Below are 57379 nucleotides of genomic sequence, written 5' to 3'. Positions count from 1 at the left end.
TGGTAAAGCGGTTTGGAATTCATCATGCCAGTGGTAAAACCATCATTAATAAGTTTGGAGAACACTATTCGTTGGATGAGCTACCAGAAAGAGGCAGAAAACCCGGTTTTTCCAACCCGACTTATGTAAAGGAGGACTCAAAAATCCTTTCAATTCCACAATGCTTAACTGTCGTTGTTGGGGAGGATGTGAGCGATGCGGACAGGTGGATTCAAGTAGAGAAACTCGGTCGAAAGATACTGGTATGGCAAGCGATATGTTCCTGTGGTTTGAAGTCAACCATTTTTTACACTACTGGAACTATAAATGCAGAAATCTATCGATCTGAGTGTCTCCAGGAGACATTGCTGCCTTTATATAAGAAGCATAGTACACTTCCACTGTTTTGGCAGGATTTAGCGTCGGCGCACTATGTCAAAACCACTATCAATTGGCTTGCGGAAAAGGGTATAAATTTCGTTGAAAAAAATATCAATCCACCAAATTGCCCTCAGCTTCGACACATCGAACGTTACTGGGCAATCGTGCAGAGGGTTTTCTAGAAGACTGGTAAGGCAGCTGAGAACATGCAGGAGCACAAAAAAATTTGGTCTCAAGCGTCAAAAAAATGCGATGCAACACTTGTCCGGAACTTGATGAAGAGCGTTCGATCAAAAGTTAGAAAATTCTTGAAGGAATAACTTAAATTTCATTCGGTTTTCATTATAGTCAAGTTGACCCTGTACATTAACGGATCAATTTCAAGTTTGAATAAAATATCGTTTTTTATCATAATTTGAAAGAAAAATTTGTGGATAGCTTATTTTCGATACACTACTTAGACATGTATACAGAAATAACAAGACAGTGAACATTAAGAAATGTAATACAACAACAGTTCCAGTAGAAAAGTTTAAAGTGTCGGTTAAAAACACCGGTGTGCCTTACACTGAGAATTAGGAACATCAGCAATCTTCAGTAACATTATTTTTTTATCTTTGGGCCCCTCCCGAAACGAAATCCTGGGTACGGGCCTGGGAATTCATTATATGCAATACTACGATCAGTTCTTACTCAAATTGAATTTACCGAGAAAGTAGTGAAAAGTTTACATTTACTTTGCATCATTCAATGGTTTAGTCAGACTGAATCAGTCGAATTATATTGAAATATGTCTTCTGACTTTTATACTACCACATTCATAAAGAGAGTATAAATTCAATAACATTTATATTGTCACGGTCAATCGGGTTGATCGAACACACAAAAAATGAGGAGTGGAGCATGAATCCATTACTCAATTCGTCAGGAAGATAATGTGATAATCGAAATTCCGATCAATTTCGAGCTTGGTTCCTAGTTTGATCGAAATAGATTGTTTGGAGAAACTAGCCTGGCTACAGGTTTTTGCAGGGCCCAAATACACTCTTAGCAAATTGTCCACATTTTGTGTAATTTTTATTTTGACAGTTGTCACTGAAAATACCGTCTACAGGACGATGTTAATTGGTAAATATCACTCCACCTATAGATGGAAAAGCACGGTTCAATCAACATTCAATAAGATTATTTGTAAACCGAATACCTCGAAATGGTGCAGAATTTTAGACTGGGATTATGGTTCGAAACTGAATTCAAAATTTTATTTACAGAAGTCCGGTCCAGAATTCAGTTTTCAAATTCTGATCCAGAATCCAGCTTCGAAATTGAGTTCTATAATCCAGATGCGGAGTTTAGTTCAAAAATATTCAGAATCTATAGAATCTCTGAATTCAGCTACACTTCTAGAATTGTGAAAATGAATTTTGGACCCTAAATCTTGACCAGCGTTCTGCCGCTGAATTCTGGTTTCTAGAATGCACTTTAGAATGAAATTCTGAAAATACAACTGAGGTCTGAATTCTGATCCGGGATTTCGATCTGCAGTTCTAGAACTTCAGGTTCAGACGTCAGTTTCCGAATTCTGAACCTTAATTGTGAAATCTGGACAGGAACTTTGGAATTAAATTCTGGTCTGAATCTCAATTTCTGCTCCAGAATTCAGTATCAAAATTCAAATCTAAGTCCAGAATTTATATCCGAAATTAAGTTCCAAAGTCCAGGTCTAGAATTAAGATCCTGATCTCAGTTCCAGATTTCGATTCGAAAATTTTGGCTTAGAATTAGGTTTTCAAATTCGGGTTAAGTTTCAGAAACCTGGAACCGGATTCTGAACGAGATATTGAATAGATCCGGATTCTGAACGAGATATTTTAGATACGTATTCTGTTAAGGGCAAAAAATGGATCTTGGATTTTGAAACCGAATTCCATAATCGAGCTCTAAACCTGGATTCTGGTCTGAACTGAAAGAGGCAATCTAGAATGAATGAAGCATCAAATTATTACATATCCACATATAAAATATTTTAGAAAGCTCGAACTATTTGCAGTTATCTCATACTACTGAAAATTCTGTCACTAATTGGTGATCATATTTTCGATCAACAACTTATCATTCGACCAGAGGATAAATTTTGGAAAGTCGCGCGTATTTACGTCAAAATATACAGAATTTTATAAAGTTCGAGTAAAATCGTTCCACTTTAGGTGAAGAAAATTTATCTGTATGTTTACTTTTCACCCGAGTGTACGATACAGATCTGCGAGAATATTAAGTGGGACACAATTGATTTAACAGAAAAATAACAAACATTTAGAAAAAAAATAGTATCGATAATTTGAACAGTCAGGTGCGAGAATCGGTCCGTTGTGTCATGCCATGACTGGGTGAGAAAATTATTAAATATCCCTATCGAAATTCGCACTTTAGCACTCACGGTCCGGTGAGCCTTGACCAAAAACTGAGGTTGATTTTGAGGTTTCTTACAAAGCGTGTTGCTAAATAGTAGATTCAACTCTCGTATTCAGATTACCGTGAAAGATTCGTGATACGCACGAATGGAGCGGCTGATCACCAGGAAAGGTGGACCAATCAGATCGCGCAATGTTTTGGCGCAGCTCCAGGCGGAAACCGGCATAGCGAATCAAATTTCACGCGGCAAAAGAAACAAAAGAGAACCAATCAGAGCAGCGCAACCATCAGGAAGTGGTGTTAATTTTTGCGCCTCGGAAATAATTTCACACCTATATTAGCGTACCTCTCCGGGTGGTGTGGTCACGGGTCTGAACGGCGACATTTCCTAGAGCCGCGTAGTCAATCGATATGGACCCGAAAACAAGCATCATCCAAACCCAACAAGCTATCGGGAACGGTAAGCCTTGGTTTTCGCTGGCCAACTCAACTTTAGACTGTCAAATGGGTAAAATTAAATTGTCATCCAGGAAACCAGGAGGAATTCGCAATTTTTCTCCAGAGCAACCGCACTGCGGCGGTCTAGCCTTCAGTTGAAGCGTTACCGTACGTTGTTCGGTTCGTTACCCACAGTGCGCATAACCTCACAACGCGTGCATCAACGTTCTGCGTTATTTTGTTGTTTTGGACCGTGCGCGCGATTGAGCGCGCGTTCCGCTCATCTAAGTAAGCCAAGCCACGTAGACGCGCAGAACTAAGGTAGCTAATGGCAACGCTAGCAAATGGTGAAACGTGATGACAGTTGATGCTTCTGTCAACTTGTTGCAAAAGATAAATATAATCCGGTCCATTAGGAGCACATTTCGACCGCCTCTTTGATTAGTGGTTGCTGCAGGAACGGTAGGAACGTATCATCGGCCCTGTACAGGCAGCTCACGGTGGGTCCGCACTTGGCCAACCATGCGAAAAATGTCGTAATGGAATGGCGGCTGCTGCTGCTGATGCTGATGCTGCTGTTCACCATTCGAAGGCGAGCTGTGTGCACCAACACACTCACGTACACACACGCACGCACGTACTCGTTGAGGGAGGTTTCGCGAGCTGTGTCTGATCCAACTTTAGATTGCGGTCTTGAGTCGGGAATCCGGGGACCGTGCTTGGGCCAAACCAAGCCAGCTACTATAGTAATAGTATCTAGCACTAATAATTGAGATTTCTGCTGCTAGATTGAGCTGAATAATTAATTTAAGTGCATCACGGTACATGATAATGCTAGTAGAAAACGTGCAGGCGATTTTCCTTCATCCCATCATCGATGTGTCCCCCGCTCGAGCACCGTTGTTCGAGGAAAGTTTGACCGACCAGAATAAACGATGTCATTATTAGTTAAATTATCTATTCATCCTCTGGTCGTGTCATCGGGTTCTGCATCAACCTGCGCCCTCGCCTAGCCCTGTGTGAATGTGCCTTCCTTCAACGCCTGGGACCCGACCAGAGACACAGAATTGATGGTATTTTTGAAAAATTTCACGCTTCCCTACATAATTTAGCATAAAATGCTGCTTTTTATCCTTCACATTATGCGCATTGAGTGCGATGACGGAAAGGGACCGAGATCGAAAGGACGGTGGATGGTCCGTTCGGTTCGTGAAGGCTAAAATAGGATCGTAGTCCCGTAGTCCTCTGCCGGCTGGAAGAGGGTGGTAGGTTTCGCAGCAAACGGTTGGATCCAGAATAACCAGCGCAAGGACCAGGCAAACACGTGTCAATGTCAACCGAAATGTACGCACCAGCGCACCGAATAACCGTTTTTTTCTTCCACATTCTGTATCTACAACTTTACAACGAGGACATCAATTGAAAAGTGAGTAGGAAACAAGCGACAAACACAGCTGAAAGGAGATTAAAGCCTGATTTTCTCGCTTTGAAGCGTATGTTTCGACTCCCGGCGAACAAAAAAAAAAGGTGCAGTAGGCGTTTGGACAGGGTTTGACGCATCAGATTCAGGGTTCCCATATTGGAAAGTGGAGCTAGTTTCTAGATAAAAATTACATTCTTTGTTGAAATTTTCATTTCAATTATTACTGCAAAATCCTATTTTTTCCATAATTTCTTCAATGCAAATCTCAACATGACGGTATAAGTTTTAAACAGACTTCACCGAAAGTCGCACCCGAACAAAAGTTAACAGCAGTCTACGAGACCATAAACCTTTGATTTGAGTCTAAATTTGTGAAAATCTACTCAGCCGTTTCTGAGAAAATGAAGAGAGCTCTGTTTTTTTTTGTATTTTTGACCACCATTTTCAACCACTTACACTTCCAGATCCGGGATTCCAGCAACTGACACAACCATCAAATTGAAACTATTTGGTATCAAATGTGGAAGAATTTTTCCTTTTTGTTCCATTATCGCTCTAAATAACGAGTTGCAATTTCCTACACAACTTACCCCGTAATTCCAGAACCGGAAGCTAGATCAGGACGAAACTCTACACTTATTTATGGAAAATTGTGAAAATCGGTCCAACCGTTTCCAAGAGATTGGAGTGCTTTCCCGTTCGGAGTTCACGATCACTTCTTTCGGTACTTTCGGAACCAGGAACGAAGATCCAATATACCCAAAATCAATGTATTTGGTCTCTCAACTAACGGAAACTGTTCAAATGAAGAATTATACCTAGCTAGTTGATAGTTTTTTGTTCGATTTGTCAGAGTCATATGTAGAATTTTGTAATTCCGGAACCGGAAGTCATATCCAGATGAAATGCGATACGGTTTTAGGGAATTATTAGACTTTTCATTTGAAACTAAGCTTGTGAAAATTGGTTCATCGGTCTCTGAGAAAATCGAGTGTACGTTTTTCCTTTTTTTGTACATTTTATCCTGTTGCTCCAAAACAGGAAGTTCAATGCTGATAAAATACAGTAGCAATAGTCGAATGGTATATAAAAACAAGGCCCTCCGAGCCTCGGTTTCCACAGTGGTTACCATAAGAAAGGCAAAAATGTAAAAAAAATTAAAATTTTGATTTCACACGATATATTTTGTTGAAATAGTGACAGCAATCTGATCTGATATTGTGAATATTTTTGCTTAAAACTTCGAAACTAGATATTTGTTCTTTCTTAGTGGATTTGTTTGAGTCAATAAATATTTTCATAACAATAACAAATATATTGATTGTGCGTTCCTGTCAAATTCTTGACAAACAATTGCTTGTTGACGTATCCATTCAACTAGAAATGAATTTCGTCGCTGAACACAATGTTTCGATATAAAAGTGGATCTTACTCCAACTTTGCCAGCGCACATTTATGATTAAATTATAGACCAAACGACAATTCATAACTAAATTACAGACTAAACTGAACTAGTTTGGCAATCAAACAATACATGATTCAGGTGTGATCTGTAAAAAATCACGTCACATTTTTTCACATTTTGCAGCAGACGACAACTTCCATATTTGCATAGCAAAAAGATCATACGAAAATAGAGTGTCACTTTCGCCTAAGAAGTCTTGAATATCTATAAAAGAAGAAGAGCGTTAAGTTAGAAGAGACACTTTTTAAAGCGTTAGTTTTACGGGTATTATTTTGGCAACACTATTTTTGACAGTTTGACAGTTCAGTTTGGTCTATAGATTAATCTTGAATCGTCGTTTGGTCTATAATTTAATCATGAATGGGCACTGCAAAGTTGAAGGAAGATCCACATTTCTGGTGGAATGGATTCGTCAACAAGCAAAATTTGCTGCATCTAACGGGTGGCAACTAAAATTTTGGAATTTTTTCGAGGCCTGTATGCTCCACAACAAACGAGCTTAGAAAGAACTAAGAGTGTGTATGTGTTAGCTCTCTTTCTCCTCTTTCTTCTAGTATTTTCTGTTTTGTTCATGCTTGCTCAGTTTTGCTCAAAATGCCGTCGAAACAAGAAGTATTTCACGAGCGCTTTGTACAGCTCTACGAACTGCACAGAAATCTCGACAAATAGTATACGGTACAACATTTGACCAGCAAAAATGTTGCGGCTTCGACAGTTCACAATATCCCTAGATGCCCAACAACTGCTCGCAAGGAAGGTAGTGAAGACCAGCCCAAATTATGGACGCAAAAGGACTTCGTTCTCTTTCTGGTGCCTTCAACAACAAGGATTCACTGAGTCAAAGGGATGCCGCAAAAAAGTTCAACTGTTCTCACCAGTACATCTGCAAAACATTGAAAAGACTCGGAATAAAGTACCGAAAGAAGACACGAGCCCCGGGATATACTGACGCACAGATTTCAACGCGAAATTCCCAATGCCGCTGGTTGACTAAAAATTTTTCCGGAAAAAGTTTTGTTTTGGACGACGAAAGTTACTTCCCTCTTTCGAAGACGCAGATTCCCGCAAACGATCGATACTATTCAACGGATAGTTTTACTATACATCCGAACATAAAATATTTGTTCAAACATGCGAAAGTGATGCTGTACATTGTCATTTTCGAGAAAGGCATTTCTAAGCCATGGCCGTACAACGCTCCTGTTCCGACATCCAACGGAAGCTTCGCCGAACATCCGATTACGGACCGTTTTCAAATGTTCACTAATTTTTTTTTCAACAATGAACAATGTATCTTCAATTTCAATGAATCAGATCTTCTCCAAGTATGTTTGTCTTTTTTTGACAGCTTGAGGAAGAAATTCCAAAATTTTAGTTGCCACCCGTTAGAGTAAAGATCAGTAAAAAGCATTGCAAAAGCTACCAATGCATCCCAAAACAGTCACTGTTTGGTGTGGATTATGGGTCGGTGGCATTATTCGAGAAATAGCGGCCGATATGTTGGATCTAAAGCTGATCCGTGGTCAACATGTCCAGCGGTTCTAGTTGAGGGATGGATTCCGGTTTGATCGGCGTTCCGACGGTTCCAACAAGTGCTATGTCACGATCTACTCGTATAGACCCCGATGGAGGATCATGACTACACCAACGAAGAGTTCCCCGAGTAAAAAAAGTTCTGTCGAAACCGATATAATGACATGTAAAAGTTTACAAACCATGTCAGTAAAATGAAAGCAAACATTCTGTAATGATTTTCGTGATTCACCGAGATCATGTTGTTATCTGACAGATAACAGCAGATTGCATAAACTTGATAAATTGCAGAACACCAAAAAACGAATTTTGTGTATAGTTACCATAACTTCATAGTTATGGCTTGTTATGAAGAACTTCAATAAAAATTCAGCTACTTTTAAGAAAAGTAAGGAGTGTGTATTACCCCAAAGTTGCCTTTTCCCAAAGACACCATATTAACAAGATATCCAGCTCTCACATTTCCCGAGCAAATCATTGGCTACATCCTTTTTTGCGAGCATGTCGCCCTCAGGTGAGTCCGCATCGAATCTCATAGTAGGGGAGAGAAATGTCAAATTCGTGCGCGCCAAAATAGCAGGGCTGCGCACCCATACAATTGACATGATATGTTGAATGTGATGCCGTGCGATGGCGTTGCTGAACTGAAGATTGATTTCGCCATCTCACCTTACTTCCCCATCTCACCTTACTTTATCGCTCGATATAGTCCCACACTGAAAATAATTTCCATGCTAGCATCATGTGCAAAGCATTTGAACTATCACTACTTGTAGAATACATGAAATTCATGTAAACATACACTCAATTATAAAATGAGTGTGAAAACTGTTGATATTTAGTGGAAACCATGCTACATTTATCTGAAAAGCACATCAAAACGATAAGATATATCGTTACTTCTAGATTCTATATGAATTTCATACGAATGTCACATTGTTTTCCACATAGATTTCAATTAAAACACAGTTGACCGAATCAAGTGTTTTGCATATACATTTGTGCTGTACTCATTTCCACTAGAAAATGAAGTGTTCATCACATGTAGTTCGATTCAATAGCAAAGCACATCACATCCAAAGGAAAAACACGTCAAAGCTAAGTGAAAAATAATCTAATAAAAAATATGAATCGATCGTACAAATTTTTATCAGTGCATATTCTCGTGCAGAGTAAATAATGAATACACATGAAATTCTATAAACACGAGCAGATAGTGAAAGAAGATATCACGCATTTTTTTTAGAACGGCCAATAAGCCACCTGCGACCCTGTCAGCTTGGAGCGAAGTCAATCTTCAGTTCAGCAACGCCATCGCACGGCATCACATTCAACATACCTTGTCAATTGTATGGGTGCGCAACACTGCTATTTTGGCGCGCACGAATTTGACATTTTTCCCCCCTACTTCTATGTACAAGATTCGATGCGGGCTCGCCTGAGGGCGACATGCTCGCAAAAAAAGGATGTTGCCAATGATTTGTTCGGGAAATGTGAGAGCTGGATATCTTGTTAATATGATATCTTTGCCACCTGTCAACTTCCACTTCCGAAAGAAATTGCAAGCGAGCTATGAAAGATAGAGTATTAAATTTAACACCAGACGAAAGAGAAAACTTTTCTCTGCCGTTTACTATTATGACTTACTCTCAGCGAGTGCCGAATCATTCGAAATTACTCTTCAAAGTGAATGTTGATGGATGGCTTATTGAACAATCCAATCAGCGTGGTCACCATGAGATAGCGTTATGGTGATTGTTTTGACATATCCCATGTATTTAGAAAAAATTTTGACGAATTTTTCAATTTACTTGAGTTTGAAAAAATGCAGATGGCAAAATCTTACAAATATGGGTAAGAAAAACGATTATCCACGTGTTGTCATCAAACATATGATTTCAAATTGTCCTATACTCTTGACTTGACAATGACTTTTGATCATAATTTATCAATTAATCTCAAAATCCAACCCAAAAAACAAAGAATATCCCAGATATGAAAACAGTACCCAACCTCGCTTCTTCGAATTTGATATTTCATCTTACGATTTCTCCATAAATATCAATCAAACATACCACGGAAAGTTACTGAATCATTAATGATCGATTTTTTTACCAAATTTTCACACGTTTTTGTATGTTAGTATTCGATTCATAAGAAAAAAAAAATAAAAACCCTGCATTTTGTTCGAATCTTCAAGTAAAATCTGAAAATTATCACCATCGCTTAGTTCAAAGCTCGCCATTCGGGCAGCGCACCGATCACAAAAGAGTTGGTTGGATTCTTCAATTGGCCGTTCTCAAAAAATACGGCGTGATATTTTCTAATTTGGTTGATAACCCTACTCCCAAAAACTCTTTCCATTCAAGCAAGCTAATATATATTTTCCTAGAATAGAAAAAAACTTTCCACCGATGTGAGATATATTCCCATTGTGTTATACCCAATCGACGGCACCACGCAATTTTCCACCAGATTTTCGAATCATTGCAGCAAAAAAGCGAAAGAGGTAAAATGATTTAAGGAATCGCATCGGTCGTTATTCATCCTGCTGCCAAAGGGCACATTGTAGAGAGTGGATGCCGCACTGTCATTAATGTACATTTGCGCATACATGAAAGCACATATTTACTTTCCATTTCGTATTATTTCGTATCCGTCAAGCGGAAATAAACGGCTGCCGTTAAACCGGCCGTCGTCTCGCCGCCTGCTAACAAAATAAGGAATCGCGACGCGGTGAAAGGGTAGTTTCGAGGAAATTCGCGACACACGCTGACACAATCCTTCCGGTCCGCGTGTGCGTGTGTTCCGGATGTTTAGGAAATGATTGACATTTGGAAGAGAACATCACACACCGATTGATGATTTTCGGCTGCTGCTGTTGCTGTCACTTGGATTATTTTTTTTTTGTAGTTAATTTCAGAGGAAAATTTTAGTTTTGAAGCGGTGAAGCTTACCAGATAAATTGGAACACACTGGTTGTTTTTAATTAAATATCAGTTCATGCGATTAAAGTGAAAGATTTCTATAAACACGTTTATTTCATAGGCAATATACATAAGTTTTTTTTTGCCGTGGTATCCACAATACATAGTACTTTAAACCTAATTAATTCCGAATATTAGTATGTAGTATGTTGGTATTCCTTAGTTAATCTTTACACTGTTTTATCAAGCGAGTTGCTATAATAAATTACATTAAATAAAATACATTTATTTTGTACATGATCTTATAACTGTTTCAGGTTTGTTTGTATCAGTTCATCACTTTTATTCAATAGCATATAGTTGGCTATTGGTTGAACTCACGGAAGAGAAAACAGTCCAACATAAAATAAAATTTAAATTGGAACTCTAATGGACTTAATGAAATGATAAAGAAGTTTCATGTAAGACAAGCAAGAATGTCGCGAACTGGGACATTGGATAGTCTACCTTGGGTACGCAAGGAATTTATTAGTTGAGATCTGACATCACGATACTCCACGCATATCCAAACGACATGATCAATATCGCAATAACCTTCGCCACAAGCACAATGATTAGTCTCGGAAAATCCAATTCGAAAGAGATGTGCGTCTAGCGAAAGAGATGGACATGAGTATGGAAATCACACGAATGAAATTCCTACTCACTCAAATATTTTAGGAATAATTGAGTGCATCCACCGACCCAGATACGATACGCGGTATAGAATTCGTTGAAAGCAATCGGTCTCTCATAAATTTTACCCTCAATAGCACCACGTTTGGCTAAACTATCGGTTCTTTCATTGCCTGGAATGGAGCAATGAGCAGGGACCCAAACTATTGTGATTTGATAATTATTATTCAATATGTCGTTCAGACACTGTTTTATTTTGCCCAAGAAAAACGGTCCATTTTTGCCAGCAGCGTTTGAGCGAATGGCTTCAATTTGGATGGTTTGGAGATAATGTGACGATTACACTCAAACTATAATGAGCTGCTGCTAACTCTGCTATATAAACAGATGCAGGTTCTTGAAGCCTAAATGAAGCCGAAACATTATTGCTGAATATACCTAACCCAGTAGCCTCTTCAATTCGTGATCCGTCCGTGTAAAATATTTTCTCAAAGTAAATATGCCTGAACTTGTAAATATTTTTGGGATTTCTATCGAGCCTAGGTGTTCCGGGATTCCACACACATTCAAAAATAGAAGGAAAATTGCTGACTTTTACTAGAAACCACTATTTTTCAATTGAATGTCACTCGTTTTTCGAAACTATTGCACTTATCAACATAAACCTAACCGAAATTTACTCTTTAGACATCTTGGGCCGTACTACAACCAAAAATATTGTTTGAAAATACAAAAAGATCGCCATTTGTTTTTTTTTTATACAGAATAGGAAACTGTCAGTGTCGGAAAAAATTTAAATATCGAAAATCGGTACTGAAATTTTTCACTAGTAATTTTCAGACAAAAAAAATCATTGATCAGAAAATTTATTGCAGAAAAGTTCATTTTTTATGTTGATTATTTACAAACGCGATTCTCACTGAAACTGATCTCACAGGATGAAAAATCAGTTGTGGAAAGTTCAAACATTCTTCTCGATGATATTTAAGAAACAAGTTCGCACATTGAATATATCTGATATGTTTCTCGAACGGAAGATTTTTAGTTATCAAATGTTCATAGCTGTTATATCTCAACCCTTTGCAGAATACGTGATGAATAAATTTGCCGATAAACAAAAAATTAACCTTTCTGAAAACGTGTAGGGTGGTTGATAAGTGGTGATGCATTCGAAATTTATTTAGCAATACCGTGGTGGTGGAGTAATATCATCAACAACAGTAGCAAGTGCTGTGATTTATAACAGTTAACAGTTCGGCTGAAAAGTTCGTATCGTTTAATAGAAACACACATTTTTTTGCCAAAATTCGTTTTTATTATTCAACATAATTGCCATCAGAGGCGATACAGCGATTATAGCGATCTTCCAACTTTTCGACACCATTTTTGTAGTACGATTTGTCCTTTGCCTCAAAATAGGCCTCAGTTTCAGCGATTACCTCTTCATTGCTTCTAAATTTTTTACCAGCGAGCATTCTCTTGAGGTCTGAGAACAGTAAAAAGTCACTGGGGGCCAAATCTGGAGAATACGATGGATGAGGGAGCAATTCGAAGCCCAATTCGTTCAATTTCAGCATGGTTTTCATCGACTTGTGACACGGTGCATTGTCTTGATGAAACAAAACTTTTTTCTTCTTCAAATGAGGCCATTTTTTTAAAAATTTCGTCCCTCAAACGATCTAAAAACGCTATATAATAGTCACTGTTGATGGTTTTTCCCTTTTCAAGGTAGTAGATGAAAATTATACCATGCGAATCCCAAAATACAGACGCCATAACCTTACCGGCCGATTGTTGAGTCTTTCCACGCTTTGGGTTCGGTTCATCACGTGCAGTCCACTCAGCTGACTGTCGATTGGACTCCGGAGTGAAGTGATGGAGCCATGATTCGTCCATTGTTATATATCGACGAAAAAAATCGGTTTTATTTCGATATAACAGCTCCAAACACTGCTCAGAATCATCAATTCGTTGTTGTTTTTGATCGATTGTGAGCTCACGCGGCACCCATTTTGCACAAAGCTTTCTCATATCCAAATATTCGTGAATAATATGTCCAACACGTTCCTTTGATATCTTTAGGGTGTCAGCTATCTCGATCAACTTCACTTTACGGTCATTGAAAATCATTTTGTGGATTTTTTTCACGTTTTCATCGGTAACAGCCTCTTTTGGACGTCCACTGCGTTCATCGTCTTCGGTGCTCATATGACCAGTACGAAATTTTGCAAACCACTTACGAATTGTTGCTTCGCCCGGTGCAGAGTCTGGATAACACTCATCAAGCCATTTTTTGGTATCGGCGGCACTTTTTTTCATCAAAAAGTAGTGTTTCATCAACACACGAAATTTATTTTTTTCCATTTTTTTCGCAATAACAAAAGTAGCTTCACTCAAAATGCAATATCTCACAAACTAATAATCAGACAGCTGTCAAATTTATACACGTATCTTTTGAAGGTTGGTACCAACTGAAAATGGTATGGATTTAATTCTAGTGGCGCCCTCTCAGAGAAACGATACGAGCTTTTCAGCCGATCTGTTATAATGATAAAAAAGATCAATAAAACAATCACAAACCATGTTATGCAGCGGATTAAAAATATTACCCAACTTGAATTACTTGAATATCATACGGAAAAGTGACTGGAGCGCAGTTTATCGCTACGCTATCTCAAACGCGCCGTTCAAACGCTGCGTCTGATGTGTGTTCGAGACTTGAAAAACACTGCGCTCCTTTTACTTCAATAATTAGAATTCATGCTAAAAGAAGTTTGATTTTGGTTTAATTTAATTAGTGCAGTGTAACCAACCATCTGGAATTCATACAGTTTTTCGTCGCTATAATTACTTGGAATGTGCCAAAAATATTGTTGTTCATATTGACCACTCTACGTGCGTCGAAAAAATCGTAGTCATTTTTTCTTTATTCAGTAGAGATATTTTTATTGATGAAAATATAATAATTAAATCGTGCACGAAGCACTAAACCGCAGTGGAATTTCAGCATCGAACTATCATCGTAGAATTTTTTCCTTTTCGATTATTTCTTAAGCGATATTTCTGTGGGTGAAAATTCGTCATCAAGTTTAGCTGACACAAAACGTCACACATGAATGTGAATTTTGTGAATGCTAGTTTCATGAATTAAAAACTCGGAAGTGATTTTTTCTGTCACTGAGTTTTTTTTTAGAAAATCTCTTGAGCTGTTTTTTTCCACGAGTGATAATAAAATGAACTGGAATGAAACGAACACTGGAAACTGAATTGCTTTTTAAGGCTGTGAACCATTTCGCGGTTATTTGTAACTTTTGGTTGCAATCTGACACGCGAGCAATTATTTTGGTGCTGTCAAAAATAACCCTGCTACTAAGTACTTTTATCGTTAAAAAGTTTTGAAAATCCTGAAATATTTTCAAAACAATAAGTGAAATAAAAAAACATGACTGTCTAGCGGTTTATATTGAGCCGTCAAGTCGCGCTGGTAGTTCAACATAAACTGCTACGCACTGATGAGTTAAAGACGAAACGTAAAATCAAACTCATCAAACATTTTTTTCGAGCAGTTTTTTAAAATTTATTTCGAGCAGTTTTTAGAACAGTTTTTCGGAGCAGTAGTTTTTTCGAACTGCTTTTCAAGTAGTACATTTCGAGTAATGTTTTCAAGTAGTTTTTCAAACAATGTTTTTCGAACAGTTCGTCAGCAGTTTATCGAATTTTTTCTAGTATTTTTCTCGAGCAGTTTTTCAAACACTGTTTTCGACTAGTTTTCGAACTTTTTACAAGCAGTTTTTTTAAAAAGATTTTCAAGCAGTTTTTTCAATTTTTTTTTTGAAAATTGCTTTCAACTAGTTTTTTCGAACTGTTTGTTTCGAGGCTTTTCTCGAGTAGATTTTTAAGGCAGTATTTTAACCAATGTGTTTCGAGCCGTTTTTTCTCACAGTTTTTTTTCAAAATGCTTCTCATACGGGTTTTTCAAAGCAGTTGTCGCCAAACTGTTTTCTTGAAAAAAAAATTCCCAAGTAGTTTTTTCGAGCATTTTTAAGCAGTTTTCCAATGAAAAAATTTCAACTTTTCCCCTATCAGACCCTGTCAGCTTGGAGTAAAATCAATCTCCAGTGCAGAAACGCCATTGCACGGCATCGCATTCAACATATCACGCCTTTTTTTAGAACGGCCAATAAGCCAATAGGCCATCAACATTCATTTTGAAGAGTAATTTCGAATCACTCGGCACTCGCTGAGAGTAAGTCATAATAGTAAACGGCAGAGAAAAGTTTTCTCTTTCGTCTGGTATTAAATTTAATACTCTATCTTTCATAGCTCGCTTGCAATTTCTTTCGAAAGTGGAAGTTGACAGGTGGCTTATTGGCCGTTCTAAAAAAAAACGCGTGATATCATGTCAATTGAATGGGTGCGCTGGGCTACTATTTTGGTGCGCACGAATTTGACATTTCTCTTTCCTACTTCTATGTACGAGATTCGATGCGGACTCGCCTGAGGGCACCATGTTCGCAAAAAAGGATGTTGCCAATGATTTGTTCGGGAAATGTGAATGCCGGATATCTTGTTATTATGATCACAGAGAACAGACATCCAAGCTAGTATAAACTTTTTCAAAAAAGCTGTGTAAAGCATACTAGTAAATATCCGTTAAAAACACCGTTGTGCACGACTTTGCACGCAAGAATTACCATTGTATGATAGCTAGAACGCAAGAGTCGATAAGGTGCTGCTCGAAGCGCTTCTACAGAAGAATTGACACTTGGTGATTGCTTCTTAAAACAACCGTTTAATTTCTTACACAAATTAGAATCTCTGCTTGGATGTCTGTTCTCTGTGATATGATGTCTTTGTTGGCAATCTAACGCAACACTAGTTTTACCTGTCGTGCCATCTATGTTTCATTATTTGAATCTTTCATATGATGATTGAATTTTACACAAGCTCTGATTGGCACATTGTCGCAAAGCTGATTTACCGGTAGCGACACCTGCCAATGAAAAATGGAACCAAGAAAAGGAGAATTCTTCCGGAAATTTTTATATCGGCAGTAGTGATTTGCATCATTTTTATCTTTTATTCAATAGTACAAATAGATATCAGCAATAAAAGTACACTCGGAGTAGAAGAAAATCGATTTCAAGTGATTACTACTACTTTTTTTAGTGTAAACTACGATTAAACATGGAAAATCTTCAGAAATGTGTGAAATTGGGTAAGGTTAGGTTTTTTCGGATCAACATTTTTTTCAACAGAAACCAGTGTAATGTTGATTTCTCGAGTACTAGAATGTATAGTGATCGAGTACTATTTATTTTGGATACTTTATTGGTTATTTCCAGGCATTTGAAAAATGGTATCACCCCAAGTTTAATGCTCTATTCTGAATTACCACCACAGACTAACAGACAGGACACTCAAATTAGATTCTTCAATCATTTTAACGGTCATTTCGAATATTTTTTTATTTGGGACAGTACCCACATGTGTCATGATGGCGCCACGTTACCCTATCAAAACATCCTGTCTGTCATCTAGACTTTGTTTATTTTTTTCATTTACCAACAGAGTTGCCATTCATACAGAATTACCTGTAATGTATTGATTTGTATACGTCCATGCGAATTTCATGCAGGATACAGATTTAATACATATTGCCAAAACTATATACATAATTGTGCCTACTTCTCATCCTCCAATGTTGAGTCAAATAAATGGTTACCTTCCAACATCGCGAAAAAGTTAAATATATTATCAACGTTATCCAATAATTTATTGTGACGATTCATTTTCGAATATTTTGATGAAATCAAGCATCCCTGCAAGCAGCTGATCGGTGTTGACAAACGAGGGGAAACCAACTAGTAAAAAAAAACTTGTGCATAACACAAGGGGTGTACAGATAGTAAATAGTTCGCGCAGTACGATATAGGTGGAACTAGTGCGTCACGAAAAATTATTTTTATAAGAATTTACTCATACTGTCATGTCTGTTAGTCTATGTTACCACCTCAGAGTAAAAACTTTTTCTTCAACTTCTACTATGATGTTTTAAATGAAAATGAATTTGAAGTGAATTTTCAACAGAAATCATTGAAAAGGTGGAGTAATTAGAAAATTTCCTACCGATTTGACAGCTCTTGCTGAAAGTATCATCTCTGAACAAGCAGCGCCTCTACATTTCAGTTTTGCGACAATATGCCAATGGGGATCTCATGTTATTTCAAATATATTGTAGAATTTTAGGATCTGTTACAAGAACCATTCATTTGAAAATGTAAGAAAATTAACTTTCTTTTATTTCGGGTAGTCATGTTTGATTTCATAAGATGATGTGTTGACAAATATTGAGATCTGAAATTCGTTTCGGTTCGGTTCAGGTTTTTTTGTCTTCAAGTGACAATTCAAAATGTACGGGACGAATAAAATCATTCGAAGATGATCAACATAGCCTTTTCTCACACGCTGAAATCGGGACCGAAAAAGTTCATTGTTTAAAACAGAATCTTTGGTGCAGCAAAAATAACAAAAGTGACAAATGATTTTTCTCATACGAAACTTAATTTTTCCCATGAACTTGAATAATTTATAAATGGTTTTCCAAGTGAACATTTGTTTTCCCTTGCATTTTGACAGATCATCATCCTCGCTCATGAACGCCTCTAGTTGTGAAACACAACGTTAGATCGCCCATTGATTTGGCAGCTTTCCACATGAGCAGCGCCTCTGCATTCGATTTCAAGGTAAATATACCAATCGACTCGTGACTTTTTTCTGCGCAAATTTCAACCGTAGTTTCGAAATAATGAATTATAGTACCAGCAGCGACACATTGCATTCAACATTGCACAAAACCGAGTGATTTGTTTTACCACAGGGTATCTCTGCAACTCCCACTCACTCACGCGTTAATGCACTGCTTGCATGCGAACATCGCGTTACTTGTTGTGTTACATTTATAGACGTTGAAACGTCATCCTCGTTGTGCTGTCAGCCTGTGACATATGGTGTTTATTTTTGTTTTCATGCACACCCACAACCGTCGTCGTCGTCAGTTCGTCTCGTCCTGACTGTTCGGTACCGCTGCCGTTGGTTTGGCAGCGCGCTTCACCCGTCTATATATTTTTGTTCATTTTTGGTTATTTTTAAGAATTCAACGGAGAAGAGCGACCGTAGGTTTATTTTGTAGCATTATTTTTATTTTGTTGTTACCTTTGATTGAAATGTTTCGTGTGGTGTGATTCTCAATTAGGCACGAGACCGGTTGGGGGTGGCTGTGTTTGCTTTAGAGATCTTTTAGTAAAAGGTGATAACTTGTATGGAAAATTCATTGCTTGAAATCCTTACACAATTGGTGTTTGTTTTGCACTTTTAGAAATCGAATTCTGTCGCGGCGGGCGGAAACGGCAAAAGACAAAAATAGCCTACCCGTATTATTATGACATTGCTGGTATTCTTGATTGCGGTTGCCCACTGCGTCTATACACCGTTCACGAAAGTGGAGGAAAGCTTCAATCTGCAGGCGATTCACGATTTGCTGTACCACAGATTGAACATTAGTCAGGTTGGTAAATTACCCATGGGAAAAATTACTGAAATTATGCTTTCCGAATTTGATTTTAGTATGATCACCTGGAATTTCCCGGTGTCGTTCCACGTAGTTTCCTCGGGCCACTATTCATCACGTTTCTGGTGACGCCTGTGGCATCGGTGCTTGACTTTTTCGAGGTGAACAAGTTTTGGATGCAGTATGTCGGTAAATATAGCCTGAACTTTTCCCAAACGACAACGAGATTGACTGGCTTTGGACGATACATGATGGACATAATTCTTTGACATTTGAGGTTTAACGCAACGTCAACAACAGACCGTAACACAACTTGGGCCATACTAGCTAACATGTTTAGTTATGCGAAATTTTCCTGTTCCGTTCTAGTTCGTCTCGCCTTGGCGGCCACTGTAGTATTCGCATGGAGCCAACTTCGTGCGGTAGTCCGCAGTATCAGTTTCGGGGCTTCACTGTGGTACATTCTGATCACCATCACCCAGTTTCACTTTATGTTCTACATGAGCCGCCCGTTGCCAAACATCATGGCTCTTCCGTTGGTCCTGTTGGCCGTGTCATACTGGGCAGATCGTCGCACGAAATCGTTTATCACCTGTGCCGGAGCGGCCATTATAATTTTCCGTGCGGAACTGGCCATGCTGTTGGGGCTGTATCTTCTCTACGATATGTACTACGACCGTGTGAAGCCGCGGAGCATGATTTATAAACTGGTCATCATTGTCGGAATTCTGCTACTACTCGCAACGGTCGCCGTCGATAGCTTCTTCTGGCGTCGGCCACTGTGGCCTGAAGCGGAAGTTTTCTGGTTCAATACAGTGCTGAACAAAAGTTCCGAATGGGGAACTTCGCCCTTTCTGTGGTACATCTATTCGGCCCTTCCGCGAGCGATGGGCTTTTCGATTCTGTTCGTCCCCTTCGGACTGATAATGGAACCACGGATTAGAGGATTGGTGATTCCGGCGTTTGTGTTCGTGCTGCTTTTTTCGATGCTACCACACAAGGAACTTCGGTTTATTATCTACGTGTTTCCTCTGTTGAATGTGGCAGCTGCTTGTGCCTGTAGTAAAGCGTTAGTTGAAGCATGCTGGGTGGAAAGAAAGGACCGAACATTAATTTAACATTGTTTGTTCTAGTTGGAGTTTACGCTGGAAACGGTCCAAACTTACCACAGTCGTAGCGTACGCAAGTCTCGCTCATCTGTTAGGGAATGCACTTCTCACAATGTTTTTGCTGCTGGTGGCAGGAACCAACTATCCCGGTGGAGTCGCAATATCGAGGCAGGTTTTAAATTATTCAAATCTGTTGGTATAAAAAATGAGGAGGTTTTATGCCTATCAGAAAAAATTGTTTTTTTAAAATAATATAGAATGATTTCAACGGGGTCTCCTTTCAGGTTCCATCGACTCGCGGCGGGTGAATCGAACGTGACCGTTCACATAGACAACCTGGCCGCGCAGAGCGGTGTCTCTCGGTTTTCACAAATCAATTCCGACTGGATGTGAGTTCTGATGTGTTGCCTCATTCCACCATCCTTACCTGTTAGCGTTAAATGTTCTTTCAGTTACAGCAAAGAGGAACGGCTCATTCCAGGCGATCTACGATTGCACCGGTTCGACTATCTGCTTACGGAAGCCCGGGACAAGTATTCGGACGAGATGCGGTTACTTAGCCAGACGCACGAAATTCTGGAATTTGTGGAATGCTTTGACAGTATCGGATTGCAGTACCGGTCGGTGCTGCCGGTTAAAATCAAAACGAAGCCGTGCATTTTTATCATGCACCGTCGACGCGAAATCGATGTTAACCGGATCCAGTTGAGCTTCGATGATGTCCTGGAACCCGATTCGGTTGGTGGCAGTGGAACGCTAAGCGATCCGGAGTTTCCGCCGATCGAAATTGTAGGCAACGACGAGGAAGACGAAGAGGAGGAGAAGGAGGAAAATTGTGAAAAAGATGACGAAGAAGAAGAGGAAGATGATGAACCGGAGCAAGAAGAAGACGAAGAGGAAGATATTGAACCCGAAGAAGACGATTCTGGAGAGAACTTTCGGATTGAAGTCGACCCTGAAGAACCAGAGCCAAAAGAGAAAAAACTTCCAAAATTGAGAAAAATTCAAAACAAGGATTACACAACTCGACGATCATCGCACCCGTTACCGAGGCTGTCCAAAGGGAAACTAAGGATTCGGGAAATTCTGGAAGAAAATGCCCATCTGTTGAAGGAAGACGAAGCAGCGGAAACAAAGGAGGAAAAGCGGTCCAAAGTGGCTTCGTATCTGAAGCACGCATCGTTGGCATCTTCAAAACTGAAAGCTGCCACTCAAAGAGTTCTCAAGGAGGAAAAGCTAAAACAACTGACCAGTGAGCTTGCCCAGCTGGACTTTAGTGAACTGTGCAATCTGGATAGAATGTCGTCACGGGAGTGTTTGAGGAAAATCATCGACGAACAGTACGCCGCGGAAGAGCAGGTGAATGACGAATTATGATATTTGTTATGAATAAAGGTTTTTCGAAACGCGTTTGTTTGACATTACTAATGGTTGTTGGTGCCGGTGCAGATTTTTTTTAACGTTCATAAACCCTGTAGTCTACGGGGGGTACCCAAAAATCTGATAGTTATTTTTCCCATATTAAAAAAATAGTTCTAAATTCAGCCAACTCAACCAGGGAAGGGCGTTTTTGGAGGCGGCGTGCTTGACCTACTGTCTGTCAGTGATTCACAGAAAAAAGGATGTTTTCATGTGTTTTTGTTATACATGCAAATAACTTTAGTCCAGAACTCACAGAGGTGTTACCTCAATCGAATTCCGATGATCCATTCTGTATACCGACCAAATTGTGTTCCGAGGCCACTGTTCCATCGACCAGTCCCGCCTCAATGAAATGTTTTCATCAAATGGATTCCAACATTACAGAAAGACTTTCGATCCCTTGTGAATGGCAAGCAATCGACGCATATTTAGTTTTTTATTGTTTCGAGTTTTAACCTTAAGGTCATTCACCTCTTCGGGCCAGAAAAACTTTCTGACCCTAGGTGTGGGGTTAGGAATCGAACCCAGGCGGGCGTATTTAGTTTAGGTTCTTCGCTTTAATATATATAATTACCATTTTGCGATCTTACCAATACTCTAGTTTGTTTCCAATGTCCTATTTCTTACCAATCGTATCCAAATCGGACTGATAATGGAACCATAAACAATAAACAAATATTCAGTCTTCGGAACCAGTCAATTACACTCATGGGACATAGTATGATATTGTACACATCTGAATATATTTCTTTATAGATAATCCTACTCATACAGTTGCAGTTACTCATAAGTCGTATTTTGCTTTGTACATCGAACAATTTAAGGATCAGTTGAAAATACTAATATATGGATAACGCAAAAAAAAATTACCGGAATTACTATCAATTTGAAACCACATTAAGGTTGTTTAAATTCACATCAGCAACAGGACGTCAAGCCGAAATAGTTTACCTATTTGAAGAATTTAAAACATTTTTTTCATTTAATAGGAATAATTACATACAAACCTATTCGCATCCTTTCATTCTGCTACGAACGCAGAAAGCGATAGCACTCAGTCGACGCCGTCATCAGGACTTCTGAGCGCTTAGTTATCTCACTTTTTGACGACTTTTTTTTTTTCAAAAATCCGTCATTGTGGTGAACAAAAAAAGGTCTCGTCACTCATTGCTTCTACTTTCTAACGCGTTGGACGCGCTCTGAATTTTCCCTAGCAAATTGAAGATTTTTATGGGCTCTTTGGCAGTCTGTGATCGATTTCAGAGATCTGTGAAATTCTCTGTCATTTTTAAAATCTGTGCTGCATATTGAAAATTTGCGAAAGAATAATCTGTGAACCTAAGCCACAGACTAACAGATAGGACATTCAAACTAGATTCTTCAATCATTTTAAGGGTCGTTGGAACAGTACTCGCATGTCATGATGCGCCATCATGACATGCGAGTTCAGAAACCATGTTCAGAAACAATCAACCTGTCATCTAGATTGTATTTTTTTTACCACAGAATAATCTGTAATGTACGGTTTTGTATACATCCATGCGGAATTGATGCAGGATACAGATTTAATACATATTGCCAAAACTAAATACAGAACTGGCCTTCTAATGACAGTTCGACATGTAGATGATGTTTTCGAATGACACTGTCAAAATATATAGGAATGTTTATTCTCCTATGAAGTTTTATTTATTTGTAGCTGAAATTCGTATAATCAAAGAATATTCTGTTGTAATTAGGGAAACAACATTGATTTCTATCAATTAGAATTTCAACTAGTATTTTCAATATTCCGCTTGAGAATAAATCTAAGTATTTTGCCTTCAGGAAGACCTACAGATTGATACTTGTTGACACTGTTCTGAAATAATTGGTCTGGTCGTTTATTCCACCCAGTAGTTGTTTAAATATTTAATTTCGATTACGAAAATTGATGACATAACCTCACTTAGTATGAATATCTAAATATAGTTTAGTATTGAAGAAATTATAGGTTTACTTTTTATGCAAAAGTTGAATGAATGAAAAAATTTTACCCATTCCGTAGGTTTGTTTAAGAAAAAATTACTAGTGAAACATAGAAGGCGCGGAGTTGATTTGAGTTTTGCGTTTAAAAATCAATCACTATATGCGTCGTAACCATGACAATGTTTGTTTATGTTTGGAAAAAATAACAAATTACAGTACAAACTAGATTAAGCGATTTTGCTGCATATTCAGTGATTCCCAAAATAAGAAAATTAAAGTCACTTAGAATTATTACTTAGAATTTATTTACTTTTATTGTTTCCATGGCATTTTGTCGGAGCTAATCGACGCTTATTAAGGCATATTCAGTAGTGTTCTAGTTCTAGATGCATAATTTATGTCAGTTACAAAAATTAAATCTGAATTTTATAACAAGAAAACTGGCAGCCCCAGCAGTGTTATTCGTGTTTCAAATATACAAAAAATAGAACGGCATCGTAGACCAGTTTTTAATTTGACAGAAGAACTGGTCGAATAAATAAAACTAGAACGGATTGCTGGGGATACCTTTGTTCCGGTTTCTGCTCTATTATGGATCTTCCATATAGAACTTCTAGCTGCTGAATTTCCTCTTAACGAAGGGTCAGTAAAATTACATTATTATTGAGCCTACTAGTTCACGATCAGATGTTCGTTCAGTGGCGTCGTCTGTAAATTCAAGTGTGGATAATTTCTTTAAAAACGAACTGCTTAGAAATCTATTCATGAACTGCGCAAGCTGCTTGAGCCAAATCAGTCTCTTTTATCTAAACGTTTGGTTAGTTGGAACAGAAGCATTCCACAGTCATATTTGTTCTGTATTACTATAAAATACCTTAGTTCAAATTACAGTGCACAAATAACCATGTACAGGGTTGCGCAAAGGAACCTGACACATTTTATTCTCCGGAACCAAACAAGGGAGGAAGGAACCGAACATCCGGCATCGGAAGGAAGAAAAATGAGGGTTTTTTTTCGTCCAGTAGTTTTCCATCATGGAGCCGTGGAGTGTTGCTCACCGCGTTTTTGTTTATAACTCGTTTTTGAAGAAGCAGTCGTACGTTACAACTAATCGTGATTTTAAACACATTTTCAATTGAAGACGAAAATGCCGGTGTCGTAGTTTAGTAGTTAAATGTTTATGCAATTCAAGCAACCACATGGTGCTAAAAATTTGCATAATGTAGAATATGAAAAAGCTATTCCTAGAATGTGAGTTTGAACTTGAAAAAAATAACAGCAAACGGAGTCATTTAATTAAAATCTTTATTTTTCTTTGGTACTTTCACATAAACTTAACAAACAGTAAAATGTCGCATAGCAATTTCAACTAGTTTTGTTTCTGCTAGTTATCTTATCCTGTACCGAGCTGTGTTAGTACAAGTAATACTATTCAGTAGATAAATAATGTAACTATTTGACAAGAGCTATTCTGCTCTCAAAATGAGAACGTGTTAAAACTTCACCATGCGGTTAGTGTATGTGTGATAGAGTGTGTGTGTGTGTTCAAATAACTTCAAATTCGTGTGGACGATCGATAAATCCTAGTGAGATGTAGATGTGCGACAATGTGGGAGGTAAAGGGTTAATTTTAGTATGTAATCAATCGTTTAAATAATTATAGTTTAAAACTCGTTACTTGGTCACAGAAGTTCGTTTAAAGCATATTTGTCTACCCTTTTTAGGACAGTTTATTTAAGGGTAATATTTTCAAATTTAGGCCACAATTTCAAGTATTTAATGTTTTTAATTCTAACCAGATTCTACTCTTACTCGAATCCCGTGCTTGTTTAGTTTCCGTTTCGTGAGTATTGAAGGTTCATATAAAATAGTAGCCATTGTGGTGCAACGCAAATTTTGAGATCAGTGGTGGTCAGCAAATCCTTCGTTAGCTTTTACCCATTAGTCTACTGCTGCAATTCATCCGGATCCAGCTGAATGGTTGTGTGATTAGAATACAGTCCGTAGTTTCCGCTTTGTTCGTAATCATCGCCACCATCGTCCTCATCGGCTATCATAATATCCGGTGATTGTCCGGTTGGCTGGGCAACCGCGGGCACAACGACCGTTTCGTGCAATGGGAATTTGTCATCCTCCCTGGAAAGATTTTCACTTGATTGATCCCGCAGTCGGCGATATTGCTGGATGAGTCGAGTCAGGTTGGACGACTCGTTGATGGCAGCCGATTTGCGGGCTTTGATGGTTTTGCTGTGGATTAGATTCCGATAGAGGTTGGTGTAGAACAGTTCTGCCGGTACTTCGCTCCGGTTTGCCAGCTGAACTGCCAAGTGGTCCGGGATAACGATGTTGTCTGAGAGAGAGAGAGAGAGAGAGAGAGAGAGAGAGAGAGAGAGAGAGAGAGAGAGAGAGAGAGAGAGAGAGAGAGTAATTCTAGTTAGTGCAAGTGTCCAAACAGTTGCAAGTTCGTGTTGGGATTGTGGTTACGAAACGAACCAACGGTTTGTGTTTTCACGATCGCCTGATTTGAGCTTGGGTCCCACAGGAAGATGTAGTACAGCGATAGCATGATGGCCACCAGCGAAACGCAAAGCACGTATGCCGCAACGGTTAGGATCCGGATCGCTTTCTGGTTCTGTTTGGCCTCGTACAGCCGGTCTTTAGAATCCTCACCGGCCAGCTTAATTTTTTCCTCGGCAACGTAGCTCATGCTGTCTTCTTCGTGAAATCACATCGAGTTTACCTGTAGGAATTATCATTACACTGAAGTCGGATCCAGTCGAATTAAAGCGGGGAGAATCTAAGCAGGCCTAGAAGACGGTCGACTAGTACTGCATGAGTAGTGTGCGGTGTCTTTTCAAATAGTCGTATTTTTTTGACTGACAATGGTTATACCGCATTTTAATTTTTTTTTCTAGTTGACTAGCTATCCCGAATCTTAAAACTTTATTTGAAGGACTTTGGAAGTTTGGAAAACCCGTTGAAGTATTCTGGAATGCAAACCCAACAATATACTGATATATCAGTACAAATGAACATTTGTTGACAGCAGTACCTTAAGGTACCGCAGAGATAAAACGTGAATTTTACCGATAAAATCACCTACCGAGATTTGAACAGCTGAGGTCGGTAATCCAATTTAAGGGTGTATGGTAAAATTATCTTCCAATAACCGAACTTCTGTCAAAACTGATGGTCGTTAAACTAACTGTCAAACAGTTATTAAAATTTTCAGTGTCTTTTTATTAACCAAACAAAAAAATTCTTGAAGAGTACATCGAATGGGTTGAGGTACAGGTGCTAAAGTTTTTAAAACACTAAAAATTTTTTGTTTACTTATAGGCACAAAATAATAAATCACTTTTCCACTTGCTGCCTGCACAAATCGTTCGAGGGTAATTTCTGGTGAACTCGACGGATTGTGCAGTGTTTTGGAAGGCGCTCATAATTCCGGTCAGCCGGAAAACATTTGACCCCTTTTTCGTGGAACAAAGCCATAGCCACAACAGGTTGGAATTTTCTTCATTCGTTTTTGTAAATTTGTTCTGTTTTTTGAAATCCGAAAATCCAGAATTTTAACCAAAGGAAAACAAACAAACAAAAAATTACCGAACAATCAGTTAGATTCATTTGGTTTACAGTTTACGGTAGTTGTTTGACAGTTCAACAATAACCGAACGATCGGTAATCAATTTAATTACCGAACTGATCACCGAACGTTCAGCTGTTGAAAATTCGGTAAAAAATTACCGAATTCTGCGAAATTTTCTTAATGTGTACAATATTTTAGTGATACAGTTTATAACTTTAGTTATGTCTATGTTTTAATTTTTACTTCTTGTTGTTTCAGTCCTAAATTGTTAGTGACTTTTATTTCATGTTTGGATTTATATCCTTGTGGTCATGGTCAAATCGGAGAGACGTCTTTCATCAATTTTGCAGGTATACACACTTAAAACCATTTCTTGAGCTCGGCATAATAAAATGCCGAAACTGATCAGCAACACCTAAATTTGCTGATTGCTCAGTAATCAATACGCATGTTTCTGAACTTCGTTAAATGCATTCACTGATATTTCGGTAAGATGCTTCACTTTGCCGAAATTTGGCATAATTGCTTGCTGAATTTATCAGTAAACAACAGATATGCCGACATCAGCAGAGACGTTTGCCGAGATTTCGTAATATGCGCTAGCTGTTGCCGAGATTCAGCACGACAGCTGTCATTTATTGCCACGTTACATTTTCGCTACGCATTGCGCGATTATTTTCTGATGAAATTCTCGAGTGAAAAAATGGATAATCTTCGAAGAAACGTGGAACCACTTGCAATTAAAAATATTGAATAAATATAGTGACATGTTTCGCTTTATAAAAAGCGACTTTATCAGATCACATTATAAGGGAAAAACACACAACACGGGGCTCAAAGAGTCCTAGAGACAAAACTTTGGGGGATATGTGAAAAAATAACCCAATGCATGGACAAATTCAATATATCAAAGTAAGTTTATTTTTTGAACAATATGCATCAATAAATATTGAAAATTTTTGTATATTTATTTTCATATTTCCAGCTCGACTCAAGGTGGCCGCATCCGGAAACGCCGCTTTTTATTATGCTACATGTTTTAAGGTAGAGGCTTTAAGCACTATTGGCAACAAATTTGTAAGCCTCCTTTAAGTGTTAATAAAATGAATTTTTGATCCTGAATGGTGTGTTTATAATGTTTAGAAATTACAAACAAAATTAATTGACTAGATTTTTAATTACTGATGATTCGGTAATTTGTTTTTTTCATTTTTTCGTTTTATTGGATTGCCGAATATTCAGCGAACGTTTCACTGAGCAAACAGTAAATTTTATGCTGGCGATTTCGGCAATATTTGACGTTTGTCAAATTTGAGGGTGCCGAGACGCTCAGTTATTTTATTTTTGCCGAGATGATTGCTGATTACTCGGCTGTGCGAATCTCGGCATTTTTTTGCCGAGACTCAGCTAAAAAATTTAAGTGTGTAGATGAGAGCAAGTATGGGAATTTTGCATTATTGAACATCGTTTGGGGACGTCACCATGAATCCGTCAAGCGAATAAAATCTTCGGATTATGTCACATCGAGAATTAAATTCCGTGACTAAACGAGAAGCAGGAAATAATGACTAACCGATTTTTCCAAATCCAGGATTTTTTTGGAACTTAGAAACACATCTCAGAGTGATTTCTCATTAGTGTTCAGGAAAAAACGCGAGATTTAATTATTTCCCGTAGATATCTGGAGAAATAAGGGGCTGTCCATAAAAGACGTCACGCTTTTTTTTGGCAATTTTTGACTACCCACCCCCCATAGAAAAGGCAGAAATACGTAGATCTACGAATAAATCCGTAGGGTTGGCATCGCTGGTCACAACACAGGTTCAACGCGGCTTGCTATGATTTCAACTTAAATTCCAAATCTAAATGAAATCCAATGGCAAATAGTTAAATGTGAATGCCGTGAAGTTGTTGCATCACATAACAGTAAAAATATGGTCATTGAAACTATCGTCTCGTGAAAGGCCTTTTTTATCAAATGCCTATCATAGGCGAATAGGAACAAACAAACACACACACACTTTTTGATGTATGTAGAACGAATGAAAGTAATTTTCCAGTAGTTTCCATGTGGAGATTAGGTCCATCATGGTTACTCAATGCTATACGCAATAAATCAAGTAATCAGTCGGCCACATTGCCTTTTGTCACGCCAAGCGGTCGCCGCCAGAAGTCCGACTGAAACGAAATCCGAAATTAGGCCAAAACCAACAATCCACCTGCCACCCCCCGGGTATGGTTCTACCATTTCAGGTACTCGCGTGAGAGTCCTCGCACATCTTTTGCCGTAGTAATCCATAGCTGTAGTGGCTTTTCTTTTTTTTCTTGAATGAAGAATGTGAAGGAAAACGGAGGAATGTTGCTGTTTTGTTTCGAGTCTACCGAGAGGGCTTTTGAAATGTCATTCTCTGCAGGACTCGCGGGTGCTTGCGGCTTACTGGGATGTGACTAAGAGAAATGGTTCTTATTTTGAACTTTTGGTGATTTTTCCAGAATTAATTTTCTTGTGAACAAAAAGTTTTCGAAGACATTGTGCAGTAAATTGGATGATTTATTATTAAGAGCACTAACAAAGAGGATGTTTCGCAAATCGGGACACCCCCCGTGCCTGTGACATGCAGCAGCAGAAGTGGGTTCATGGACAAAGTAGGTTAAGGAGTCGTTTTTCCACCCCAACACGCGCTTTGCCGAGTAACTCTTCCGTTTATCGCTTATACCAAACGGTGCAAAAGAGATTTCTATCGCGGGTTCTACCGATGGAGAAGAAAGCAACTCGACATCGTAAAATATGAATTACGATTGCATTTTGCGCATCGCAGTTTTGACGGCATCTCCCGGCACTGTTTTGATTAATCCAACACTTGAAAGCATTTACTCGTTTACTGTCCGCACAGGCTGTTCCGCCAGCACTACTCGACCGTCGATGATAATTTTATGGAATCTTTCCTGTTTCTGCTTAGAGACCATATTGCTACGAAAACTCACGGGTTGCTGCTCTGGAAGCGAACAGTTTTCACTCAAACGAATAAATCTGTGCCGTTTTTGCGGGAGTACATTAAATTGTGCATTGGCACTTACGTTCCGACACTTTTCACTCGAGGCGTATTTATTTTCCAGCGAAAACGCGAATGTTCCAAACAACACATAAAAAGAAATAGAAACCTAATCCTCGAAGTGTAGGTACTTCATAAATGCGTGTCAGATCAGAGCAAAAACATAACCAGACTCTAGTGGCCGTAGCGGAAAGTGTAGATTTTCCGACTGCTTGTTGCTTTGTTTTTTTCAGTCGACGCAATTCTTCATCCAGAATTCCTAGCCGAAAAGCTGTTAAAATTAACTAAGGTACTTTCGCTGTACAAAAATTTCCCGCATTGGAACACTGCTAACAAACCGAATCGAATGAAAAGTTTTCGCTCACTAAAACTAGCGTGGAAAATTCACACGAAAAAGGGGAGTTTCTCGTTGTAATACATCTATGAATGAGTGAGTCAATCAATGCTGGGATAATGGGGCAAGAGTGATTCTGAATTTTTTATAGTATTGCGAAATCCACATATACCCCAGGACTAAATTCAGTTTCTATGTGTTAATGTATAGTCTTTTTCTATATAAAAAAAACTATTTAACAAATTGTAAAAATTGAGTATTGTTTACGGCAGCCGTGAAATGTTTGCCCCAAATAACCGACCACGACTCACGAGAAAAGGGATTCTCTAACTTTGACGTTTTGAGGGCGAAATCTCTCACAGGAAAAATGCCTCTAACAGGAATGAGTGCAGCTGTTGCACTTCTAATCGAAGTAGGTGACCCGTTCGTAATGGAAACCTCTAAGGAAGACGCTCGATTGACAATTCCACAGCTAATTTATCTTTTGACAAATTGAAAAAGAAAATGATTCCGTAAACACAACCAACCGGAAATCTGTTACCAAACACAGCGGTAAATGCTTGTTTTGATTGAGAAACTGCTGAGAGTATGTGCACGCTTGCGCATTGATCAGAACTTTTCCAGCTGCATCATCCGATTGATTGCACTTTGTTCCCATCAGCTGTAAGGTAAACAACCTCACTGACGATGTAGGGAAACGGCTTACTCAGCAGTGGAAGTTCACACGGACTGCTCCAGCTTTGCACTAGCGGTAGGAACGAGGAATTGTGGTTGCAGGGATGAATTCTGGCGCGATGAGTGAAGAATCCTTTTTGAAGGGAACGCACGATGATTTGTTAGTTCTGGATGACTATATAAATTTGAAAGCAAAAAACGCAAAAGAAGCGTACCTCTCTGTGATGCCTTGCACAAGTAGCTCTCCTGTATTTTTCTACTGATTGTACAACTGAGGAACCGATCATAAACCACATAGACCAAAATTTAGTACTAAATTTTAATCTATTTTTACAAGTTATGAAAATCTCTTGATCTTGAAATGTTGCCAAATTTCTCATTTATTCGAGATACACAAACCGAAAAAAGATACCATTAGAATCACTAAAAGCTTTTTGTTTCCTTATAGGCAGAAAATAATTTTGTATCACTTGTCCACTTGCTGCCTACACAAATCGTTCGAGTGTAATTTCTGGTGAACTCGATGGATTCGGCAGTTTTGAAAGGTGGAATAAAACCATAGCCACAACAGGTTCAATTCAATTTTTTTCATTCATTTTTGTGAACATGTGTTGTTTTATGAAATGCGAAAATAAAACAATTTTAACCAGAGGAAAACAAACAAACAACAAATTACCGAACAATCAGTTAGATCCATTTGGTTTACAGTTTACGGTAGTTGTTTGACAGTTCAGCAATTACCGAACGATCGGTAATCAATTGTATTACCGAACTGATTACCGAACGTTCAGCTGTTGAAAATTCGGTAAAAAATTACCGAATTCTGCGAAATTTTCTAAGTGTGTAGCTGATGATAGTTTCACGTCAAAACAAAAAAAAAATGGAAAAAAAATTCTGGCTGAGTTGGCTGCATTTCGAAGTTAATTTTTTAAATAAATGAAATTATGAGACTATGTGTACTTTGAACAAACAAACCCTGCCCCTTGCAGAAAAACATAGATTTTTATCAAAGAAAACAGATATAAATGGTGTTCTTTAGGAGCTTGTTCATATGACATATAAATAAATAATTTAAAAAACCTAATACACGGAAGATGAATATAAATTGTATTCGAAATACGTATATGTGATGTGACGTTCATTATACATGATGTATAGTGTTGTGAGAATGAATTGGCGTAAGAAAATCCTGCGCTCCTGTTACTTCTATGTATGACGTTCAAGCTAAATTGGATAATCGTTTTTAATCCGCTGCATAACATGCTTTGTGATTGGACATGTTTTGCCTTTCTCATACCCAAGTAACAATTTTAATAATAATAATAAATACTTGTAGCTGTCTTCAATGCTACATAATGAATCTTTATTAAAACTTTAAACTCCACGAAAGCCTACTGAAAACCTCTATGAGAGCATGTTCCTGCCAAGTGGACAATTCTTCATAAGGTTTATAAAGCAAAGTGAAGAATTAGCATAAACCTGCGTTAAAACTCCAAATTCAAGAAAATTTTGAAACCAGCTTTACGATCAACATTAAATTTATTCAGAAGGAATTAATTCCGCTATGAATAAAATGTCGTTTTGATGATATTTTTCTTGACTATGTGTGTGTCATGTCTGCTTTCAATGCAATCAGTAAGAAAATATTAGATTTTATTTACGTGTTTGAGACTTTTTCCGAACGTTGAAACTTCATGCGGTTTTATTTTTATCGTGAATGTATGGATAAAAAAATAATTATAACTAATCGCCTTGAAATAAATGCGGTTTTTGCGAAAATCTCCATGATTCATAAAAAATATTTTTTGTGATTCTTCGTCATTTTTGTATAACACTGTTTCGTGGCGTTAAAACTTGCGTATACGGTCTGAAAATGAATCATGAAAGCCCATCATTTTTCCTCGTTTTTGCATTTCGAAGTTTATTTAATGTCTATAAATGCTACGGTATAGGACATCATAATGGCGGCCATGAAATTTGCTTAAATGCAAATTCCACTTAACCTAAGAAGCAATAAATTAAATAGCCTACCAAAAATGTGTCATAAATGTACTTTAGAACCCTCAAAATTGCTCTGAGTGAAACTGCCATCTAATGAACACGCACACACACAAAACTAGATTTATGAAAGAATTTAACTGACAATAATGTTTTGAAGAAAATGTTTGAAAGCAATATTAAGAGTGTTTGCATGGTTTTATTCTAGTACACATTGTTTTATTCTTAGTCCAGTTGTTAGTCTTGGTAAAGGGTTTTATAGAAGCTCTAAAAACTATGATATTACTTGTCAAAAGAGACATTTATTATAGTCGCCATAAAACAGGTAGTGATTGAAAAATCAATTACAAAACTCCTATAAATTATAATCAAAACCATTAGGCATTCGAATTGTTACTTGGGATATAGAAAGACTATACAATCACTGAAAAAACCAACTTTTGAACCGTACTTTGTCATATACCATTCGACTCAGCTCGACGAGATGAGCAAATGTCTGTGTGTGTATGTATGTGTGTGTGTGACAAATATTGTCACTCACTTTTCTCGGAGATGGCTAAATCGATTTTCACAAACTTAGATTCAAATAAAAGGTCTTATGATATCATAAAAAAAGTTCCGGAATTTCGTTTGGATCCAACTACTGGTTCCGGAATCACAGGGTGTTATGCACCCAAAATGTGAAAATAATATCATTCACTTTTCTCGGAAATGACTGAACCGATTTTGACAAACTTAGATTCAAATGAAAGGTTCTCTATAAGAATATTCCAGTTTTCATTCGGCTTAAACCCCTGCTTCCAGAGGTAGAGCGCTTAGTGTAAAAATGTCACTTTCAAGAATTTTTTCATAAGCTTTCTCTTTATATTTGCTGGTTAATTTTTCTAGTTTGACGACCATGAGAGTATGTAACCAAATAAACCAACCATTGATAATCCCATAAAAGATCTGCTGAATTTTATTCAAGTCTGACTACCGGTACATTTATTTTCCAAAATTCAAGTCTTCATAGAGAATCGTATATGAATTTGTCAGTCATATTAGTGTATGGTTGAATGAACCGAATGTCACTATGTCGATATCCAGCTTTTGGTTGCGGAAGTACCAACAATAGTAATCAAATGTAATAGAGTAACAGGTATTTTGGTCACTTCATATATTTTGGCCCACCTAACAAACTTTATGGATTTAATCGATGTTAAGTAACCCATGTTGCATCAGTTTGAAGTTAATCACATTAAATTAGTTATTGCGGAAGGGTTTTTTCGAAGATATTACAACATTTGATGGATATTTTTACAAAATGGACCAAAATAAAATCAATCTTAAAGTGGGCCAAAATAACTGATCGGCTGAAGAGTTCGTATCGTTTCTATTAGAGGGCGCCACTAGAATTAAATCCATACCATTTTCAGTTAGTACCAACCTTCAAAAGATACGTGTATAAATTTGACAGCTGTCAGATTATTAGTTTGTGAGATATTGCATTTTGAGTGTAGCTACTTTTGTTATTATGAAAAAAATGGAAAAAAGGAATTTCGTGTGTTGATGAAACACTACTTTTTGATGAAAAAAAGTGACGCCGATACCAAAAAATGACTTGATGAGTGTTATCCAGACTCTGCACCGGGCGAAGCAACAATTCGTAAGTGGTTTGCAAAATTTCGTACTGGTCATATGAGCACCGAAGACGATGAACGTAGTGGACGTCCAAAAGAGGCTGTTACCGATGAAAACGTGAAAAAAATGATGTTCAATAACCGTAAAGTGAAGTTGATCGAGATAGCTCACACCCTAAAGATATCAAAGGAACGTGTTGGACATATTATTCACGAATATTTGGATATGAGAAAGCTTTGTGCAAAATTGGTGCCGCGTGAGCTCACAATCGATCAAAAACAACAACGAATTGATGATTCTGAGCAGTGTTTGGAGCTGTTATATCGAAATAAAACCGACTTTTTTCGTCGATATATAAAAATGGACGAAACATGGCTCCATCACTTCACTCCGGAGTCCAATCGACAGTCAGCTGAGTGGACTGCACGCGATGAACCGCTCCCAAAGCGTGGAAAGACTCAACATATTGCTCCCATTCATACCCACAAATTCATCCGCCAAACAAACAACTTTAGGGAAAAATTCATCTCTTTTGCCATAACTTTTCGCTCGTTGACAAAAGTACTCGCATATGGCGTAACAGATCTTGTATAAACGATTAACAAAAAATGCAAAATTTTATTCCAGATTCTATGTGATTCAATAGTATCAAGGATCAAATTTTTCATCAATTCACCTTTTTCTCAACTTGTCCATTTTCAATATGGAACTGATTTGCAAGTATGGGCAGTGTAGGCTTATTCTGTTCAGAGAACAATAAGGCTTTCTGTAGCCTAGCAACAAATCATCAAAACTAAGATAAAACTCAAAACCATAGGGGTATTTCATGAAGAAAACAAACATCGGATGTTATTCGGCTAAAGTACGCTTAACACGTTATAAAGGGTGATTTTTCGTTGATTTCTTTTTGGCAACACTGTTTTTGACAGATCATCGTATCGTATCTTGTGTCATTGTCAAATTTGTTCAGTTTGCTCTATAATTTATTCATGAATCGTCCTTTGGCCTATAGTTTAATCATGAATGGGCGCTGGCAAAGTTGGAGGAAGATCCACTTTTTTATGGAAAAATTGTGTTATTTTTGTTAGGGCTAATGTCTACAAGGATAAACCAGCACCGATTGACGCACTGGAAGCCAATATTGAAACATTTATTCGTGAAATACTGGCCGATGTGTTGAAAAAAGTCTGCAAAAATTGGACCTTGCGCATCTTCAAACATTAAATATTATTGATCGTTCTAACGATTCCAATAAGGATTTAAAATTATTTATGTAATTTTTGATAATCAAATCCTATACCTCTAAAAAATCACCCTTTATCAAGTGACAGACAATGGCTATGTCAACCTCACGAAACGTTTTTATGTCCGGCACGTGTACATGTTTTAATAATGAAAGCCATAAATGAAATTTCAACGAACGGCAAAGTCCCGTTAACGTTGACAAAAGTTGACTGATCATCTGAATCGTACTTGAAACGGTTTGAGATGATGAAAGCTAATTCATTTCAAAATGATGACTTTGCAGGACTTAGGTTGTAAACGAGCTGTCAGAAGGCCGAATGATAGTGATATCAGATTTCTAGTGAAATTCTGTCAAAGCTCACACGTTGAGTTCGATTACCATAGAACATTTTGTTCATGTCAAAATCGTCTACTTTTACTGCTGGATCTGTATATTAATAAACAAAACTACCAATTACAAAATCATGAGTAGCCAGTAAATATTTTACCAAGCAAACTGTCGATTTTTGCTGTAATGTATATTTGTCAAAACTGAGATTATCGAGACTCTCCATCTATTGCGAGACGGTTACCGACCTTGGTACAGTAAATCTCGGCAATTCTCTTACCGAAATTGCTACCATAACAAACAAATTAGTCCTATCCAGCGAACACTGCAATACTATACCAAGGAAAATCTACTGTCTATTGACTTTATAGGTTACATTCCAGAAATTGCTTCTCCTTGGTCCGCGGAAAATTGTTGCATAACTAATGATAATCCTGTTATATCGATAGCTGGAACTAATGAGGGACGTCATTTCGCCTCATTCTAAGACCGTAACGACTGTCAGTATGGGAATTACACAAGCTACAGTTGGTTGGCCATGATATTAATAACTTATACTGACATGGCTGAAACCTGTGACAGTTTTCCACGACATGACTGCTGCTCAAACGGGTCACGATCGATTGTTTCCAATATTTTGTATGTTCTACAAATGCTACACTCAAAAAACTAATGAAACTATGACCACTCTTTTTGGTATAAAGGTGCCATTGGGGCCATTGATTATCTCTGTTGATTGAAAGTACCAGGTATTGACAAATTCTTAAATATTTTTTGCACTATATTACTTGAGGTCTGATTCGATGTTACGTGTATGTTCTTCGACTTCGCTTAGAATCACAAATTTGACTTTGAACTGCTTCAATTGAACTTCGATGACCACGTTGCGTTTAAATCGCTCGGAAGAGCAACCACGCGTTCCCATCAAACTGTCACTGTCACTCTTACACTCACTCAAACCAATCAGTTTATAGACTTACCTTAAATTTAATCGTTCCTAACCTAAAGCTGCCCTATTCCGTGATCCATTCGACAGCTCAATCACTGTTACTTTCGTCACAGTCCATCAGCCGGGCAGGATTATTTATGCTGGCCAGGTCCTGCTTGGGCGTCCAGAAGAAGATGTAGTACGCCGAGAGACCCAAAGCGGCAAATGAGACGGTAAACAGATAGAGGAGAACCACAAACACCCGCACAATGGTTGGGGTTGATTTTTTCGGTTGCGTCCCCGGAGGACCATTTTCGGCACTATCTGCATCCGTAGCATACAGAGGCTGGTTTGGTGTGGTACTTTTATCGCCTTCCATGTTTCAATTTGGCCGGACCGATCGGTTTCAGTTCTGCTCTGTTCGCTTGTCACTGTAAGACTGAGCCGTCTGTGGGGAAATAAATTCGAATTACTATACATACACTCCTCGTTGGTTCGATTTTTTCCCTTTGAACGCGCGATAAATGAATCATATGTCCAGCCGGGAATGCATCCGTGCGCTGACCGCTCGTCATGTAATGGGCCGCTTGCATAACAGGATTTGGAGAGAAAAAAAGGAGACGAAGAAAATGGTTCGAACAAAACAAGTGGCCTCATTCAGCGAGGCAGGCCGTGACACTGATCGCCCGTCATTATTGTGCCATTCGGTAATCGAAACAAATTAGGAACGGACGATTTACACCTTCGACGCAGGCGGCTGTGAAAAGTTTCTACGTTACTACGGTATCGGAGAGGTAAATAGAATGGTAAGCTTAGCTTGTTACACCGCATACAATACGGGTATCATAACACACGTGTAGTCGTGGAAAATGACACTTGTGGTGAAATAATTACACATTACCCGACCGCAGAGTAATTACATTTCACTTGATGTTTTCATTCCTTCTGTTTACGATTATATTAGCTTCATATCTGAATACAAAGTTTTATTTAGATTTAATCCCATTAAACTGCAATTTGACGGGAATTCTCTACGACTGTATGAAAATCTTTATGTCACTTCCAGGGCACAATTTGGTGACTCGAAATCTAGAGGATTCATTTATCATATTTATCCTTAGATCAACTACACCAGGGATTCGCTAATCGGAAAGCATCACTGCACTTCATCTAGCGAATCGTGTTTGCTAATCGGAATAATTGAAAAATACTTTTTTCTTATGACTCAAAAACAAAAAACCATATGATACACCATAACAAGGAAATGGTCACCCTAATGACAAAATAAAAAGATACGGGTCTAATAGTTTTCGATGAAGAACGATTTTCCCAAATATTAGGTTTTTTACCGTCACTGCTAACCTCAATCGGATGAACACATTTTGACAATTAGATTTTGCACGATGAAGACACAAATGAACTGCCGATGAATCAAGTTCATCTTTGCCAGTTAGGTTTTGCACGATGACGACATAAATGAATTGCCGATGAATCAAGTTCATCTTTGACAGTTGCCGTGTACTTGTTTTGTTTTGCGACTGCAAGTTAAAAATTGAAAAAATGACGAAAAAGTGTCTGTTGAAAACGTATTCCACAGTGAAAATAACTAAAAAGATTGCCCTGTATGTGTTTCCAGCATCTAGGAGCGATATATGTATGAATCTGTTGAGTGTGAGGCGACTTGCAATTTTTACATTCGACCGATGAACTTCTGATGAATTTTTAAACTGTAAACAAGTACACGTCGACTGTCAAAAAAAGTTCATTTTTGTGAGGTTATGTCATGTTCGTGCAAAACCTAGTTGCCGTGTACTTGTTTTGTTTTGCGACTGCAAGTTAAAAATTGAAAAATGACGAAAAAGTGACTGTTAAAAATGTATTCCACAGTGAAAATAACTAAAAAGATTACCCTGTATGTGATTCCAGTATCAAGGAGCGATATATGTATGAATCTGTTGAGGGTGAGGCGACTTGCATGAACTTCCGATGAACTTTTAAACTGTAAACAAGTACACGTTGACTGTCAAAAAAAGTTCATTATGTTCATTTTGTGAGGTTATGGCATGTTCCTGCAAAACCTAATTAGGTTTTGCACGATGACCACTCGAGTGAACTACCAATGAACTGCCGATGAATCAAGTTCACTTTTTGACAGCTATCAGTGGTTTGTATACATATCTATTAACACGTATTAGGTTTTTTACCGTCACTGCTAACCTCAATCGGATGAACTTTTTTTGACAGTTCAGCGGTACTGTTTGTAAACAGACTTTTTTTTTGTTTGTCTTGTGACCAGAGCTTTCACCATTCATTCATCAATGCGAGTGACTTGCAACAAAACGGTTCAGCGCAGCTACAGCACTCATACCAACAGACTGAGTTACCGGCTTCGATGCAGGAAATATACACGAGCGAACAGATTGGAGAACGAACCATTCCATACATACTTGCCGACGAGCGTGCCGTATTACGTTTAATACTATTGAACCTTTCTGAAAAAGAGTATGCAGTATTCTCTTTTCTCTCAAATATAGGCAATTCGTTCAAATAATTCATCGGTAGTATAAGTGATTCAAGCACACTATCGCTGGTGAACCATTCATCATCAAAGAATACTGTTGAATTTGAATGTAAAAATAATTTATATCATTAAAGTATTTAAGCATAAAAAAATAAAATTTAGAAGGTTTCACGCTGCTGCAGAATAGATTTTCCACGTCATCTTTCACTACCAGTAGCTATAATTCATGTTTTTGAGTCAGTTAGAGCTTGTGTTCCTTCAAGTGTATGGAATAAGGAAAGTTTCGTAATGAATGGGCACTGCACTGAAGTATATTTTTCTCATTTCGGAAGATGATAAGCTTGATCGATAATGTTGCGCAATACGGTTTGCTTCAATGCGTGTGCTGTTTAAAGCAAGCACCAAGCACTGGTGGACAATCATGAATCAGAATTAAAAATAATTTATCTGCCGTATGAACATTTAGCAGTACTTAAAACTAAAATTAGCGGCAGTGGGATTGATATTATTTATAATCTCTCATTGGCTCTCTTATCATACAGAGCACTTTTTGCTTCAATGTTGGTCCCTTTGAGGAACGATTTTTGCTTTTTGTAGCCATAGACATCACAACAATCCAGATACTATTAAAGCTCAAACAAAAGTGCGAATGCGAGCGAAGTTTGATCAATATACACCGAATGTGAAAGGGAAACAAAAAAGAGCTTTTCATATTGAGGTTCATTCGTTCTCCAAGCCGTGGCTGCTTACGATGCAGAACGAACGATATTCGCTCGTAGCTTCGCCTTGTAATGTGGAAGAGAATAAGCAACTAATACCACATCTATACGCTCACCTTCCACGTCCAGTAGTTCGTTAATTCACAAACACAAACCCATGTGAACCAAATCCATCAGACCAGAAGTGGATGATGAATGGTTCAGTTGCTAGTACATTCATGAACCAAGAAGCGTATAAAGGATATTCACTCTAATTCGATTCATTCGTTTTCCAAGCACTGCTTGTGACAAATTGGATGAGACCATTTACGGTCCATATCGCCTAAATAGAGTATTAAAACATTTGTTCACGATTGTATTTTTGAGATTTATTAAATGAAAGTGACTAGTTGCAAAGGGTAAAGATGATTGTTTAAGATGTGCTCTTACATTTTTGTTTAAGCTTGTTTATATACAGTACCGCTGAACTGTCAAGGATGAATGCTTGTTCATTTGTGACGTCACGATAAAAAATCTAATTAGGTTTTGAACGAACATAATATAACCTCACAAAAATGAACAACATGAATCAGTTTTGACAGCTGTCAGTGGTTTGTTTATATGTTCATTGCGTTCATTATAATTTGAATTAGGTTTTGCACGATGACCACTCGAATGAACTACCGATGAACTGCCGATGAATCAATTTCATCTTTTGACAGCTATCAGTGGTTTGTTTTTTTTTTGTTTGTCTGTTGACAAACGGATGAGACCGTTCACGGTCCATATCGCCTAAGTAGAGTTTCAAAACATTTGTTAACGATTCGATACGGTTCGTTTCATAGGTTTATTAAATAAAAGTTGCTAGTTGGGAAGTGTAAAGATGCTTGTTTGAGATGTGTTTCTCGATTTTGTTTAGGCTTGTTTATAAACAGTACCGCTGAACTGTCAAGGATGAATGCTTATTCATTTGTGACGTCATGATAAAAAATCTAATTACAAAAATCGAAGAACACGTCTTAAACAATCATCTTTACACTTTGCAACTAGTCACTTTTATATAATAAATCTCAAAAACAAACCTTATTCAATCGTGAACAAATGTTTTAAAACTCTATTTAGGTGATATGGACCGTAAATGGTCTCATCCAAATTGTTAACAGACAAACAAAAAAAACTGTTTACAAACAGTACTGCTGGACTGACAAAATATATTCATTCGATTGAGGTTAGCAGTGACGATAAAAAACCTAATTATGAAATTCTGAGAGATTGTATATCAGTTTCTCAGTTTTTGTATATAAAATAAAAAGATTTTTTGCGAATGTTTTCTCGATAATAATCTCGATTCAGATTGTGTGGATCTCACATTATAATGACGTTCAAATGTGAATGTAAATCTACATTATGTTTTGTCATAGCAGTGCTTTTTAATTGAAGAATCCAATCAGTGTGATTGCCACGAGACAGCGTTATGGTGATTATTTTGACAATTATACCATGTATTTCGAAAAATTTGGTAGAAATTTTCAATTTACTTTAGTTTGAACGAATGAAAATGCCAAACCTTACAAATATGGGTAAAAAAAGATTATACACGTGTTGTCATCAAACATATGATTTAAAATTGCCCTATACACTTGAAAATCTCGGCTGAAATTCTAAAATTTTCAGTTCACATACAGATTTGATTTAGATGATAAAACATGAGTAACTAGACAAGTAAAACAACTTTTGATCATCTCAAAATCCAACCATAAAAACAAAGAATTTCCCAGATATGAAATGAAAACAGTACTCAACCTCACTCGATTCAGTCGATCTGTCAACTTCCGTTTCAGCAAAGACAAGATATCCAGCTCTCACATTTCCCGAACACACCATTAGATTTTTTATCCTGACGTCACAAATGAATAAGCATTCATCCTTGACAGTTCAGCGATACTGTTTAGAAACAAGCTTAAACAAAAAACGAAGAACACATTTCAAACATTCATCTTCACACTTTGCAACTAGTCATATTTAATGAATAAATCTTAAAACCAAATCGTATTCAATCGTGAACAAATGTTTTAAAACTTTATTTAGGCGATGTGGACCGTAAATGCTCGCATTCAATTTATCAACAGACAAACAAAAAAATCTCTGTTTACAAACAGTACCGCTGAACTCTCAAAATGTGTTCATCCGATTGAGATTAGCAGTGACGGTAAAAAACCTAATAACCTCACAAAATGAAAATAATGAATTTTTTTGGACACCCGACGTGTATTTGTTTACAGTTTAAAAGTTCATCAGAGGTTCATCGTTCATTTTTGACAGTTGCCGTGTGTTTGTTTTGTTTTGCGACTGCAAATTAAAAATTGAAAATTGACGAGGAAGTGCCTGTTAAAAATGTGTTCCACAGTGAAAAGAACTGAATAGATCGCCCTGTATGCGTTTCCAGCATCAAGGAGCGATATATGTATAAATCTGTTTAGTGTGAGGCGACTTGTAATTTTCAAATTCAAATGATGAACCTCTGATGAACTTTTAAACTGTAAACAAGTACACGTCGATTGTCAAAAAAAGTTCATTGTGTTTATTTTTGTGAGGTTATGTCATGTTCGTGCAAAACCTAATAGTAAACGGCAGAGAAAAGTTTTCTCTTTCGTCTGGTGCTAAATTTGATACTCTATTTCTCATAGCTCGCCTGCAATTTCTCTCGAAAGTGGCTTATTGGCCGTTATAAAAAAACGCGTGATGTCATGTTCGTGTAAAACCTAATAGCAAGCTATATGACCATAAGACCTTGCATTTGACCAGACCCTGTCAGCTTGGAGTGAAATCAATCTTCAGTTCAGCAACGCCATCGCACGGTGACACATTCAACATATCATGTCAATTGTATGGGTCAATTCATGTCGCGCAGTGCTGCTATTTTGGCGCGCATGAATTTGACATTTCTCTCCCCTACTTCTGTGTACGAGATTCGATGCGAACTCGCCTGAGGGCGCCATGCTCGCAAAAAATATTGTTGCCAATGATTTGTTCGGGAAATGTGAGAGCTGGATATCTTGTTAATATGATGTCTTTGATTTGACTCTAGGTTCGTGAAAATCGGTTCAGCCAACTCTGAGAAAATTGAGTGTTATTATTTTTCACATACACACAGGCATACATACATAAACACACATACATTTTGTGATCTCGACGAATTGAGGTCGAATGGTGTGTGACATTCGGCCCTACGGACCTCCGTACAAAAGTAGGTTTTCACAGTGATTTGCAAAAACAATGTACTAGTTCAGCCAAAGATTTCAAAGGTGTTATCCGGACTCTGTTACTTCAGAAAACATATAAAAGTCTACAAATTGGGTTTACCTATTCGTAAATTAACATTGAACCACATAGCTAAGGCCGTAAACATATCAGAAGGCATTGTGTTTACAATTATGCATGAACATTTGACCGAGAAAGCTTTTTTCAAAGTGGATGCCCCGATTATTCACAGCCGATCGAAAACACATTAACGTGTTGACGATTCAAGGCAGTGTTTGGTCACGTTTACGAGTAATAAATCAGATTTTTTGCGTCGATATGTGACAATGGATGAAACATGGATCCATTAGCCGGCGTGCCACGCTCGAAGCGTTCAAAGGTACAATAGTCAGCTGGAAAGGTACTGGGCTCGATATTTTGCGAAACACATGGTGTAATCTTCATCGAGTATCTTAAGAAAGGAAAAACAATCAATAGCGGATACTGCATATCTTTTGAATGCAAAATCTAGGGAACCAACCAGTGGTTACTGGGCATTTCGCTGATTAAAAAAAATGCTCACCGCTAAGAGATCCAAATCAAAAGAAGACGCAATTGCTGAATGTGAGGCCTATTTTAGGCCATAAGACAAATCCTTCTACAAGCTCAGGTATCGAATACTTGGAGAAGCATGGGAATGAACGTGTTGCTTTTGAATGACATAACATTGAGGAATAAAATCGATTTTTTTAAATTTTTTCTCGGTTAGTCACACGACTTACTTCAATTCGTGGCAATTTGAAAAGGATCGAAAAGTACCAGATTTGTGTAATTTGTTAGTTAGAAATACTGTTTTGGAGCGGAACTTTTCGGACGGCAAAATACCCGAAAGCAGTAGTTTCTTTAAATCACATTTTATTTCCACGCGCGAAGGGAATAGTGTAGTATTAATGCAACTTTTTTACAACAAAAAGGAGCAATAATTGCGATTTTTGTTGATGGCTTTTGTTGGAATCTGTAGCGGCTCTGTTCAATCGGAGTTTATTTGAAAGATCCTACCCAGGTTAGATGTACTATTTGATCTGTTTGCATATCCGACTCGCCGTTGGACATCCGATATTTTTCAGTGAATACAAAGTTGTGATTGTAGCATCTTAACGTTATAACAAACAAGTACAGTTAGTTGTGTGAAAAAAGGGACTTTAGCTTAGTGTACGTTTTTCAGCTCTACGTCAAACACCAGTGTACTGTTCGGTGGAATGACTGGTGGGCTTCCTCGAGTGCCGTAAGCTAGCTGATGTGGGACCGTCAATCGTCGCTTTCCTCCAACCTTCATTCCCGCCACACCGATATCCCATCCTTTGATGACTTCGGCACGTCCCAGAGCGAACTTAAATCCCGGTCCCTTCGATGTAGAATCGAAAATTTTGTTATTCTTTTTCAAACGACCTTCGTAATAAACGACGACTTTCTTGCCCGGTTTCGCTTCTGGTCCAGTACCGACTTTGATGTCTTCCACGACTAATCCACCCTGCAGAGTACGGATCTTAGCTTCATCCTTTTGTTTGTCATCTTTCTTCAACTCCTTCGACGAAGCCTTTCCATTTTCGAGACCATTTTGTTTCGACGGTTTCTTCTCAACCTTTGCTACTTTGGCAGCTGGTTCTTCATCTTCCGATTCGCCGTCCGAATCGTCTTCGTCTTCATCGTCGTCATCGGAATCGCTATCTTGCTCACCGGCCTGCTCCTCCATTTCATCGTCCTCGTCTTCCTCATCGTCATCATCATCGTCGTCGTCGTCGTCAGAGTCACTTTCTTCACTGTCAGCACCTGATTGTTTCTTCTGGGCACCCTTCGGCAGCTCAAACGTTTCATCTAATTCGTCTTCCTCGTCTTCGCCGGCCTGCACCTGTTTGACCTCATCCTTAATTACTTTCTTGGCAACTTTCTTGGCAGCACGTTCCTAATACGATAAATGCAATAGAAATAATACTCATGCTAGAACCAAAAATCATTCGTTCCAACTTACCTTTCCACTTTTGTTTTTCTGTGGCTGCGATACTTCCATATCTTCATCCTCTACTTCCTCGTCGTCGCCCTCTTCTCCAAATATATCTTCCTCGTTAGGAATCAGATATCCGGTCAAATGAACGATTCCTTCGCCGTTGGTGCTCAAGCTTATCTGGTCACCTTCCTCAAAATTTAAATCCAACGCAACCTGCGGTAATTTTTTGCTCAGTGTGCACAGGAGGTAGGTGTTTTCTTCCGAAGTTAACATAACCTGTACATCATCGCCACTCTTCGAGAGATCCAACGCCGCTTGAGACAGATGGAACGATTTAACCACCGTCTGGGAGTACTTTTTGTTGGCCTTTAGAATCAGTCCTACCACGTGAAAACAAAAAAAAAACGTGTTAAAACGAAACCATCATCGAAGCACCACGTTTAGAGATAAAATCATGCTTCGTGTTGTTCACATCGCTTCAAACGAAAGCCATCTTGTTCCAAACGAAATGCTTTTAGGAAATCATTTTCGCCATGCTGAACTTACCCCAAAACATCTTGTAGTTATATTATAACAATGAAATAAAGAACAAAACTGAAAAAAAAAAACAATTGCCGTTGTCGGAAGTAGATAATTTGTTTCGCCGGCAGAAATACTGTCAAAATGCGTTTCACTTGCTAAATTTTCACGAGTCGTTTGTGGCAGCACACTATCCTGACTTGTGAAGTTGTCCGTAGTCGTGAGCAGATTCCAGAACAAAAAGACGCAGAAATCAGGAGAGTGAGTGCTCAGTGCTTTCCGCTTGCGGCTTCAGGTGAGTTGCGATACAGCATGTTTGAACGGCATGAAACACTGAGCATTGCAACGGCGCGAAATTTTCTGTTAATGAGAGTGTATGTTCTGAGAATCTTTCGTTCAAAACTACACTGAAAATAATCTGCACGTTGCTTTCGATGGTTTTACACTTGAATTGGTGCTATAAAATTACCCAGTTGAAATGCATATTCGAAACACCTGAAAATCTACCAGCGTGGGGCACAACTAATTCAACAGCAAAGCACGTTCATTGATCGTGTTTTACACATAGAAATCAATGAACCCTTCTCTCCGCAAACAATAACATTCCTTAATTATATCAATGTTGTGTTTATTTATTTTGGGAAATTTTCTGTTTAATTTCGAACAACATCGTAGATGTTAAATTGAAGTAATTTACACATATCTGTCAAGTAAAGCGCATTTCGAAATATGTGAAATGATATCTTACATGGCATTCATAGGCGAAACACTTGAGTTTCAACATCATAATAAACTGGCTTCAACTGAATAATACTAGATTGCAACATGTTGATCACATAAAACCTTATGTAAAGTTTTTCAGATGGTACTGTTTAATTTACTTAATAATATAATGATATGCAGTATTTTAAAAGTCTTTTTATTGTTTTACATATGTGAAAAATACAATATGTTCCTAATGCGAATAATGCTTATAGCTAACCTCGATAAAGATGTATTGCTTATTCACAAATCATTTTCTTGAAACATAAAATCATATCTCTTTTTAAAATATAATGTATCCTTTCAATAATGTACTGTTACAGGTGGACCGTCAATTTCTGATAATAGTAAATTGCTTTCAAGTCAATTGCTGTAAAATTATTAGTGCCAGTATTTTTGAAAAAAATATTTTCACATAGATCGAAACTAAACTGTATCGAGGCTTTAACTGCTATGGTGTAACAAATATTTTTTCGAGATGAAGTCATGTGGGCGTATTGTTTGATCTGTTTGTGTTTTGCTTCGAAACGAAAACACATCATTTTACTTAATGGACCACTTTTTTTTATAGATTTTCCCACCAGGGTTTCTCTTCTCTCCTCCTCTGGGAAAATAATAAGAATTCTGTAAAAAAGTTAAACTAATTAAATGTAGAAATTGATACAGTTATCTTTTAGTGTTGGGGTAATACCAGACTGAAGATCATTCTCGGTTGTTTTCGAGCGATTGACTAGGTGCCATTCAGCAACAATTCCAGCAAGTTCTTTTACGAGCTTCGGATAAGGGTGCACCTTGCTTTCCAAGTTTTAATAATACTTGTCCCAAAATACTTCTTCTTAATGCATGTACTGAAATCGTAGGTATCAGTTCTACAAGTTGTTGTTGCCGCAGTCCGTCTCCTTTTGGTAAACACAAAATATATAACAATAACGACTTTTTGAGCGGTCGCAAAACAAACATGATATTTGAATTCGTACAATGTACGAATAATAATCTTCATTGCAGTTAAGATACATACTTCGGGAAACGAATGCGAAGACAATCCGGAAGTAGTTGGTACATCATCCAAAACAAAATCTTCTGTACTCTCAAGTTCAAAATCTATGGGAACGGTTTTTGATGAACGAGCAGCTGATTATGTTGCTTTCGCAGGTGACAAACCAGGTTCCGGTGCTTCGAACGACGGAAATTTGTCTTTCTATCAGTAACGACACATTTGTAATATAACATACGGATTATTATTATTATTATTATTATTATTAGTATCTTTTACTCACCTCGAGTATAATCGTGGTTGAATTTTCTGTCTCGTTTGATATCAATTGCGCTAACTGCGAATTGGCTAAAATGTGGCGAATCTACGTTCCATCATCTGGGATAATGTTTCGATCTAGAAAGATTGATAGAATTGTGAGATTAGAAAAATTTCAAAAGGTATAAGCTTACCCAAAAGAATTCTGCAAATATATTCCGGAAAACCGTATGATTTAAACTTTTCAAATGCAAGAGACTGTGGTGCTTTGTTTTCAGCCATTTTGATTCCATTAATCACAGGGTGCTTTTTGAATTATAGCACCATGATCCATAAAAACAAAGTGCATGGCACATGAATTTAAAAACAAAAGTATTCAAACTCCAAGTGTCAAGTGTATTTAAAATTGAATACACGTGTGCATTTGATTGGAACGTGCGGTCTATTTGAGGAAAATGTGTGCAACATATAGATTCTAATGTTATCAATTTTAATTTATTTCTAACTATCAGAGCATTTAGAAGTGGTGATTGTTGCATACGACACTCAAGATCCCATGTATTGAATGCTGTGTACATGCCAAAACTGTTGAATTGAATGTATTGAGTTCATATTAGTTATGAGAAAAACACTTGAATATGAAGTGCTATACGCGTTTGAACGTTCAAATGCAGCACGCACTTGGATTGAACGTGAGGATTATTTTCAGTGTACACCGCGTGCATACAATGCACACTGAAAAAAATATTACATCAAATTCAAAACTAGAAAATAAACCCGCATAGCGTTTTGGCTGCCTGGGCAGCCATGGCCACCAGACGGCTACCAAAATTGATTCAGTGACGGTTGTCAAATCCAATTTGACAAAACAAAGTCGCCTGTATCTAAGTTAGCCGAGCGTTTTCATCTTCTCACCTTCGCTGAAAATGTCAAAAATTTCAATGTGGAAAAATCCTGGTGGATACGGTTGTATCGTTTGAGTTGTATATCTGGCAGCGGTGAGGCAGTCGGTCACCAGAATGTCTGCCAGCCATATTTTTCCAGCTGGCAGCGTTTGGTCAGCCATGCGTATGCGGGAATATGTCGCGTTCATGTTATGGTCAAGAAGCCAGTTTTAAAAAGAAACTGCAAGCGAACTGTTGGAAATTGAGTATTGATTTTAACAACATAAGAACATGAAAACTTTTCTTTTTTCATTTACTGTTATGACTTACTCGATGGGGGTACAGAACCCTTTAAAATTCCTTTTCAATGAAAATATTGACAAATGGCTTATTTGCCATTATCCAAACAAAAATAAGGCGACATCATCGTTTTGAATGCATACCTCAAACAATAAAACCTGTTTGGAAACGATGAGAAAAGGTTTACTCCATTGAGGTTTCTATGCCCGGTGAAAAATGAACGACGACTCAAGTGAAAAATGGGTGGCAAATACGTTTCCTGATGAAAACAAAGCAATATGTAAGAGTGATTCACACGTGGCATCAGGCGACTATCACCGGCATGGAACGATTACGGAACAAAAACATTAATTGTAAGCAATTCTTATGGAGGCACACAGCGTCAAGTTCACTGAACTTTAGAGTACGTAGAGTACGTGAGTTAATATCCGACTAAAATCAATTAACCTAGGCGTCGACCGAAGTTGATTATTCATTACTGCACCATTACACGTTCATTAAAATGATATTATTTATTAGTACTGACATTTTAATGACTCGTGTAAGGGCCGCTTCTGAATCGTGTTAAATGCTGGTGTTTCCTGATGAAAACAAACGAACCTCATTTGCATTTGTGGTTGTAAGTGAGCTGTCAGAAAGCCTAATAGCTATAGAAGTCTTAAAAAAGTGTTTCAATACTTGTATGGAATTAAAATAAATAATGTCGTCATATTTCCCTTGAACTTCTCTACTCCGCACATTGTCTCCCAAACGGACTGAGTCGCGATGTAGTAATAATGAAATAATAGATGAGCAATACAACGATTTCAAGTAGTGTATACGTTATCGATTTTCTTTTTAAAATGCGAAAAAAAGCCCCAGCATCTTGGAAGCTATAGAATTGTTGAAGAACAGTAAGATTTTGATAAAATAAAATTATGTACTTTCAAACGTCAATCAGAACAGTTGAGTTCTTTTCGCGCTCTCAACAGTGTTTCTAATAGATCGAGAACTTCCCCCCGGTGAACGACCAAAAGGTTAAAGCCGGGGTAAAATAAATGATATTAATAATAATAATAGAGCGAGAACCCAATTCAAATCCGAAAATTCAGAGATAAATCTGCATACGTGACAACTATTTTTCATGGAATGGCTCATTTGTATTTGCGTACTGCGGAATTTGTTTCAAATTGAGAACACTGTTCTTTCGTGAGCGAGTATAACAAAATCTGTCAGACGAAATATCAAAGCGTCGAATTACATTTCAGAAATAGGAAAGAAAATTGTCAATATAAGCTGTAAATGTTTTGCACTGAATAATCCAGTTTCATTTAAAAGTACTTTAGCTCACTATCATCCAGAAAACCATTTAGAGGTTCGTAACAAAAATACAAATCGTTTTCGAAATTATATATTTTGTTTGTTTAAGTTGACACCACACCAACACATTTACAGAAAAGTATAGAACTGATTTTAAATTTTTGCGTTGAAACCAGTTCGAACTTTATTTTTGACTGTTTTTTTGTTATACGGCAGCCTGTCCATTGCAAAACAGGTATGCAGCACAGCGTTGTAAATAGCCTAAAAATAACACGTCTTCTTTTACTTAAAATTTTTTGATGCATGATCTCTGATCTTGCCCTGACTGATGAAGCACCGAGTCCCACGACAATATTACCTGAGAACCTCTCTTCGTTTGTTTCCTCCTTCGATTAATTTCAGAACGAATAAAAGTAGATATAAAGTAGTATCAAAAAATTGATTGTTTTCAAATTCAAATGAAAAGAACGCACATGTACAATATTGGTTATTAACTAATCCACTGCGAACAATTTATTATATTGTTTTGTAGTTTAGAGTAACGGTATTTTTCTTCGGTATTCGGATATTTTCCTAATTCTGTGTGTCCGAAAAGCTTGAATTTATGTATTCTGTTATGTTCTGTTTGTATTTCAAATTTCGGCACGAAAATGTGTACAATCAAAGAAAATGTAAACGAATTGACCATTCAGCTCACTTTTTCTTTTTCAAATCCGTCAAATTTCGAACCAATTGGTAGGAGTCGAAAATTATTCTATATCGGTTGCTGCACTGGAGTATGCATTAATTCGGAAATCATACTGAATTTTCATTCAGATTCGATTCGGAATTCATTCCGAACTGATAATGTGGGTTCCAATGTAGCCCAGTTAAAACACCTGTATTTTAATTCGCAATTCTCGGTTGATTTTTCATTAGGGCGTATAAGCAAGTGACAGTTTCTCTTTGATCACTCTCTCTTTCGATTATTGTGATGTGATTAAAAAGATTTTCTTTGATATCACTATTCTGTTTGAGAGTCGAAAGTGTCGGGTATCATTTCATGCAAAGAGTTGAGTGATAAACGTGGAAACCGCTTGGTAATTAATAGAAGAGAAAGTAAACAAAGAGAAACTGTCACTTGCTTATACGCCCTTTTGAAAAATTAACCGAGAATTCACCATGATTTCCAAATCAGATGCAACAACAGATTCAGACTCGATTCGAATCCGAATAGGTTCCCGCTTGTGAAGAATTCTGGCAACCGTCAGAAGGCTGACTGCATTCCGGCTGCTGTCAAAATTGTCCAGGCGAAATTACGTCATTATCTCACCATACGTGTCTTGTTTATTTCCCTCCTCTTTTTTTTTATTCGACTTCATTTGATATTCGTCAATCCCGCATGTGGGTACAAAAAAACGAATCTTGAGACGAGATAATAGATCGGCTGAAAAGTTCGTATCGTTTCTATGAGAGGGCGCCACTAGAATTAAATCCATACCATTTTCAGTTAGCACCAACCTTCAAAAGATACGTGTATAAATTTGACAGCTGTCTGATTTTTAGTTTGTGAGATATTGCATTTTGAGTGGAGCTACTTTTGTTATTGTGAAAAAAAATGGAAAAAAAGGAATTTCGTGTGTTGATGAAACACTACTTTTTGATGAAAAAAAAACGCCGCCGATACCAAAAAATGGCTTGATGAGTGTTATCCAGACTCTGCACCGGGCGAAGCAACAATTCGTTAGTGGTTTGCAAAATTTCGTACTGGTCATATGAGCACCGAAGACGATGAACACAGTGGTCTTCCAAAAGAGGCTGTTACCGATGAAAACGTGAAAAAAATCCTCAAAATGATTTTCAATGACCGTAAAGTGAAGTTGATCGAGATAGCTGACACCCTAAAGATATCAAAGGAACGTGTTGGACATATTATTCACGAATATTTGGATATGAGAAAGCTTTGTGCAAAATGGGTGCCGCGTGAGCTCACAATCAAGACAATGCACCGTGTCACAAGTCGATGAAAACCATGCTGAAATTGAACGAATTAGGCTTCGAATTGCTCCCTTATCCACCGTATTCTCCAGATTTGGCCCCCAGTGACTTTTTCCTGTTCTCAGACCTCAAGAGAATGCTCGCTGGTAAAAAATTTAGAAGCAATGAAGAGGTAATCGCTGAAACTGGGGCCTATTTTGAGGCAAAGGACAAATCGTACTACAAAAATGGTATCGAAAAGTTGGAAGATCGCTATAATCGCTGTATCGCCTCTGATGGCAATTATGTTGAATAATAAAAACGAATTTTGGCAAAAAAATGTGTGTTTCTATTAAACGATACGAACTTTTCAGCCAAACTGTTAAATGAGATTGAAATATGGGTATGTTTGGTAGTGAGAAAGTAATGTTATTGGCAATAACATTTTCTATGATTAGTATATATGAAGGGCAATAAGTTATTGCCTTTCATATGTATCTTTTATTAAAAAAATAAAACCAAGACGCTTAAAATGCAGAACCGATTCAAAACGGTTTTGCCAATCTTGTATGGCAAGAATCCGACAGAAAAGAACCGTTAATAACCGCTAGGCGAAATTCTCTGCCGGAAACGGTTGTTGCATTGTTGCCAGACAATGCCGTCTGGGGGGGGGAATCTGCCCGCCGCGTACAAGTGGGTTGTTTCGTCTGATTTGGAATTAATTGAATTTCGAATTCTTCTTCTATTCTTCTACTTACATTGAGGGTTTTATAATTTGTCGTGCACTTAACGAAACCGATAAAACCGAAAGTAACTCACCGCATTTTGGCACTGTAGCCGACACGCTATCGGTCTAACGTCACTTTCTCTGCTGACAGTTTGTTGTGTCGTGTTATTGTGGGTTGTCTTCCACCAACTTCTTCACCCTTCTGCGTTTGTCATTTCCACTGTCAACCAGTCAGCCAGCCAGCCACACAAACAGATTTTTTCCTCGCGAACGTGCCCAAAATTTTTGTTAGCTTGGAAATTGTTCGGGTTTTGTTTTCAAATTTAGGCACAATACCATTTTAACACTTTCATTAGCGCGTGTTGAAGCATTGATGAACGTTGGATTATTGATTTCTGAACGTCAGCAGACAGATGCAAAGTGGAGTGCGGATTTCACAACCGAGCAACTAGACGGGGGCTTTGTTAGTTTAAAACAGTAACACAATTAATTAAGCTTCGAGTGAAAATTCATTGAAGGAAAGATCTGAGCGGCAGAGAAATAAAAAGTAATTCACAATGGTTTTAGCGGAGCTTGGACGGAAAATCACGAATGCTCTGCATTCGCTGAGCAAGGCAACTATCATCAATGAGGAGGTTTGTTTATTGTTTTGCTGTTCATCATTCCCCTCACTGGGATGAAGCGTTTTCAATGCAATTATTTCGTTTCTAGGTTCTGGATGCTATGCTGAAGGAAATTTGCACGGCCCTCCTAGAGGCGGACGTCAATATCCGGTTAGTGAAAAAGCTCCGGGAGAATGTGAAGTCGGTCATAGATTTTGACGAAATGGCTGGCGGGTTGAACAAACGGAGAATGATTCAGTCGGCCGTGTTCAAGGAACTGGTGAAACTAGTCGATCCGGCTGTGAAGCCGTTTCAACCAATCAAGGGACGACCGAATATAATTATGTTTGTTGGCTTGCAGGTGATGAGAATTTAGCAAAAAAAAGGAAGCAAAATTTGTTTATTTTTGTGGGGTTTCTATTTTAGGGATCTGGAAAAACGACAACCTGTACCAAGTTGGCCTATCACTATCAGAAGAAGAACTGGAAGTCCTGTCTGGTGTGTGCGGATACCTTCCGTGCTGGTGCTTACGATCAGATTAAGCAAAACGCCACCAAGGCTCGGATTCCATTCTATGGAAGCTACACGGAGGTAGATCCGGTGGTTATCGCCCAGGATGGGGTGGAAATGTTCAAGAAGGAAGGTTTCGAATTCATCATCGTGGACACCAGTGGCCGACACAAGCAGGAAGAGTCTCTGTTCGAGGAGATGTTGGCGGTGGCGACCGCCATTAAGCCGGACAATATCATTTTCGTGATGGATGCCACCATTGGACAAGCTTGCGAGGCGCAGGCTAAGGCTTTCAAGGAAAAGGTTGACATCGGTTCCGTCATCATCACCAAACTGGACGGACATGCCAAGGGAGGTGGTGCTCTGTCGGCGTAAGTGTTTTGTGTTTCCGATTTCCGGACAAATAATCAGTTTACTACGTGTTTCAGTGTGGCCGCCACCAACTCGCCCATCATCTTTATCGGCACCGGAGAACATATTGACGATCTGGAACCATTCAAGACCAAACCGTTCATCAGCAAACTGCTCGGAATGGGTGACATTGAAGGATTGATCGATAAGGTCAATGAGCTCAATCTGGATGACAACGAGGAACTGATCGATAAAATCAAACACGGTCAGTTCACGATACGGGACATGTACGAGCAGTTTCAGAACATCATGAAAATGGGACCGTTTTCGCAGATTATGGTACTTTTGTGAAGCACATTTTGTTTGGCTGTTTTTTAATTTTTCTCCAACCGGTAAACCGTAGGGCATGATTCCAGGATTTTCGCAAGATTTTATGACCAAGGGTGGCGAACAGGAATCGATGGCCCGTATCAAGCGATTGATGACGATGATGGATTCGATGTCGGACGGTGAACTGGACAACAAAGACGGAGCGAAGCTGTTTAGCAAGCAACCCACCCGGGTGACTCGAGTGGCCCAGGGTTCGGGCGTAACGGAGCGAGAAGTGCGGGATGTGATCTCGCAGTACACGAAATTTGCGGCCGTTATCAAGAAGATGGGTGGCATCAAGGGACTGTTCAAGAGTGGTGACATGGCGAAGAACGTCAATCCGACGCAGATGGCCAAACTGAACCAGCAGATGGCGAAAATGATCGATCCACGGATGTTTCAGCAGATGGGCGGCATGAGCGGACTGCAGAACATGATGCGACAGTTGCAGCAAGGTGCCGGCGGTCTCGGAAATTTGATGGGTGGATTCGGTAAGTCTTGAAGTGTGCTCAGCGGTTAGCCGGTGTTTTTTCCTCCTCCCCAGCGATTGCCATGCGGTTGTCGTCTATTCGTTTCTTCGGTAAAATCTAATCTTGAGAGTTTATGTTGTTTTATAAGGATTTTTTTTCGGTATAGTTTATTTGAATCGTGATGTGTAAGAAGACGAGGACGAGAGTTGTCGGTGTTGAAATACATACCTAGAAAGTATCGACTTTAATCCTAGTCAGCCGGTTTTTAGTTAGTGTGACTGGTGTTTTGAAGACTTCGTGAAATTTTATGCGGACGTTGCAATCTTTACTGATGCTAATTTTAGTGTGTTCGAACGTAATTCCAGTACAATTTCGCTACAGAATCTTTTCGCAATTTTCACAGCGTCTCGAAACACGAAACAGAAGTATATACAATAACAACATGCAAATTAAGATGAAAGTTTTTTCATTCATAACGTAGGCATTTTGAGGGTTCAAATGGCCTACTGCTCTATAGGCTATTGAATTGAAGTCAAAACAACATACACAGCAAATTACCATGGAGATCATAGTTGAAAAAAAATAAATATCAGAATTAACTGCGTTCATTTTTTTCTTCCAACACTAAATATCAATTCAATAACATTTTTTTTATAAAAAATCTGTGTAATGCATACAAGTGCAAATTCACTAAAATCCTCCGTTGTGTACGATTTTTCATGCATGAGTTTCCATTGCATGCAAGCTCGAACACAACAGCCCGATTGAAGCGCCTCTGTAGGTGAATTTATATTTGGTGATGACATAGACAAATAACCGTTATATTTCTTAAATACATGGCGATCACTACTTAAAATGTCTGCTTCCTGTGATTTTGTATTTAACTTGCAATCGATCCGAAAACATTTTTCCTACAAAATTTTCATTTCTATTGAAGGTTCGAATAAGCGGGTTTACCACACTGAGAAAAAAAAACATTGTAAACGTAATCTGTTTTTATGGTCATTTCACCTATACGCTTAAATAGTAGCAACAAACATGATATATGACTATTTACCATCTGTATTGTATAAACTACTTGACAACAAAGACAACGACTTGACTAAACGATTTGTATTTATGACTTTTCTGGCATGGTCATCCTGACAATGATAGTCATCTCAAATATAAGAACAAATAGTTAAAATCACAATTTCTAGTAAGGTGAAATTGCTCTCGAGCCGTGATATATATGAGAAGCGAAATAGTTATGTTCTTCTTCACAGTTTAATAATGTTACCATGACTAAATACATGGTTTGATAAACGATTGTGAAGTTTGAGAACACTATTCATTAACATGAGTAATTAATTTTAAAAAATATTCCATATTGTGACTGTGTAATTTGGTAGGTACATGTGCATGTGAATAAAGTTTGTAGCCTTACAAGCTTCCATCGTTGAAATTGAATTTTTCAACAGTTTTGCGGCAAACTCCACCGGACAGTGCCTTGGATCAACAGCTGCTACCAAGCAATGCTTCTCCGTGTCGACGTTTGATGCGAAAATAAAATAGAAATCAACGAATCTCTTTTTTTGTTCTTGTTCTAGAATTTATATCCATAAAACTTCTCAACATTTGCGCGTGTTTGCTGATCTTGAGCATTGTTGAATCAACCACTGTTTTTAGGTTTAGCAAAGACTGAGTGGAAACATATATCGGAGAAGGCAAATGAATGAGAAACTCGCAGAGAAGATCTAAAAAAAAATAAGCGCTCAGAAACAGGGCTCGAACCTGCGTTCTTGTGCAATACGTGCATACGCGCTTACCATTTCCGCTACCCTGAGCTGTAGGCCCTGAGTA

General features: G+C 38.0%; 4 protein-coding genes across 8 annotated transcripts; 2 read left to right on the top strand and 2 right to left on the bottom strand.

Annotated features, from left to right (window-relative positions):
• Positions 1-18264: 18264 nt before the first annotated feature.
• LOC131426007 (probable Dol-P-Man:Man(7)GlcNAc(2)-PP-Dol alpha-1,6-mannosyltransferase) lies at positions 18265-21318 on the top strand. 2 transcript variants are annotated; one of them, XM_058588390.1, is made up of 8 exons: positions 18265-18408; positions 18489-18542; positions 18612-18800; positions 18860-18992; positions 19173-19872; positions 19937-20080; positions 20197-20301; positions 20365-21318. In XM_058588390.1, exons 3-8 carry the CDS (start codon positions 18675-18677, stop codon positions 21287-21289), a joined length of 2133 nt encoding a protein of 710 aa, XP_058444373.1. In that variant the 5' UTR covers positions 18265-18408; positions 18489-18542; positions 18612-18674; the 3' UTR covers positions 21290-21318. The 2 variants fall into 2 exon arrangements, with proteins under 2 accessions (XP_058444373.1, XP_058444374.1); XM_058588391.1 differs by lacking the exons at positions 18265-18408; positions 18489-18542; positions 18612-18800 and having other exon boundaries at positions 18967-19106.
• A 3272-nt stretch (positions 21319-24590) lies between these two features.
• On the bottom strand, positions 24591-38094 carry LOC131426006 (uncharacterized). Of its 4 annotated transcripts, none has more exons than XM_058588388.1 (3): positions 37125-37707; positions 25796-26042; positions 24591-25652 (listed from the first exon to the last, which is right to left on the bottom strand). In XM_058588388.1, exons 2-3 carry the CDS (start codon positions 26007-26009, stop codon positions 25249-25251), a joined length of 618 nt encoding a protein of 205 aa, XP_058444371.1. In that variant the 5' UTR covers positions 26010-26042; positions 37125-37707; the 3' UTR covers positions 24591-25248. The 4 variants fall into 4 exon arrangements, 3 of the variants coding, with proteins under 3 accessions (XP_058444371.1, XP_058444372.1, XP_058444369.1); XM_058588389.1 differs by lacking the exon at positions 37125-37707 and adding an exon at positions 36425-37112; XM_058588386.1 differs by lacking the exon at positions 37125-37707 and adding an exon at positions 29877-36404.
• Positions 38095-44429: 6335 nt separating this feature from the next.
• On the bottom strand, positions 44430-46298 carry LOC131426005 (46 kDa FK506-binding nuclear protein). The gene is made up of 3 exons (XM_058588385.1): positions 46083-46298; positions 45561-45916; positions 44430-45494 (listed from the first exon to the last, which is right to left on the bottom strand). Exons 1-3 carry the CDS (start codon positions 46090-46092, stop codon positions 44739-44741), a joined length of 1122 nt encoding a protein of 373 aa, XP_058444368.1. The 5' UTR covers positions 46093-46298; the 3' UTR covers positions 44430-44738.
• Positions 46299-53428: 7130 nt separating this feature from the next.
• Positions 53429-55785, top strand: LOC131426004 (signal recognition particle subunit SRP54). Its single transcript, XM_058588384.1, has 5 exons — positions 53429-53870; positions 53947-54198; positions 54264-54718; positions 54776-55037; positions 55102-55785. Exons 1-5 carry the CDS (start codon positions 53793-53795, stop codon positions 55567-55569), a joined length of 1515 nt encoding a protein of 504 aa, XP_058444367.1. The 5' UTR covers positions 53429-53792; the 3' UTR covers positions 55570-55785.
• Positions 55786-57379: the final 1594 nt, after the last annotated feature.

Source organism: Malaya genurostris, chromosome 1 (genome assembly GCF_030247185.1).
Source record: "Malaya genurostris strain Urasoe2022 chromosome 1, Malgen_1.1, whole genome shotgun sequence".
NCBI lineage: Eukaryota > Metazoa > Arthropoda > Insecta > Diptera > Culicidae > Malaya > Malaya genurostris.
Note: the sequence above shows the minus strand (reverse complement) of the source record. Positions and strands in the feature narration are given on the sequence as shown.

Bases quoted from the DNA above. Each gene is read 5' to 3' on its own strand.
- LOC131426007 (XM_058588390.1), top strand. From the start codon at position 18,675: ATGACATTGCTGGTATTCTTGATTGCGGTTGCCCACTGCGTCTATACA. The intron at 18,801-18,859 runs GTTGGTAAATTA...ATTTGATTTTAG, and splicing joins ACAGATTGAACATTAGTCAG to TATGATCACCTGGAATTTCC. The intron at 20,302-20,364 runs GTGAGTTCTGAT...ATGTTCTTTCAG, and splicing joins CAAATCAATTCCGACTGGAT to TTACAGCAAAGAGGAACGGC.
- LOC131426006 (XM_058588388.1), bottom strand. From the start codon at position 26,009: ATGAGCTACGTTGCCGAGGAAAAAATTAAGCTGGCCGGTGAGGATTCT. The intron at 25,653-25,795 runs GTTCGTTTCGTA...TCTCTCTCTCAG, and splicing joins CGTGAAAACACAAACCGTTG to ACAACATCGTTATCCCGGAC.
- LOC131426005 (XM_058588385.1), bottom strand. The intron at 45,495-45,560 runs GTAAGTTGGAAC...TTATCGTATTAG, and splicing joins AGAAAAACAAAAGTGGAAAG to GAACGTGCTGCCAAGAAAGT.
- LOC131426004 (XM_058588384.1), top strand. From the start codon at position 53,793: ATGGTTTTAGCGGAGCTTGGACGGAAAATCACGAATGCTCTGCATTCG. The intron at 53,871-53,946 runs GTTTGTTTATTG...TTTCGTTTCTAG, and splicing joins CAACTATCATCAATGAGGAG to GTTCTGGATGCTATGCTGAA. The intron at 54,199-54,263 runs GTGATGAGAATT...TTTCTATTTTAG, and splicing joins TTATGTTTGTTGGCTTGCAG to GGATCTGGAAAAACGACAAC.